Source organism: Barbus barbus (genome assembly GCF_936440315.1).
Source record: "Barbus barbus genome assembly, chromosome: 47".
NCBI lineage: Eukaryota > Metazoa > Chordata > Actinopteri > Cypriniformes > Cyprinidae > Barbus > Barbus barbus.
In genome coordinates, this window is record NC_136725.1 from 1,475,037 (window position 1) to 1,546,399 (window position 71,363).

A 71,363-nucleotide genomic window follows, 5' to 3' on the forward strand; every position below is an offset into this window, starting at 1 on the left:
ATTTTGTTTAACTGACACAGACTCAAATACACTTTGCTGATACTGATTGATAAAGAATTGTCCGGGACTATGTTCAGTGTAAAAACAAGTGGGACAGTCTAATTTCTGCCCAATAGGGCTCTCAATTAGAGCGAACTGCGTTTCTGTTTTTCTCCTCTGTAGGTGATATTGATGCTTCTGCTGACACTGTGATACTGAAGGACAAGTAGCTGGGTTCCAGGAAGGTACCAGTTTGTATATTCAGAGAGGAGCTCAGCTCTGTTGGGCTGGACCTAAATTGTGACTCCACTTATGTGCATTCACTAAAGATGAATTAAATAATGCAGCTGAACATTTATTATTTTACTCAGATCCTGTTATATTTAATCTTTCATTCACATTGCAGCATTTGTCTCAGAAAGACAGAAGTCAATAAAGTTTATGCTTTTCAGATACTAGATTTCAGGGTGCAATGAAGCCGTGTGTGAATGCAAAAACCTGCAAAGTTTCAAAGATGAATTTCATAATCACAAAGGTGGACCTTGGGACAAAAAAGTAACATTTTATTTTAAGGTGTCCTTGTTACACAGGTTCTTACTACTATACTAACAATAAATTGTGCATAAGTACATGCAAGTAATCCTAAATCAAACCCTAAACCTAACCCTAACCATATAGTAAGTACATGTAGTTAATTAGTGTTACTCAGTACTTAAATGTGTAATTACACAAATAAAAAGTGTAACCCCAAAAAATTTGTTTAGAACAACTGAGCTATTGCAAAGCAATTGGTCAGGTGCAGCCACAGGGGTTCATATGCACAAGACAAAAAATAAAAAGCCAAAACATTTCTAAATAATAAAGAGGCAAAGAATGCAAATGGTTGTGAAGGTGTACAATCAGATTTGGACCACATTCAGTTTCAGTGTGAATGTAACCTTCATTTCACAGAGATGCATATTTTCTGGTGCCATTTAAAAACAACAACATGCCCAGTCATGTCACTTTATAGTAAGTGTATATAATAATAACAACACATTTCTATGGACCCTACACTGTTAATAGTTGTAAGGAATTTGCATGTGAATCAAGGGTTAGGTCTGAAACTCTTTGCACCCTAATCGCTTCTCTCCAGTGTGAATTCTCATGTGCGACTTAAGATTTCCATTTTGTGAGAAGCTATCCCCACACAGTTCGCAGGTGAAAGCCTTCTCAGTAGTATGAAGTCTCACATGAGTGTAGAGGCTTACTTTACAACTGAAACTCTCTCCACACTGATGACACATAAAACAGCTCTCTCCAGAATGTTCTCTCTTCACTCCAGTGTGAACTCTCATGTGGGATTTGAGGCTTTCTTTGTATTTGTAACTCCTTCCACACTGATCACATGTGCATGGCTTCCCTGAATGAATGGTTGTGTGTTGATCAAGGGTTCCTTTTTTAATGAATCTCTTTCCACAGTGTTGGCATTTGAACGGCTTCTCTCCGGTGTGAATTTTGATGTGTTCTTTAAGGTTTCCTTTTTTAGTGAAGCTCACTCCACAGTGTTGGCATGTGAACGGCTTCTCTCCGGTGTGAATTCTGATGTGTTCATTAAGGTTTCCCTTTAGTGTGAAACTCTTTCCACAATGTTGGCATGTGAACAGCTGCTCTCCAGTGTGAACTCTCATGTGGGATTTAAGTGTTTCTTTATATCTGAAAGTCTTTCCGCACTGATCACAAGTTAACGGCTTCTCTCCAGTGTGAATGGTTACATGTTTATTAAGGCTTCCTTTTAGCGTGAAACTCTTTCCACAGTGTTGGCATGTGAATGGCTTCTCTCTAGTATGAATTTTCATGTGTTCATTAAGGTTTACTTTTAGTGTGAAACACTTTCCACATTCATGGCAAGTTAAGTAACTGGGAGATTTGGTCTTCTGAACAGAGTTTGTTTCAGTCGGTATGGATTTTTCTACAGCCAAGAAATCATGGCTCTCATTTTGATATTTCTCTTCTGTTTCTTTCAGTTCTTGATTCTCTTCTTTTATTACCATCGGCTCTAAAGTGAAAAAAGACAAACAGAAGTTATTGGGAGTTTAATGGCTCAAAGCAACAGAGAGCAAAACCAAGATAAAAGTATTAAAAGATCAAAATTAACATTATGGAACAAAACTGGGTTCTTATAGACCAATCCTGAATCTGCCATTCAGGTCTAAAATGTTAGAAAAATACAGAGTCCCCCTCAATTTGCAGTGGTACTTATGAACAGTTTCATTCAGGATTTAAACGCCATCATTATTGAAGTGTAGGGGATGTACAGTGAAGACCCAAGGACCAGATATGTTGAACTAAGACCAGGAGTGAGAGATGCAATTAATTTTATATAAAATTTAATACAAAAAAATAGAGAAATAGTTTGCAGTTTCATTAGCAGAAGTCACTTGTGAGGAGTTCATTCACATTTCCACAACAATTACACTCTAACAGAGTCTACTAACTACATCATTACTTCAGGTTGAATGATTCTGACTGGTTAAGGAAAGAATAGACCATTTCCACACATGGACTGATAGACAGATGCATATCTCCCTCCATCCATCACGATTCTGACGCTTGGACCCTGGATTTAGGCACCTGGTGACCTTCTAGGTTATGAAAAGGCTCTGGCAGGTCTCACGTAGAATGCCAGTGGCCCACCAGTAGGGCTGGGTATCGTTCAAAAATGTTCGATATCGATACCTTGAGTTCGATACTGGTTCCTGAACGATACTTTTTTCGATACCAATTTTATGAAAACAGTTTTAACAAGATTCCATTATCTCAAAAAACTTTGGTTTTATTTTTTTCAGCTTGTTGACATGTATACAGACTCAAAGACTCATCTCCTGAGCCACGGCACAAAGGAACAAAATATAGCCAACACAATAAATCAGTACAAATAATTTTAATAAAGCTCAAATAGTTGTCAGTTTACACTAGTGCGTGCTCGTTTTAAAACGCATAGCTCAGACAGAATCATAATTTCTATTCATTTATTCTAGGTTGTTAAAGACTTCAAGAAATTTGACATCTTTATCCACTTTCATAAGTGGATGTTTTATTTTCTTTCACAATATGTTTTATTGTTATTAAATTCTATGTTGTAGTATGTCTAATTATTTGAATGCATAAAAACTACTTAGTTTATTCAAATTTATTCTTAAAACAGCCTTATGAAATGTTTTCTTTTTCCTCAGAAATTCTGTGTTCTGTATCTGGTTTTCAAATTAAGACAAAACATTCATTTCATTTTTCTTTTAAATTATTGAAAATAAAACTTTATTTATTTATTTTGGCAAACAAAATGTTACTATTAAAATTAAAACATGGAAGAAATGTTGTGTGATCATTAATTAAAAAAATAAGAGTTTTAATAATTTTAATAGTAGCAGTAGCAGTATGTACACTCTGCTGAACAATATTAATTTATTTCTGCCGCAGTGTCTTCCAAGTTAATCCGAACTTTTATTTTGACGGGTTTCCGGGAATACCTTTACAGTTCTGTGTGTGTATGATATGACGCAAGTTTTACTCGAATCAAACGGTAAAATGCTCATGAAGTGACTCTCAGAGCAGTTCTGGAGCTGTTGTTCATGTGTTTATGTCCTCATTTAGTGAGACGGCAGACGCTGAAATGTCACGCGAGCTTCAGTCTGTGTCAAGTAAGCGAAACTGCGCGATAAAGAGAGTAGACTGCTCCGTGCGCTTTATAATCGCTCTCGCGGAGGTCAAACACTGATCAATCAGCACTGCGTCACTTCTAGTCGAACACACCTAGTGCTTCAGGATTATTGGCTCACTGACGGTGATGAGATTAACCCCTTAGGTATCGAAATTTGGTACCGAACGACAAGACGTTTTTCGATACTCGGTGGTATCGAGGTAATTCGGTCGGTGCCTAAAAAGTATCGAACTCGATACCCAGCCCTACCCACCAGTATTAACAGGACCTACACACAAACATTAGCTCACATACAGATACACCGGATTCACAGTCCCTTCAAGGCTGTAACTGGCCCGAGCTTTTGCTATAAACAGGAAAGATTCCCAAAATATACTGATGACATGTTCTGGCCCTGGTGAGAAGAACAGACAATACTCATCTTTATTCTTTGTAAAACTACAGAAAAGCTCTTAACTATGAAATTGTCACATATCCCACGAGCTGTAGTGACCTCTGTTCAAGTCAAGTAAAGTCAAGTCGAGCTTTATTGTCATTCTGCTACATGTGTGGACATATAGTGGGACGAAATGTCGTGTCTCGCAGGACCACGGTGCTACATAATAGTTAAACATAAGATAAACACAACAATGTAAGTATAAGAAAAAAAAAGAGCATCTGACTATATAAATACTATAACTACTATACCTAGTTGCCTAGACATACACAAACTGAGACTACAAGAACTTTACATATATACTGTACATGAAATTGTGCAAAAAGATAGAAATAAAAATAGTATATATAGTTCGTACATTAAATTGTTGTGCAGAATAGTGCAAAAAGATTTGTAGTGCAATGCTGAAGTAAACATTATTTTATTGAGTCTTTGTAGCAGGGAGTGTTCATAGAAAGTGTCTAGTGTGCATATAGTGGGATGAGTGCGTTACTACAGGTGGTTTGTATAGCCCACTCACCTGTGTGTAGCACACTCAGAATTGCACTTAGGAAAAGTTGTCAACAGTATTAATGAGTTGAGTGAGTGGGGGGGGGTCAGAGGAGGACAGGGAGATTGGAGTTAAGAACTCTCACAGCCTGGGGAAAAAAAGCTGTTGAGCAATCTGACAGAGCGAGCAGATACTGACAATCTGACAGATACTACGGTACCTTCTACCTGATGGTAGGAGCTGGAAGAGACTGTGGGAGGGGTGGGTGGGGTCTTTCACGATGCTGGAGGCCTTGCTGGAGCATCGTGTAAGGAAAATGTCCAAGATGGAGGGGAGAGGGGCACCGATGATCTTTGCAGCTGTGTTCACTGTCCGCTGGAGGGTCTTGCGGTCAGCAGCACTGCAGTTCCCGTACCAGACAGTGATGCAGCTGGTCAGCACACTCTCAATGGTGCCTCTGTAGAATGTGGTGAGGATGGGTGGAGGGAGACTTGCTCTTTTCAGCCGGCGGAGAAAGTGTAGGCGCTGTTGTGCCTTTTTGGAGAGTGACATGGTGTTGGTGGTCCAGGTGAGATCCTCTGTGATGTGCACCCCCAGGAATTTAGTGCTGCTGACTCTCTCCACAGTCGAGCTGTCGATGGTCAGTGGGGGGTGGTCAACAGAGTTTCTCCTGAAGTCCATCACAAACCTCCTTTGTCTTACTCACATTGAGGGACAGGTTGTCATCACCACACCGTTCAGCCAGGACAGCTAGGAAAATAGATGTATGTGCTAACATATGTTGAGCGTCTTTTCAAAACAAATCTATATTTCATCTCTGGAAGCCATGCAAAATGAGCAAACGTTTGTGAAAGCATTTAACTACATTCCTTGACGTGTTAGCGATAGATGATGCCCTTAAAATACAAACATAATAGCATGTCTACTATTAGATATAGTACATACACATACATACATTTATTTTTTCTCCCCTCTCCTTTACTACTTTGAGGAGTAGTTTTGTATTATTATTTTTATTATTAGATTTTTTTCTTTTTCTTATCTATTTCCCCTATTAATGATGTAGTTGAACCTTTGTCATATGTCCTTCTGTTTTTGTTTGGGATCATTGGGTTGGATAGGATGTGAATGTTATAAAATGTAAAAAAGCAATTTTGCAATAAAAACTCTACGATGAAAAAAATCTAATCCAACTCCTCTAAATAAACCCTACGGTACACAACAACGCTAAAATATGTAATGGAGAAAGTCCTGGTTTATCCTTTCTTAAAAAAGCTTAACCATAAGCAGAGCTCATGGCTTGGTATTCCTGTGAATACCTTTAAGGGAATAATGTAACTGACTGGAGATCTGAGAACAGAAGCTTGGATGACTCTCTTAAGCCAGAGGAGGCATAAATTCCATGGTCAGGACATCTTCCAAGGAGGCTCCCAGAAAGCCTAGTGAGCTGGAGTTGCTATTCAGGCAGACGTCTCCAGAATGAACATCTCAAAAGGACAACCCTCTATAGTGAAAAGAGAAGTAGTGACTTTCTATTCTAGAGGAAGCACCCCAGGAAGATCAGAGAGGACCTAACCACCTGGCACTACTACCTGAACGAGCTCTAAATACCGAAGCCTCAGTATGACGAGGCTATCAGGGAGGCTTACAGAGAGACTAACAACTAGATATTACTCCCCAGCAGCAAATGCCTCAGTAGGACAACTCTCAAAGTGAAAGGAGACCTAGCAACGCTCCACTTTAAAGGCGGTCTCAACACACCTTTCTGCATCTGACAAAGATCCAAGAACAGACACGAATGCACTGCTGTGAGTGCCTTCAACTCCCTTAGCAGCCAAACGCTAGCACTATTCCTAAAGAGAGAGCTGAAAAATTGCGAATGCATCTAACCTAGCTTCTAAGGCATTCCACCCAAACGCACATCCCTTGAGAATATAGAGTTGGTGTCGTTTTAATTGAGAAATCCTCACAATGCATGTATTCAGCTCCCAAGAACTAAATGTGCATGCTCCTCACTCGTACACAGATGAAAGGTCTTATGGGGCCGGTTGCATCAACTTATACCCTGTGTTAAGAAATAGTTTGACGAGTTTACAGTTAACCCGTTTATCTTTTCCAAATGCAATCAAACTGATCTACCTTTTTCTGGAAATCACTTTAAATGATTTCTTCCAGACTGGTCATAATTTTGTAGATGAGCAACTTTTAAGACTAGTCTGAGCAGTTTATGTGACTGGCCAGTGCAGTCAAGAGGATGATGTATTCTTCAGGTGCCCCTTTATACTCACGGCTGCACCAGTACTTGGTCCTAAGCCCTATTCGGACGGTAATTGTTTCTCAGGGGGACGCAAGTGATTTTCACCATTTACAGGGGGTAGTTGGTGATTTTAATGCTGTTTTTCTCTCACCACCACCATCAAAATCCCTGGCCGAATTACCTACTGTTTTTTTGACAAACACCAAGGTCGTGTGGTAATTTAACTGCCGTCCGAATCCACATTTTACGAGAAGAAAATAGATTCAAAATTCAGTGTTTAAACCCTTTTTGAGCACTCCCGAACACTGTAAGCTAACTGTTGTACTTCGGTGTAATTTGAATACATATTTATTTCTGAAATGCTGGAAAGTACAAACCCGATTCCAAAAAAGTTGGGACACTGTACAAATTGTGAATAAAAACAGAATGCAATGATGTGGAAGTTTCAAATTTCAATATTTTATTCAGAATACAACATAGATGACATATCAAATGTTTAAACTGAGAAAATGTATCATTTTAAGTGAAAAATAAGTTTATTTTCAATTTCATGGCATCAACACATCTCAAAAAAGTTGGGACAAGGCCATGTTTACCACGGTGTGGCATCCCCTCTTCTTTTTATAACAGTCTGCAAACGTCTGGGGACTGAGGAGACAAGTTGCTCAAGTTTATGAATAGGAATGTTGTCCCATTCTTGTCTAATACAGGCTTCTAGTTGCTCAACTGTCTTAGGTCTTCTTTGTCGCATCTTCCTCTTTATGATGCGCCAAATGTTTTCTATGGGTGAAAGATCTGGACTGCAGGCTGGCCATTTCAGTACCCGGATCCTCCTTCTACGCAGCCATGATGTTGTAATTGATGCAGTATGTGGTCTGGCATTGTCATGTTGGAAAATGCAAGGTCTTCCCTGAAAGAGACAACGTCTGGATGGGAGCATATGTTGTTCTAGAACTTGGATATACCTTTCAGCATTGATGGTGCCTTTCCAGATGTGTAAGCTGCCCATGCCACACGCACTCATGCAACCCCATACCATCAGAGATGCAGGCTTCTGAACTGAGCGCTGATAACAACTTGGGTTGTCCTTGTCCTCTTTAGTCCGGATGACATGGCGTCCCAATTTTCCAAAAAGAACTTAAAAATTTGATTCGTCTGACCACAGAACAGTTTTCCACTTTGCCACAGTCCATTTTAAATAAGCCTTGGCCCAGAAAACACGCCTGCACTTCTGGATCATGTTTAGATATGGCTTCTTTTTTGACATATAGAGTTTTAGCCGGCAACGGCGAATGGCACAGTGGATTGTGTTCACCGACAATGTTTTCTGGAAGTATTCCTGAGCCCATGTTGTGATTTCCATTACAGTAGCATTCCTGTATGTGATGCAGTGCCGTCTAAGGGCCCGAAGATCACGGGCATCCAGTATGGTTTTCCGGCCTTGACCCTTACGCACAGAGATTGTTCCAGATTCTCTGAATCTTTGGATGATATTAGAAGAATCAGAATCAGAATCAGAAAGAGCTTTATTGCCAAGTGTGTTTGCACACACAAGGAATTTGTCTTGGTGTTAGGAGCTTCCAGTACAGAAAGTACAACATAGTGCAGACAACATATAATTAAGGTGATAAAGAACACTAATGAAGAGAATATACAATAATTAAGGATAACAATAGTAATAAAAATAAAAATATACAGAAAAGAGACTTGGCTATAGACAGAACTGTGAATGTGCATGTGTCCTATGTACAGATGAAGGTTTGATGGGTTATTTATAGATGTACAGTACCGGGGTGTGTTATGTGTTGTTCAGGTGGGATACGGCCTGGGGGAAAAAAACTGTTCTTGTGTCTGGCTGTTCTGGTGCTCAGTGATCTGTAGCGCCGGCCAGAGGGCAACAGTACAAAGAGAGAGTGAGCTGGGTGTGAGGGGTCCAGAGTGACTTTCTTAGCCCTTTTCCTCACTCTGGAGGTGTAAAGTTCTTGGAGGCTGGGCAGAGGGGCACCGATAATTCTCTCAGCAGTCCTAACTGTCCGTTGTAGTCTTCTGATGTCTGTTTTGGTAGCTGAACCAAACCAAACAGTTATAGAAGAACATAGGACAGACTCGATGATTGCAGAGTAGAACTGTTTCAGCAGCTCCTGAGGCAGGTTGAACTTCCTTAGCTGGCGGAGGAAATACAGCCTCTGCTGGGCCTTTTTCGCAATAGAGTCAATGTGATTGTCCCACTTCAGGTCCTGAGAGATGGTGGTGCCCAGGAATCTGAATGACTCTACTGAAGTCACAGTGTTGTTCATGATGGTGAGTGGGGGGAGAGCAGGGGGGTTTCTCCTGAAGTCCACTATCATCTCCACAGTTTTGAGCGTGTTCAGCTCCAGGTTGTTAAGACTGCACCAGACAGCCAGCTGCTCAACTTCCTGTCTGTAAGCAGACTCGTCACCGTCCTTGATGAGGCCTATGACTGTAGTGTCGTCCGCAAACTTCAGGAGCTTGACAGAGGGGTCCTTTGATGTGCAGTCATTCGTGTAGAGAGAGAAGAGCAGTGGGGAGAGAACGCAACCCTGAGGGGCGCCAGTGCTGATGGTGAGAGTCCTGGATGTGAGTTTGCCCAGCCTCACTAGCTGCTGCCTGTCTGTCAGGAAGCTGGTGATCCACTGACAGATGGAGGAGGGCACAGAGAGCTGTCTCAGTTTGTCTGAGAGAAGGTCAGGTATGATGGTATTGAAGGCCGAGCTGAAGTCCACAAATAAGATCCTTGCATAATTCCCAGGTTTGTCGAGGTGTTGCAGGATGTAATGCAGTCCCATATTGACAGCGTCATCCACAGACCTGTTTGCTCTATAGGCAAACTGAAGAGGATCCAGCAAGGGTCTAGTGATGTCCTTCAGGTAGGCCAGGACCAGTCTCTCAAGTGACTTCATGACCACAGACGTGAGTGCGACAGGTCTGTAGTCATTAAATCCAGTGATGTTGGGCTTTTTGGGGACGGGAATGATGGTGGAGCGTTTGAAGCAGCAGGGAACTTCACACAGCTCCAGAGATCTGTTGAAGATTTGTGTAAAGATGGGGGCCAATTGGTCAGCACAGACTTTTAGACAGGCAGGTGAAATACCGTCTGGTCCTGAAGCTTTCCTAGATTTGTTTTCTGAAGACCCGGTTCACATCCTCTACACAGACTTTAAACGCAGGTAGAATGGTGGGGGAGGGAGTAAGGGGGGTTGCAGGAGGGGAAGGTGAATGTGTGAAGTGCAGATCAGAGCGGGTGCTGGGTGTCAGTCTGGCCTTTTCAAATCTGCAGTAGAACACATTGAGATCGTCAGCCAGTTGTTGATTCTCCACAGACTGTGGGGGTGGTGTCTTGTACATGGTGATGTTCCTCAGACCAGTCCATACCGACGCCGGATCGTTGGCTGAAAGTTCTTTTTTCAACTTCTCAGAGTAGTTCTTTTTAGCCACTCTGATCTCCTTTGTTAGTCTGTTCCTGGCCTGGTTATACAAGATTTTATCCCCACTTCTGTAAGCGTCCTCTTTGGCCTGACGAAGTTGTTTGAGTTTCCCAGTAAACCACGGTTTATCATTATTGAATGATAAGAATGTCCTGGTGGGGATGCATATATCCTCACAGAAACTGATATATGATGTTACAGTCTCTGCGAGTTCATCCAGATCGGTGGCAGCGGCTTCAAAAACACTCCAATCAGTGAGGTCAAAACAAGCTTTTAAATCTTGCTCTGCTTCATTAGTCCATCTCTTAACAGTTCTTAATACAGGCTTAGAAGATCTGAGTTTTTGCCTATAGGTCGGTATGAGATGAACCAAACAGTGATCAGAGAGCCCCAGAGCTGCCCGTGGGACAGAGTGATATGCATCTTTAATTATTGTGTAACAATGATCCAATATATTACTGTCTCTGGTGGGACATGTAACGTGCTGTCTGTATTTTGGCAGTTCGCGGGAGAGATTTGCTTTATTAAAAACTCCAAGAATGATTAAAAAAGAGTCCGGGTACCTTTGCTCTGTTTCAGATATTTGTTCAGCCAGCTGTTGCATCGCGGCGCTCACGCACGCGTCCGGAGGCACGTACACATTCACGAGAATGAAGGATGAAAACTCGCGGGGTGAATAGAACGGCTTACAGTTTATGAAGAAGGCCTCCAAATTAGGAGAACACATCTTCTTCAGAGTTGTTACATCTCAACACCAACCTTCATTTATGTAGAAACATAGTCCACCACCTCTCGTTTTCCCCGTTAGCTCCGTGATGCGGTCTGATCTGAACAGCTGATATCCAGGCAAATGAAGCATGTTATCCGGGATGTTTTCACTCAGCCAGGTTTCAGTGAAGCACAATGCAGCAGAGTTTGTAAAGTCCTTATTTGTGTGGGTGAGGAGAAGTAGTTCATCCATTTTGTTAGGAAGGGATCGGAGATTCGCTAGATGAATGCTTGGGAGCGCAGTTCGGAAGCCGCGTTGGCGGAGTTTAACCAGCGCGCCGGCGCGCTTCCCTCTTTTCCGTCTGAGCGCGCGTTTGACTAGGACCGCTGCCCCTCCGACCAAAACATCCAACAAAGCGTCTGAATAATCAAAAACCGGAAAAAAATTGTCCGGTGTGTGTTGCCTTATGTCCAGTAGTTCGTCTCTGGTAAAACTGACAGTAAGAGAATGACTAAACACAGAACAAACAAACAAAAACAACAAAAGTACGGGAGCGTTCCACACCACAGCAGCCATACTCGGCGCCATCTTGAGCCATTATCTACGTACTGTAGATAATGATACATTCAAACTCTTTGCAATTTTTCTCTGAGAAACTCCTTTCTGATATTGCTCCACTATTTTTCGCCGCAGCATTGGGGGAATTGGTGATCCTCTTGCCATCTTGACTTCTGAGAGACACTGCCACTCTGAGAGGCTCTTTTTATACCCAATCATGTTGCCAATTGACCTAATAAGTTCCAAATTGGTCCTCCAGCTGTTCCTTATATGTACATTTAACTTTTCCGGCCTCTTATTGCTACCTGTCCCAACTTTTTTGGAATGTGTAGCTCTCATGAAATCCAAAAGTTTATGAGATTTGTAAATTATTGCATTCCTTTTTTATTCGTAATTTGTGCCGTGTCCCAACTTTTTTGGAATTGGGTTTGTATTCAAAAGAACAATACTTCATAACTGCTCCACCACAGCGAGTGAGAGCAGAAAGAGAAGAAAAGCACGTAAACATTCAAAATGTCTTTATTATGGCAGCAGCAGGTGTGCAATACAATTTTAAAATGTGTATTATAAACAGATATATATCGTGTATAAAACTATAGCATGTCTATTTTCCTATTTTTAAACAGGAGATTTAAATAATCAAATAATAAATAGGATTATTATAAAATATGCTTGGAATAATAAGAATCCATTTTACATAAGTATTTTTAAATACATTTTACACAATAATAAGAATAGCAGACAATCATGTGACTGGCTGTTCCTGGAGCTAGTTATTCTTTCACAGGTTCAAACAGTCACACAATCGCATTATTCTTTGTTTTTTTTATCAATATATTTATTATAAATGTTGTATATTTTGTGCGCCCTTAGAAAGCGGTCTAAATGCTGTTCAGGGATTCTCGTACGTGAAATGCACCACTTCCGGTATTTTGTTCATGAACACGGGCAAACTTCAATCAATCATTTTAAAAACGGTGTGCTCAGATTGAATCAAGGAATCGTGACGCTCTATAGCACATGCATGTCTGTCCATTTCTATTTCAGATCAGAAATCAAACACAGCCGTCTGGTTACCCATAGAGGAGTATTAAAGTACAGAACAGTCAATATAGCTTCTGATCATCTGAATTTACTCTTAAAAGGAAATAAAAGAGAAATAAGAAACTTAAAGCAGATCTTTGTAGTGTAGTGAGACTTTTATAACGGTCCTAAAGGCGTTATTTGGTCTCTAAATCTAACTGTTGTGATTGATATGTAGCATGATGTCTGATATATCTTGTGTTGTTCTGTGTTTTAATGTTTGTATTATAAAATAGATTTGAAAGTGCTATATGTTAGAATCCCACACAGTTTACATGATCTAATTATTCAGGCAGTGTAAAGATCAGGTATTACTTCATTAATGTGTATTCTTCAGTTTTTCAGTGATATGCAGAATATCATATGCACATTTGTGAAGAATATAACACTTATAAATAGCAGAATAACCGACAAACTCTTTATTCCTGACATATTAAGATTACTGTCACATTATCATGAATAACATCTATTCTTTTTAAAATCCCACTCCATGTCAAATCTTTAATTAGGACACTCCTATCACATTCTCCATGAAAGAATGAAACAGACCTGTTTGTTCCTCAGTCTCTTCTTGTTTCAGACTGAATACTGCTTCAATCCTCAGGTCTTCAGTCTCCTGTTTAATCATCTCCATCTCTCTTCATCAGGAGGACCTCTGCGTCTGGAGATAACACACACTAGATCTGTCCAGAGTGAGAGCTACTGGCCTGAAAACACCCCTCAATACTGCTTCAACTCTCTCATCACTACTGGATTCAACTGAGGCTGTGTCCCAATGTGCTGCACCCTTCCCTCCTTCACTTGAAAGTACGCATTGCTTATGTTGCACTACTGGCGAACCCCTGAACCCTTGAGTTATTGACTGTTTCTAACCTGAACAGTTGTTGACAGAGCATTGAAATGACTCTGTTTATAAATCACATATAATCCCAGACGACTCTCATACATCTAATCATCACAACATGCTGTAGTAACGCTTTAGTGCTGTTCTGAACTCCTCTGTAGTTGTACTCGAGTATCTGTAACAGGTTTCACGGAGATCAAGTGTTTATCTAACAGTCAAGTGTTCTCGATAGGGAGCGACACGAGACAGACGCGCTTTACTCGATAAAATAACCTCCAACACTGTCGGATAACGCGATAATCGTGTATAACTGACGCCTGAACAGTTTCCATCGATTTAAACACTTTAAACGAACACAAACAAACCTTTCTTCAGCCGGATCTCGAGAGAGCAGCGCGGCGCGGGAGTGTGACGTCACAGCGACCGGCTGCCAAAATAAAAGTCCCGTTCACAGCCGCTGTATAAAACACATTATGTTCAGGACTAAACTAGTGTTAGATTATATATAGTAGCCAGAATTTTAAGGACTAGTGCAGAATCCGGAGTTACACTAATATGGAAACAGTGTGATTTAATAGTTTCACAGCTCTTTATGTTATTATTATTATTATTATTCATAAACACAAACTGCTCTTCTCTCAGGATATTTACACATTTATTACACATTTACATTCATTGACTTAATTGTGAAAAGTCTTCCCTTGTCCATGATTTTAATATAAACAATCTCATTGTTTCTTGCATTTTCATTATTTGTCTGTATCTCTGACTACATGTGCTGAAAAAACTAATATTTCATAAAAACTTTAATATTGCGAAAGAAGGTAACGCCAGTGACAAAAATGGTACATGTGGTATTTAAATAATTGCACAAAAAATATTTTAAAAGTCATTAAGCTGTCATTTATACATATTCATAAAGTCAATCTAATAATGTGGTCTAAGTTTAAATGTTAGAAAAATAAATACATTTTAAGACATCTTGCCATACCAAAAGTGTCTGTTTCTGTAGAATGACCCAGTTATTCCATGAATTAAGTAAGTAAGTAAGTAATTTTTATTTGTATAGCACTTTTCATACATAAAATGCAACTCAAAGTGCTTCACAAGCATAAAACAAATATTAAAAAACAACGTCATCAAAAGCAAAATATAGACAAGTATAAGTAAATATAATACACACAAATATAATACACACACTTCACACACTATTATGATCATAAGCAACTGTAAAAAGGTATGTCTTAACACGCTTTTTAAAAATATAAATACTGGTTGACTCTCTCACTTCATTTGGAAGACAGTTCCAAATTTTTGGAGCATAGTGACTAAAAGAAGTACCGCCAGATCGCTTGAGATTTACTGTATAATATGCTAAAAGTCCAGCACTAGAGGATCGTAACGTTCGATTAGGAATATATCTTGACAAACAATCAGAAATATAAGAAGGTGTCAAGTTATGCAATGCTTTATACACTAATGTAAGAATCTTATAGTCAATCCTTTGATGCACAGGTAACCAATGTAATTCCATTAAAACCGGTGTAATATGTTCTCGTTTCTTCAATTTCATTAATACTCTGGCTGCTGCATTTTGTATCAATTGCAGCTTAACCATAGAACCCTTAGGTAGACCAGTATACACAGCATTACAGTAATCAAGTCGAGAGAAGATAAATACATGAATTAGTTTCTTAGCATCATTAAAAGATAAAAAAGGACGAATCTTGGCAATATTTCTCAAATGATAAAAACATATTTTTGTAACTTGATTAATATGGGACTTAAAACTCAGATCACAGTCCAAAGTGACACCCACGTTCTTTACCTCTTTCTTGGATTGTAAAGCTAAGGAACCCAATTCAGCTTCAATCCTTTCCCGCTCAGGTTTTTTACCCACAATAAGAATTTCGGTTTTATCTTTGTTTAGTTTTAAAAAATTAGCATTCATCCATTTTACGATGCTGGACAGACAATTAGACAATCTTTCTATTACAACAGTGTCTCTGGGTTCAACTGAAATATATAATTGTATGTCATCAGCATAAAAATGGTAATTCATTTCGTATTTCTGAATTATGCTACCCAAAGGAAGCATATATAATGAAAACAAAACTGGCCCAAGGATGGAGCCTTGTGGAACACCATAGAGAATGTCATGATTCTTTGATGTACAATCATCTATATTCACTGAAAATGTCCTTGCTGTAATATATGTTTTGAACCAATTCAAAACATTACCTGAAAGACCTATACATTTTTCCAATCTGTTTATTAAAATACAATGATCAACCGTGTCAAATGCTGCACTTAGATTCAGGAGAATTTAAAACCGATGCTTTACCTTTGTCTATATTTAATCTCAGATCATTTACTACTTTTAATAATGCTGTTTCCGTGTTATGACCTTGTCTGAAACCTGACTGATATTTCTCTCGAATACTATATTCCTCTAAAAATTGATTAAGCTGTTGCAGTAAAACTTTTTTTAAAATCTTACTTAAAAATGAAATAATCGAAATTGGCCTGTAGTTATTAAGGAGAGAGTAATCCATGTTAGGTTTCTTTAAAAGTGGTTTCACAACCGCTTTTTTAAAAGCATTAGGACAAATGCTCGTCTCCAGTGAATTATTTACTATGTCAAAGACATAGTCAATCAAACTGTGCAAAATCTTTTAAAAAAAAACTGTTGGTATAGAGTCGAGACAGCTAGAAGAAGAATTTAACTGAGAAATAATTTGTAAAAGATTCTCTTTATTTACTGTCCTGAACATTTCCATTTTGTGGTATGGGTAACTTCCCAATTCATCCACAAAAGATTGATCAGTATGAGCAATATCAATTCTAATCTGTGTTATCTTGTCGTTAAAAATATAGCAAAATCTTCACACATAATTAGGGAGTGCTGATCAAAACAATTAACAGGCTTATTATTTAAAAGACAATCTATGGTAGAGAAAAGTTTTCTAGGAAACTAATTAACTAACCATGGTGTTGCTTCTAAAACCATAGATTCATTATTTTTATACAAATGTTAGTCAATATGCCAAAAAACAGTTTTACTAAGATAAAACCATGGCTAATGTTCATAAATGTTGTTCATACAAACTCTGAACAGACAAAATAATATTCTTACAGACTGATGACAATGAGATGAAAAACTAATCTGTATAATGAGTAAACTGCAATAGAAAGAAAGTCATCCCAAAACAATAATTCAGAAAAAAGAAAAGAAACCCTTGTGCTGAAGATAAGAGCAAATGAAAGGCTAGTACAGCATGTTTAAGAACTGAAGGAACTAAAGCACATCTTGCATACAAATACACAAAGAAGAGCACAGCACTGGGAGAAACCATTAGAAAGAAAAACTTAAAATTACAATCAACAAACAAAGATGTGTATACTCCGTTACAACAGAGAGACAGAAAATAAATAGTCTCTCTATTTGTCTGTTTTCACTTAAAGTGACCTTCTTGGTTACTACTGTAACCTCTGTTCCCTGATGTTTTTCTCTATTTGTGTAGACAGAGACATGAAGTGGTAATGCTTTAGAATACTGCTCCATCATTAATGAATAACTACACAAGAGCACATGAGTAACACGGTATTAGCACTCTAGTAACTAACAAGAAACTCTGATTAATGAATTAGTAATGACTCAAGTATTAATCAATTCTTCTAAAGGAGCTACTAATTGTTTGGATCAGTATTCTGAAGTGAAGATCATGATAACTCACTAGTAATTACTGAAATCATTGTAAACTTTGAGGTTTTTGTAAGGTTTTGGTTAGTAATTAATTTAGCTAGATTTGGTAACACTTAAATCATTACTAGTGGGTTACCGTGATCTTCACTTTAGAATACTGATCCAAATAACTAATAGTTTCTTCAGAAGAATTTGATAGTACTTGAGTCATTACTAGTGGATTATCATGATCTTCATTTTAGAATTAATTATACAGTATGCATAATTCACATTAACTATGAACCTGTATTCAGTAGTTCTCCAGGATATATATATAAAAATAGTAGTTATTGATTAGCTAATAGTGAACTACCAGTTTCAACTGAGCGCTATTACTTACTAAATCACTAATCAGAGTTTCTTGTTAGGTAATAGTAGTTACTAGAGTGTTAATAGTTCATTAGTCACTTGTTCCTATAGTTATTCATTAACAAAGGATCAATGTTACCCATTAAGTGCTAAAGTTCTTACCTTGTCGTTCTGCGTAAATGGAGATTTAATTGCTCTTGCCTGAAGGCTTTACAATAATCAACAACACGGTAATGAACAAACCCCAGAAAATACAGATGAAACTTGCTACACAAGTGTAGAGTTCACAATTTGAGAAGAAACAGTTTCCAGTAAATTAAAAATGGCAGGTGAGCAGTATTGCTGCGTTCCCGGCAGGTAAGTCACGACTTCAAACCACGACTCATGACTCTGCAGAGTTTCAGGAGGAGGAGGAGGAAAAACGGCGCATAAGGGAAGAGAAGCTGTTATACCTTTTATTATGTTACACTGCCCTCCAAAAGTTTGGAAAAGCCCTATAGAAAAGTGGGGTTTTGGACAATATTGGCATGAATCCTTTTTAATTTGTGATCATTTTGCACTGATAAGGGACAACACAAACTGCGAAACCCTATTTTATTACATAAACAGTTTATATAGAAAAAAATTACATTTTGGATTCATCAAACTATCCAGCATTAGCAGCTATTACAGCTCTGCATAATCTGGGCTTCTGAGCTGTCAGTTTATTCAAACATTGACGTTGAATTGGCAATCTATTGTTGAAGCTACAGTATTAAGGTGTGCTGACCCAAACATCTTTTAAAAACCTGGACCAAGTTTAATCCAGTAACCAGGCATCACAGCTGGCAAAGGGGCATGTCTGACTTTCACATGCATATATTGCCATTATTATGTGTTATTGCTGGTCTTCAATGATAATGTCAAGTTACTTTAATGTATTTGCATTATATGGACTTATGCTTATATCGTCCAAAACCACACTTTGCCAGGGGTGTTTCCAAACTTTAGGAGGGCAGTGTATATTGTCCTAAAGTGTATTTCTCACTGTGTACCACTTGCATAAACACTGCATCCATAGGGGCTGACATTGTTGTTTCGCGGGCTATGTGACGTCAAAGAACTGGCAGTACATCGATCTAGTACGAGTTCACGGGTGGGAAGTCACGGGTTTGACTGCCGTTCCAGTGCACTTTCACGGGCAGAAGGTTGGAAAAACACAGGTTGCCTGGAACGCAGCGTCTGACTGAACCTGTTGAAAGACAGGTAAGGTATCGTTGGACTCAAGTGTTGCTCAGTGACAGCTACAACAGCAGCGCTGCACAATATTGAGATGTTGTTGAGATGCGAGACAATCAAGCAGACGAGTTTAAGGGTAGTAGAGATGTTTTACTGAGGATTACAGACATCTGCATCTTTCTTCCCCCATCTGGTTTCGCTCATTCAGTACTCCCATTAAAAAGTGTTTTAATGCTCAAAAAGTGTTGACAGATTGCTTATAATTTCATTAGACTAGCTGAATCTTGCACATGATCAGCACAATTACACACAGAGTCATGCATGAAGAAGTGCAGAATAGACCAAATAACTTGAAATAATGTAACATTTTTAACATTATGCTCAATTAAGGTAAATGATGAGAGACAGTGAAGATGTTGTTCATATCAGAGTCTCATAAAGGGTAAATTTTCTCAATTAAAACAGTGTTTGTCATGTTTACAGCATATGTGAAGAACTGGTTAAAAACCACTGACTGCACATTAACGTTTAACTGATCTCAAGTACTTATATGTATTCATTTATTTTGGCTTCATGATTTAGTCACTGATATTTTGTTTATTTGTTTATTTTTTTGCACTTGAAAAACAAACAAGAACAGAAAGGAGAAGTGAACAAATGATTAGCAAAGTATTGTCATTTGTACATCACTTACATGATTTGATAATGTACAGGCAAGCCTTGATCACAAGCTAACACAATGTAACGCGTGGACAGCCTCCCTCTATGATATTCACAGTTTGGCCACTGCCCACCTTTTAATCTACACGTGACCACAGAATATTGCGTGCCGCTCTCAAACAGGTTTCTGTTAAAGTACAGTCGAGTTCCTCCGCTACAAACTGCTTTAATTTGATTCTCATTTGCTTGTATGAAGGTGTTGACAGGTTTGCATTGACCAGTTTCAGAGCCGATGTTTCTGTCTCTGATTTCACTGGTACACATCTCCACATTCACATAAGGACCCTGATGCTGAGTGAGGAATTTTTGATAACGAGCCCTTATATATGCTGGTTGACCATGAGTGAAGGACGACACACTCAAGAGCAGCAGCAGAATCACTGTAGACCGATGGATCTCCATCACCTGCTGAACAACATGCATGTCAAAACACCTTCTGCTGACATCTGACTTACTCAAGCAGTTCAGATGTTTTAAGAACATACTTCATCAAATAAATGACTGAACCCTTCATGTGTTTTTACTTGCACTTGTCTTAGTTACGTTAACCCAGCTGTGCACTTCATACACACTTCCAGTCCTGTATGTGTGTTAAAGACACATTTCTTGTATATCTTACACTTCCTGAGTAAAGTTTTAAAGTTCTTACCTTGTTGTTCTGGGTAAATTAATATTTTGTTCTTCTTTTTCCTGAAGGCTTTCAGAGTAATCAACAGTAAGGTAAAGAACGAACCCTGATGACAGCTGTCAGTACCGCTGGAGTATTTATTGAGAGCCAAACATGATCTTTGAACACAGTAAAGTGCAAACATGGCCTTGTGCAATTGAGCTGGTTGACGGGAATTCCATCATCCTTATTTGTTATTTGCAAATATTTAAAAAGGAAAACATTAATGATGTTTCAAAGTCCGGTTTACCGCACCTGAGCTCCTTTAGCTAGATTTTTAAATGATCTGAAATATCCTGTCATGATGCACACGGCTGATCTACACAGGTGGTTATCAGATCCAGTCGCACATGTGATCACACTGAAATGTCGCTCACAGTCAGTGTAAGAGTGCCTTTTATTAGACGCACAAACCTATAATAGAAGTGTAGATGTGGAATAGGGGTGTCGCAATGTATCGGTATTGACGATAACTGTGATATTCAAAGCAATAATTATCGATATTGTGTTAATTTAGTGTGTGATGATATATTGGCGATAACCACAATATTTAAAATGAAGAGGACTCTTATGATAACACCACCTGTAAATACTCCAGCTCCAGTACCTGGCTGATCTCCAGGTGGCAGTATTGCACCTTAACCCTGACCCCTGTCCAACAAGAAGACGACGCAGCGCTTGCGACTACTCCGAGAAGAGCCGTGTTCATCTGAGTAAGTTGTCATTATTTTATTAGTCATAGAATGGGAAATGTTACATTAACCTGTTAACAGATATTTTCCGTGTTCATATATTTAAGTAAAGGATGATTATTTTAATAAGTACCCGCGTTTTCTTTACTGGTCTTATTTTTGTATTTGCAATCAATATGGCCTGTGCATTGTAACACTTTATTTCTTTGTGCAAATCTATTAACAGTTACACGATTAAAACTGATCTTGAAAAACTGAGCGACCACATTGCTACATTAAGCTGTAAAATGTGAAGCTGGTCGCAGTGCCATGCACTTAATGCCTCATCTGCGGTCGTTGTAGACGCACATTAATACTGAATTAGCTGAATTGTAATAGACAATTTCTGTTCACGCTGCACACACAAAAAGCCACAGCTCGGCTCGGACAGCACGTGAGTAGCAAATTGAGCTTTCTTTTGTGCCTTCGTCAGCAAGTGCACACAAAAGCAAATATTCACGTAAACGAGTATTGGTTCCGATCCGCACTTTACCCCAAACCAGCAGGTTCACGACTTCTCCAACCCCTACTGCTCGGTTCCATCGCCGTATCGACTCAAATGCATAGGCAATTGCACTTATTATGGACTCAACAGTGCTTTCAAGGTCATCTTCCTCCATTTCAAAACAAGTGTGTGTTCAAAATGTAAAGAAATGCTTATATTACTGTACTGGCCATCGGAGCGAACCATCCCGTGACGTCACACGCTGTGGTACTGCAAGATGGCGGTGCCCTTGTTCCAAAAGCTATAACAAAACAACCTTTTTTCTTTAAAATGGTTATATTAATAATGTTTGTTATATATTTGTTAATCAAAGTGGAAATCACTTTACTAAATAATGTAAACTTAACAGACTACTTTAAAATACGGGTATGCAAGTTAACAGGTTAAAGTATCAGTTTAAATGTTAATATGGAAACACTTTAACTAATGTTAACTAATGAACCTTATTGTAATTACATTAGTTAACATGAAATAAGAATGAACAATACTTGCACAGCATTTATTAATCTTAGTTCATGTTAATTTCATCATTTACTAATGCATTATTAAAATCACAAGTTGTGTTTGTAAACATTAATGCACAGTGAACTAACATGGACAATGAACAACGATATTTTTATTAACATTAACAAAGATTAATAAATTGTGTAATAAATGTATTGTTAGTTAATACATTAATGTTAACAAATGACATCTTATTGTAGAGTGTTACCATTAATATTTATTCATCATACTGTTGAATTTGACATAATTTTCTCTGTTATTTCACAGGAGCTCCAAAGAAGACAGAGAAAGCCAGAGTCTTGTGCCCTGTGTTTATCAGTATCCTTATGTTTGTTGGGTGAAAAAAACCTCAATAAACAAAGTAATTAATTGATTAGCTAATAGTGAACTACCAGTTTCAACTGAGCGCTATTACTTACTAAATCAATAATCATAGTTTCTTGGAAGGTAATAGTAGTTACTAGAGTGTTAATAGTTCATTAGTCACTTGTTCCTGTAGTTATTCATTAACAAAGGATCAGTGTTACCCATTAAGTGCTAAAGTTCTTACCTTGTCATTCAGTAATTTGACTGATACCCCCCCCCCCCCCCCCAACCCAAAGGTTTCTATAGATATCACAATATATCGATATCGTGAATTCTTATGGCCACAATAACCATCATACAAGGGCATAGTTTTGGTTTGAACATTGGGGGGGTTGAAATTCGCCGTTTTCACCTTGAAATACGTCATTCACATGAATCGTGTATATCTGTAAAAAAAAGAAAAAAAAAAAAACATAGTTGTATCTGCAAGTCATCTGTGTCACGTCACCTGTAGCGTTTTTTCCCCTGTTGGCAAAGGAAGTGAAGTGACATACTGCCAAGTATGGTGACCCATACACGGAATTCGGGCTCTGCATTTAACCCTTCCAACGTGCACACACACAGCAGTGAACACACACACACAAACAGTGAACACACACACACACAGCAGTGAACACACACACACACACCGTGAACACACACCCGGAGCAGTGGGCAGCCATTTATGCTGTGGTGCCCGGGGAGCAGTTGGGGGTTCAGTGTCTTGCTCAAGGGCACCTCAGTCGTGGTATTGAGGGTGGAGAGAGCGCTGGACATTCACTCCCCCCACCTACAATCCCTGCCGGCCCAAGACTCGAACCCGCAACCTTTGGATTACGAGTCCGACTCTCTAACCATTAGGCCACGACTTCCCCAATTTTCAGGGGAGAGCGCGAACGCAGTCCCCCACTACCATAAAGTATGCAGTCGAGATTCCCACATTTGGGGAATTCGCAGGGGTCAGCACGACCGGAGTGCAATGGCCAAGCCTCGCCCTGGGTGAACCGCCTTCTTGATCATGGTGTCTCCCCTGCCAGGTAAGGAATGGACCCACCCTATTCTGCCTCTGATTGGCTTACCTTAATGTTCTTTCCCTCATCCAACCAATCAACTCCTGAAGCGTAACTTTTAGACGCTGCAGGCAACTGTCCATATTTCGAACGGGATGCATTTATATCTGCTGTAAATTATGGTGTTCCAGTTTAAATGGTGATTACCACGTGAGGCTGCTGTTTTTTTGTTTGTTTGTTTTTTTTTGCGTGAGGCTGCTGTTGCGATAGCTATGAAGATTGTAAGTATTGTTATCGCTACATTAGTTCGCTACCCTTTGCAAAAAATGCTCCTCAGTCTCGACCGGGGTGGGGATGGAGTGGAGTTTAGTTTGTCACCTTTTTCACTTCTGACGAGTTTGCACCCCTGTGTTTGTTTGCTTAAATGTTTATTTTTGTAAAATGGTCTTCTGTGCTATCCACCTCACATGCAAAGTTGGTTGATTGCGTAACTGCAATAAAGTAAAAGGCTAGTTATCAATTACTTGTGTTAAGATAGCAGTAGCAAATCTTTTTTCTCACTTTTAGACAAATTAATATCATCATTTATATGGAACAGGAAAAATGCACGCATCCGCAAAAGTATTTTACAGCGACACAGAGAGCATGGAGGACTGTCTTTACCCAACATTCAGTATTACTACTGGGCAGCTAATATCCGTGCAATGTTATATTGGGTTAATTCATTAAATAATAGTGGCCCCCACTGGTTGTCTTTAGAAAACATGTCATGTCGACCAGCCTCTCTTCATGCTCTTCTCTGCTCAAAATTCCCATCACCAGCACCAATATTTAAATTTTCTTCAAATCCAGTTGTTAAACACTCATTCAAAATATGGGCACAATTTAGAAGAAGTTTTGCACTTAAGGAATTATCAGTCTACGCTCCCATAGCAAGAAATCATATGTTTACCCCTTCTATTATGGATGAAACCTTTAATACTTGGTCTGTGAAAGGTCTTAGGACATTAAAAGATATTTTTATTGATGGGGACTTTGCATCATTCAGTCAAGTTAAAATGAAGTTCCAAATTCCTGACTCCCAATTTTTTAGATATCTTCAGCTTCGCAGCTTTGCGTCTTCCTCATTGAGCCATTATCCTTCGTTGCCTCCCAGTTCCCTTCTTGAGTCTATTATAGACCTGAGTCCATATTCTAAAGGAACCATTGGTAGAATCTATTCTGTAATCAATTCTTATAATCTGGAACCCCTAGATCAATTAAAAAGAAAGTGGGAGGTGGAATTAGACATAGAATTCTCGGAGGAAATGTGGCAGTGTATCTTAAATAATATTTACGCATCTTCAATTTGTCTAAAACATAGAGTAATTCAATTTAAAATTGTTCACAGACTGCATTGGTCCAAAGTGAAGTTAGCCAAATTCAAACCAAATCTAGACCCTAACTGTGACAGGTGTGAAATTGAGCCAGGTACGTTATCTCACATGTTCTGGCTTTGTCCGAGATTAAGAGACTTCTGGCAGTTGGTATTTAAATTTCTCTCTGATACATTGAAGACATATATAGAACCTGAGGCCATAATTTCAATATTTGGTATTACACCACAATCCTTATGTCTTAATCAAAGTAACAAAAATCTGATTGCTTTTACTACGCTTTTAGCCCGGAGGTTAATACTTCTAAAATGGAAAGAAAAATCCCCTCCAACCTTTAAGCAATGGCTCAAGGACCTACTATATTATATGGCCTTAGAAAAAATACGACACACTATAAGAGGCTGTACCGATATGTTTTATATTACTTGGCAACCTGTTCTAGATCAGATAAAGAAGATGGACCCCTCAGTTATCTCAGAGGAGTAGTAAAACTTATTTTATTTTTTATTTATTTTTTATTTTTTTGCTTAAATGTATAATTGTGCAACAGGGGGAAGGGTTGAGGGTAGGGGTGTTATCTTAAAAATGAAAAAGATGTTTAACTGTATTATGTGTCTAATGTTTGACAAAATATTCAATAAAAATACCTTGGGCAAAAAAAAAAAAAAAGATAGCAGTAGCAGACGGAGGCCCAAAGTGACAGAGGAAGCCGTTGGTCAGGTTCAAGAATACTTTTTATTCGCCACACGATGAGTCACTGTACGTGCAGCCGCACGACACAAACAGCACTTCCCATTCCCATACTAAATTTCTGGAGCCTTTTTATAGGCCTAACTCCTCCCCTGGTCCGGGACATACCATTTGAAAAGGTAATTATGTTTCACATAAATCACATATACATATAATAATAACAATAATACATATAACAACTCATATCTGCAGATACACACATAACACACACATTATGTACACAAAAAATAATAATACAAATAACTCATAAAACATTTCTTTTGTACAGCTATGACAGATGGAACCCCCCGGTGACGTCACACACACGGACTACCAAGATGGCGCGAACACCATGTATAAATAGACCGGATTTTTAACTGAACAGGTTTGGCAAATTACTCGTTAAATGTCGTAAGTATATTTGTATCACTCTTAACACTGTATTTAATAAACCATATAAACCAAATAATAATGGTGAGGTGATTTATTTCTGTACATAAGACAACAATCCTATCATGTTATATACACTGATGTTACAGCCACTGATTCCCCATATAACTCACGCAAACCAGGTAATACCAACATACAGGACATAATACACCACAACACACCTTTAAACATACAATAACATCAAATTCTACACAAGTCCGTGTATACATGATTGTCAGTGCCGGCAAACAGACCGTGTTAACATGACGCATGTATGTATGAAATGTGCGTGTGTATTCAGTCCGTGCATAGTCACAGGCTTACCCTGTGACATTTCCTCCCTCTTCCCTAGACACCACTCGAGGTATCCTGGAGAGGAAATCTGCCGTGCAGTTCTCAGAGCCAGTCCGATATAAAATTTCAAAATCGAATGGCTGCACAGCCAGGAACCACCGTGTTATACGGGCATTCGTGTCCTTCATTCGGCCAAGCCAAACCAGTGCTCGATGATCAGTCTCCAACTTAAACTTCCTACCCATGAGGTAATACCGAAAGAGTCTAAGGCCCATTTGACAGCTAGGCACTCCTTCTCTACGGTTGAATACCGTGTTTCTCGTGGAAGGAGTTTTCTGCTGATAAAAGCAATGGGTCTCAAGTTCCCCTGCTCTCCCTGTAAAAGCACAGCCCCTAGGCCAAATTGTGAAGCATCGGTCTGAACTGTAAAGGGTTGTTCAAAATCTGGACTTTGCAACACTGACTCTTTGCACAAAGCATCCTTCAAATCTACGAAAGTCACAATCTGTCGTCCAATTAAGCTTGTTAGGTTTGTTCTTTTTTGTCAGCTCAGTAAGGGCTACGGCCCTCGCAGAGAAGTTCGGGATGAAGCGTCTATACCACCCCACCAGGCCAAGGAAGGATCGCACCTGTTTCTTTGTTACAGGCCGCTCAGCCTGTTTAATGGCCTCAACCTTCCCAACCTGAGGGCGTATGATTCCATGCCCCAGCACATGACCAAGGTAGCAGGTCTCCGTCTTAGCTATAGTGCACTTGTCTGAGCGAATGGTAAGTCCAGCATTCTTTATTCGGGTTAACACTTCCTTCAGATGTTCCAGATGACCCTGCCATGTCCTACTATAAATAATGATGTCATCCAAATATGCTGCTGCGAAATTCTCAGTTCCCTGAAGGATCTGATCAATCATCCTCTGAAAGGTCACAGGTGCCCCATGCAGCCCAAAAAAAGGACCCGGAATTGATAGTGCCCAAACGGTGTCTTGAATGCTGTAAGTTCTTTGCTATCTGGACTTAAGGGCACTGCCAATAGCCTTTGCACAGATCAAGAGTTGTAAGATACTTTGCACTACCAAGTTTCTCAATCAAATCGTCCACTCTGGGCATAGGGTAAGGATCAAATTTGCTCACCGAGTTGAGTTTCCTGAAGTCCAAACAGAATCTGAGGGACCCATCTTTCTTAGGTACTAACACGATGGGGTTATTCCACTCACTGAATGATGGTTCTATAACCTCCAGTTTCTGCATCATCTCCAATTCTTGCTTCATGATGGGCAACAGCCTTTCTGGAACTCGGTAAACTGGTTGTCGGATCGGTTTCAAGTCCTTCAAGTATATGTAATGTTGTACTAGGTCTGTTTTCCCAGGTGTGTCCAGGAACAGTTGGTCAGGTATGCATTCTTGCAATTGATTTCTCTGTTCAGTTGTCAGATGCTGCAGATTTAAAGGGCACTCACTTTGATGAACAGGTAAGTACTGCTCCTCTACTTCGTCCTCCTCCAGCACTGCCCTCACCAAGAGCTCTTTCACGGCTGCCCCTGCTGGTTCTGGCAGTGAAGACGGACTGTACCACTTCTTCAACATATTGACGTGGAAAGTTTGCAAAGGTTTATTTCTAGATGGCATTTCGATTTCATACGTTACAGGACCAACTTTCTTCCTCACCTGGTAAGGACCTTGCCATTTGGCCAACAGTTTGTTCTCTGATGTCGGTAGCAGCAATAAAACTTGCTCTCCTGATTGAAAGGTTCGGGACCTGTCCTTCTGGTCGTACCATGCCTTCTGCTTCACTTGCGCCTGTTGCAAGTTCTCTCGTGCTCGGGTAGATGACAGTTGTAACTGCTCTCTCATTTTGAGGATGTAAGAAAGGGTGTTTTGCTTAGGTAGCTTGCCACTAGCTTCCCAACTGTCTCTCAAGACTTCCAATGGACCTCGGACCTGGTGAGCAAAAAGTAATTCGAAAGGAGAAAACCCAGTGGATGCTTGGGGAACTTCACGGTAAGCAAACAAAAGGTAAGGCAGCCACTTGTCCCAGTCTTTTCCGGTTTCAGACACAAACTTCTTCAACATGCCTTTTAAGGTCTGATTAAATCTTTCTACCAGATCATCAGTCTGGGGGTGATATGGAGTAGTTCGAACTCTCTTAATGCCCAGTAACTGATAGACCTGCTGCAGGGTGCGACTCATGAAATTGGGACCTTGGTCAGTTAACACTTCTTTAGGGATGCCTACATGCGAGAAGAAGTTTAAAAACGCGGATGCAATCTGTTTTGAAGTGACCTCTCTCAAAGGGTAGGCCTCGGGGTATCTGGTTGCATAATCACAAATTACCAGAATAAACCGGTTCCCTTTTTGACTTCTCTCTACAGGTCCAACAATGTCAACCCCTATCCTCTCAAAAGGTGTATCAACTGCAGGTATCGGAATAAGAGGTGCCTTTGCAGGTGTTCTGCCAACTGTCAATTGACACTCAGGACAAGTCTTGCAATATTCTTTCACTTCACTATACATACCGGGCCAATAAAACCGTTTGGAAATTCTCATTAACGTTTTCATGAATCCCATATGACCTGCCCAGGGAATAGAATGGCTGAGTTCTAATACCTTCCTGCGCTGTGCTTTGGGTACCACTAACTGTGTACCTTCTTCACTGTGTCTGTAAAGAAGACCCTGTTTCACCAGGAACCTCTCACCATAAAATGAACTCACAGTCTCATCTTTGCTAACTTTCTCAAAGCATGCAGACAAGGTAACATCCTCTTTCCGAAGCTGCCCTAGTTCACTGGGTATGACCAAATCTGACTCACCAATCTCAGGTTCTTCCCACTCATACTTTGCCTGTTCTGCGCTATTCATCAAGTCTGCAACCCTTTTTCTGCGTCTGTCCAATCTATCTTCCTCGGACAACCCTTCTTCACCTAAACTTTCCTCTATAAAAAATGGCATCTCCTGAAGGGTGCTATCTACAGAATCTTGGGATTGGGACACCTGGGTAAACTTTTGAGCCTGCGCTCGAGTAACTACTCCACACCAAGCTGTCTCCTGCACCAAGTCTGCTAATATGAGCATATCAGTCCCTAGCAACACTGGATATGGCAGATTTGTGGCAACACCTACGTTCATCAAAAATGGCTGATTGTTAACCTCCAAATACACCTCAGCGGTAGGCAATTCTGACTTGTCTCCATGTACACAACAAACCGTTACGGTCTCCTCAGTCCATGACTCTCTGGCTATATACTGTGACTGTACTAAAGTACGTACACAACCTGTGTCTACCAACGCTGTTAGTGGCTTACCATTCAACAACACTGAAATGATGGGTTCCTAATCTAGGTTAACTACTACTTTAGGGCTGGATTGGGGCACATAACACAATCTGGCAGATTTAGGTTTTCGCAAAGGGCAATGTGGACTAGTATGCCCTGCCTCTGCACAATTGTAACATACTATATCGTCTTTAGAAAAAGTCTGGCGTGTAGCTACCGGTAGTGTGGGCATCAGGTGAGTAGTTTTCAAAATTTGGGCTTGACTTTGAGAGAACAAACTACCCCCTGACCCCACAGACTTACCTCTTGCTGCCGGAAAGATACCAGAATACCGAAAGGTCCCAGAAGATCCTTTCCGCGCTGCTATAGGATTCTACCAGGTCGGCTACTTCTCCTCCAGTGCTGGGGTTTCTCTCCTTCACCCAAGTCCTCACCTCTGGATACAGCACCTTCATATACTGCTCCAACACCAAGGTCTCCATCACTTCTGTCTTGCTGCTCACCTCCAGCTGGACCCACTTTGAAAACAAGTCCTTTAAGCGGATGTACAACTCCGTCGGGGACTCATCAAAGGCTGTGTTTAATGAACGAAATCTCAGTCTATAAGTCTCTGGACTAATCTCATACTTCTTGAGAATTACCTCTTTAACTCTATCATAGTCAGAGGTAAAGGCAGGCGCCATGGCGACAAAAGCACTTCTCGCTTTTCCAGTGAGCAAAGGAATCAGATGAACAGCCCAGTCCACCTGTACACCTCTGCCAGTCTCTCGAACGTAGTCAGAAAATGCTCAACATTATCACTGTCTTGTAGCTTTGGCAACGGAGGCACATGATCCAGCACTCGTGTAACTGGCTGATCCGAACAGGTAGCTTTATGCCTAGTACGCTCCACGTCCATCTGCATCTGCGTGACCTGATGATTGAGGACCTTGTACTGCTGCTCCCGTCGAGCTGACTCTCTCTCTTGCCTCTCGTCCCTCTCCTTCTGGTACTGCAGGAAGGCCTGAAACATCCCTGCCAGGGCTGTCACAGCTGCATCACCTGTGGTGGTTGGAACCTCAGCAGGTTGGAAACTTTCCTCTGGAACACCACACACTGCACCTTGATCTTCTTCCGTTTCCACATCTGTAGTCACCTGACCCCTGGTCTTCGGTGGCATTTTAATTCACTGTCACTTTTACCGCTATTTATTTCCTTCACTTCTGACACCAACTGTTAAGATAGCAGCAGCAGATGGAGGCCCAAAGTGACAGAGGAAGCCGTTGGTCAGGTTCAAGAATACATTTTATTCGCCACACTATGAGTCACTGTACGCGCAGCCGTACGACACAAACAGCACTTCCCATTCCCATACTAAATTTCTGGAGCCTTTTTATAGGCCTAACTCCTCCCCTGGTCCGGGACATACCATTTGAAAAGGTAATTATGTTTCACATAAATCACATATACATATAATAACAACAATAATACATATAACAACTCATATCTGCAGATACACACATAACACACACATTATGTACACACAAATAATAATACAAATAACTCATAAAACATTTCTTTTGTACAGCTATGACGGATGGAACCCCCGGTGACGTCACACACACGGACTACCAAGATGGCGCGAACACCATGTATAAATAGACCGGATTTTTAACTGAACAGGTTTGGCAAATGACTCGTCAAATGTCGTAAGTATATTTGTATCACTCTTAACACTGTACTTAATAAACCATATAAACCAAATAATAATGGTGAGGTGATTTATTTCTGTACATAAGACAACAATCCTATCATGTTATATACACTGATGTTACATCCACTGATTCCCCATATAACTCACGTAAACCAGGTAATACCAACATACAGGACATAATACACCACAGCACACCTTTAAACATACAATAACATCAAATTCTACACAAGTCCGTGTATACATGATTGTCAGTGCCGGCAAACAGACTGTGTTAACATGACGCCGGTGTATGTATGAAATATGCATGTGTATTCAGTCCGTGCATAGTCACAGGCTTACCCATGTGACAACTTGTTTACATAGGATATTGTTTATTTTATATTATTTAGACACTTAGGCTATAGTTTGACAGAATTTTCTAATTCAACACGCCATGGGAAGTCAATCTGACTTAACGTTTTCTTTTATTGATATTGTTTATTTCTTACTCGTTAACAGTTCATCAGGCTGTTAATGATTTAATCTGTGCATCATTGGAATATCTGAAGGTTTCTCCATCACTCATCATTAGAACCCATTGGCTCTCGATTCTGACTTGTTACTTGCTCTTATGAAAAAGTACCATAGTTCTTAACTGTAGCATTTGTTATAATAAGGCTAGCTATTAATCATTACCAGGCCAATAATGACTTTTTTATTAATCTATATTGCATTTGTTATGAGAAACAACAGCCTTTAGAAACAATAGCTACAACATGCCACAGTTGTAATAGAAATCTTTAGGAAAAAATCTATTCCCTTAACAGATTATCTATTATAAATTCTACACGTTAGACAAAATTTACCACAATAAATAAGCCTTCAGTAAAATGTGATAAATTATAGTAAAGGTGGTCCTGAGTAGGCTACTTTAAAAATATTTTAATATTATGTTAGCAAGATTATGTTTTCTCCTCTTTTCATCAATCTTTTTAGTTTGTGCCTTTTTTTTAGATAATGTTCGACTTTCTCAATAGCATTTTAAAGTGGCATTTTCTCAATAGAATTGAAATAGATCGCATATTTTACCATCAGCTTCTCGATAGGAATGGCTCGCGCAAATCTTCTCTCACTTCTCGAGCGCGCTGGTGTACGCGCACAGAGTATAGGGTGATTCGCGCGCCGCACATGCACAATTAAAATTAAAACTGCTTCAGTCATGTTGTGCTGATAAGCGCTCCGTTCAGTTCCTATGTGAGGTTAGCGCTTATAAAAGCGATTCAAACAATTAATAAATAGCCTGATTCTAGGCTTCCATTAACCGTGGTATAAATATTGGGGGGGGGGGGGGGGGGGGGGGGGGTTGAACTTGCTAGTTTTGGTTATTGGGGGGGTTACATCCCCCCCACAAACTACGCCCCTGCCGTCATATGAAAAATCTAATATCGTGACAGCCCTAATGTGGAATGAGATGTTGAACATGGTCAAATAAAAGCACATTCAAATGTTTTTTTCCACAGTGGTGTTGATGTGCCACAGTTTGAGAACCAAATACACAAATGTGATTTTCAGTCACAAAATAATTCCATTCCTAAATGTTGGTTCATCAATGATGTATTGATCTCAATGTGTGGACATGCAAAAGAAACAAAATATCTACACTGAAGAAAAAAATCCCGAAAATTTACGGTAATAAAATGGCAGCTGTGGTTGCCAGAATTTTACTGTAAAAAAAATACGGTAGCAGCATTTTAGGGTTTACGGATTTAACTTAAATTTGGAATTAAAAAAACTTATTTCTTTAACTGATGTAATGTTAATTACCTAATGTTATTAGTTAATGCTAATTAATGTTAATTAGCCGTTGCTAGGAAACGCTTAATTTTGAGTTGAGTTTGAGTTATTTATAGAGTTGTAACTTTTAGTTTTAGTTACTTTTTCTTATTTGTAAGTCGCTTTGGATAAAAGCGTCTGCTAAATGACAAAAGTAAGTAAAAGTAAAAGTTAATATACCAACCTATTGAAGTTCTGAAATCTGTTTTGTAACAGATCAAAATCAGGTGTTGATAAGAAAGTCACATGATGAACCAAAGCTCACCACAAGTAGCTTCTCCACAAGCTGAGAAGACCAACACTAATATATATATATATATAGATATAGAAGGTGCACAGTGTCATTCACATAAACACTAAACACCATCATGGTGAGACTGAAATATGCAATAAACATTAATTTAACAACATTAGATGCGACTTACAACCCTAATAGACATAACTGATAAGAAAAAACTTATCAGTGATTTTAATAAAAAGTAATTTTTTTGGAAAGTTTCAAACACCTGGATGATTTAGTGATGAATCTACACAGAAAGAAGAAACATAGGTATTTCAAAGAAAAAAAAACATCGAATTTGAAACGCAACGCAGGGAATTCTGGGAATGTAAATTTACGTTTTTTCCCTGTAAATTTTACATTCTTTTTCACTTCCAAAAACTTTTTTTACCGTAAAATTGTCTGAAATGTCAATTACAGTTTTACACTTTTAAAAATAACCTGACTACAGAAGATGATTTTCAGCGTGGATGTCCTGCTGTTCACTTTATCCTTATCTGACTGCGATGGAATGAAGCCAAGGGGCGATATTTGAGAAATAGTTTAGTCTGAGCATGCTTCTTTGTTTTTAATAGTTTACCTGACCTGTTAAACACACAAAGTGCACATTCATTTTGATCCTATTTTAATGGGAATAATCTATGGCAGTGGTTCTCAAACTGGGGTACGCGTACCCCTGGAGGTTCGTGAGGTGCTGAATTTTGGCAGTCATTTAGTTCTACCCCAACTTAAATAACATTAAAACAGAGGATTTGTTACTTACAAGCATAATGCAGCTTCTAGTATGAAAACAGGAAAATGGGAGTGCTTTATATAGTCAAATGACATTAAATTACCTCATCTTTTGCGTCAAACCTGACTGCATCTACACGAGCATAATAGGATACCTGCTAAATATACTGCTTTAGCAAATCACACTGTTGTTCATTGTATCTTTAAAGTAGATTTGCAGCTCTTAATAGCATGAAGAACAAATATTGATGGACTGTACATTGAGATCGATTTAAGAAACCCTTGTTGATACAGAAATACCCTGTGAGTTATTGTTCAAAATATGAGCAAGAATGCAATTTTCCCTGAATATTCAAATGATTGCAAATAACAGTTCAACAAAAAAGGTAATATTAAGTGAACATATTACATTTTAAATGTAACCTAAATTTTAAAAACAATATTGTCAAAGTTGTTTGTTATATTTTACAATGAAATAATGACAGTTCCAATGAACTGGTGTGCGTCTCCAAGCAGCAGTGGTGTTTCGCTAGTGAAGGAATCTGCAGCTTAGAACGACTCGGAGAGTCAGTGATTAATAACCCATGCATAACTACAGCCTTTTGCTTCCTTACTGAATGAATGAATGAATGAATGATGTGACGCCTCCCTCATTAAGACAGTGACTTGCCGCCACCTACTGCCGATTTTAGTTTTAAATTTACAAGTATCACTTCGTTTTGCCATCATTTATTGCTTTATTTATTGTATTAATAATACACTTAATGGAATGGTAAGAATATGACATAAAACATGGCAAACAATGAATAAGGATATAGTAAAACATTGCCTAAAGGTAAAAAAAGCACCTGTAAAACAATTTAAAGTGGCAAATATTGTCCCTTAATAGCAAAGATGTGACTGCGGTCTAAGTGGGGGTACTCAGAAGAATGTTAAATGCTCCAGGGGGGGTACGCCACTGCAAAAAGTTTGAGAAGCACTGATCTATGGCATGCAGACAGAACAGATACATGTGTAACCATTTATACCAATAACCATGTGAGAAACTACAGTTCCTTGCCAGCTTCCTTACTTGCCAAACCAGAGATGAGAGAGAAAAATACACCATGATTCAGAATCTGATTTCAGCGTGACGTCATGTTTGTGGTACCCGTTTCATCTGAAGTTTCTGCTGCGGGAAAGGATTTACATTCTCACACCAATTTATTTACATTTTGAAAAGTTTGCTAGGAAATCTGCTCAAATTAGTCATCTAGAAACACATTTCTCCCTCTCACGTGAAGATTCTGATCCACACTGCAGTTATCAATTACACCATTTCTTCATTTGACACCAGATCCTCAGAAAAACTATCTCCAGACCTTCACACAAACACTTTTGACTGAAAATAACAGGGCCCCTGTTACTGTCAACATGTTTATACGTAGATTTTCTACAAAGTTCATCAAACTTGTAAGAAATAGCATAAAATAGAGCAAATGATATCTATGACGTCCAAAGTTTCACCTGAAAACTAGACCATTTCAGTATCTGATTAAAAAGAAACAACCCCAGCGCCTTTTGCCTTACATTATAATGCAGTATAACCAATATTGTAATTATTATCTAAAGCCCAAATGTACTTTGCCTAAGAAATAAGTCAAAGGACAGAGGCAGAATTATAATAGGCAGACACTAGGGGTGTAACGATATGCCCAGGTCACGATACGGTACATATCTCGATACTGGGTTCACGATACGATATGTATCACGGTATTTTGAACAAAATTTAAAAATTAAACTGAAATTCAAATAACAGATTTATTTAAAAAACATGAACAAATTTCAATAACTTTCTTTGTTGTACATACAATACACATTTCAAGGTTTAATAAAAAAAAAAAAACTTTTGTATTCAAAATAACAACTGAATATGTCTTTCTGTCACTGAAATTTTTTTAAATTTAACATGAACTTAAAATAAAGATATCTCAGACAGAACTTCTTAAAGCAGTAAAAAAAAAATTAAAATAAATTAAATGGTGTTCTGTTCAACAAACACTAATGTTTGTTTAGATTACTTGCAGGTTTTTTTGCAAAAAAACCCAGCATATCTACATTTGCAGGCAAAAGCTGGGATCTTTGAGCACTCACAATATCCCCTGCCGTAGAAAAAACACGTTCACTGGGAACAGACGTTGCCGAAACTGTTAGGTAAGCCTTGGAAAGGGAGGAAAGACGTGGGTACATCTGAGCATTTTCTTTCCACCATTTCAGTGGACAACTAGTGAGGGGAATAGAAGTGTCTTTTTTGTACATGTCAATCTCTACTTCTATCCTACGTTTGGCCTGAGTGATTGTTGGTTTAGCAAAAGTTGCACCAAGGAGATCTTCCAGTGCTGTCTTTTTGCAAGGTGGTGGCTGTTCTTGCTCAGCTCTCTGTGTTGTCTCTCTTTTCTCTGCTGTGGGATCTTCATCACTGGCACCTCCCTCCTTCTTTTCTGTTTGCTCCACAGTGCCAGCCTTAAAAAATATATATATTAAAACAAACTATTAAGGACTGGGGAGGTTAGTTGCAGTTACACACACACACACACACACACACACACATCACAAAGTACATAAACATGCAAATACAAATATACAGATTCTCAAATAATGCAGACAAACATACCTGCTGTAACTGGTTTGATTTGTCCATCAACCGGTGGAAAACCTCTTCACGTTGTTCAGGGAGTAGGTGGGGCAACGATCGAAATCTGGGGTCCAGTGCAGAACTTTCTAGCAGATAATCCTGTACTTCTGTGTATCTACCTGATAGGTTCTGCAGGATGGCTGCTTTCATGTTAGTTATAATTGTAGAGTCTTTCTCATCCTGTGTCATGCTCTGCTCGATCATGGATTTCAAGGGCACAATGAGTGACAGGGTGGCGCTCTTTTCATCAGAGAGGACAGTGGTGGCTTGTTTTAGAGGTTTAAGTAGATTTACAATTTCTTCTGCATCAGTGATGTCGTTGCTATCCAGAGTATCGAGTTGACGGGCATTTTTGCGCACCCCTGTGCTCAAAAGAGAAGCCGTTATAGCCGCTTGTTGCTCGAGATAGCGTTCCAGCATATCCATGGAGCTGTTCCATCTCGTTGCCACATCAATGATAAGCTTATGTGATGCGATCTCAAGCATCTTTTGCGTTTCCGTGAGAACAGCTGTGGCTGTGGTACTGCGGTGAAAGAAAGCCACGACTTTTCTTACGCGACCAAGCAATCGACTGACGCGAGGCACATTTAAACCTGCTTGCGACGCAAGATTCAATGTGTGCGCGAAACACTTAATATGCGGTGACAACCCGGCTTCTCTCACTGCCACCTCCATGTTGCGTGCATTGTCAGTAACAACTGCAGTACTATGAGGAGCCCTATCAAGCTCCCACTCTTGTACAGCCGCTTTTAAAACTTCGGCTATGTTAGACCCAGTGTGCGACTCAAAAAGCGGGCGAGTCTGAAGCACGAAGCTTTTCATTTCCCACTCCGTGGTAATAACATGCGCCGTGATTGTAATATAACTCTGACAAGCCCGCGAAGTCCACCCGTCAGTTGTAATTGCCACATTCTCTGCTTTTTTCAGACCGTCGACCACCTTTGCCTTAGCTTCACGGTACAGAGCTGGAACTACCTCTTGACTGAAGTGCGGGCGTGACGGAATATGGTACCTGGGCTCCAGTACCCTAACCAATTCACGAAATCCAACATTGTCGACCACAGAAAATGGTCTCATGTCTTTTGCAATAAAAACTCCAATGCACCTGGTTATTTCTTGAGCTTTCGCACTTGACTGAGACCATTTTGCAGCAAAACTCTTTTGTATAGATGTTTGGCCTTTGTTCACCCTTTTTGTCGCAGGAGTTTGCAGGAGTTTGTTGTTGTGATGGCGTTTTAAATGGCACATCATATTCGAAGTGTTTGACGCTGTGTATGGCAGCCTTGTTTTACAGTGTTTACAAACACTTTGTGTCTTGTCTGTAATTTTTTTACCGTGGTCCTGTCGCGTGACTGGAAAACCAAAATGCTGCCAGACGATGGATTTATAAGAAGACGGGGCATCTTCAATTTCACTTTCAGCCGAACTCATGTTGCCCTACTAATGTTCAAGCGATTTCTGCTACTGCGATGAAAGCACACGCGACGCTGTTGCAGAGTAGGTCACGTCGGCAGCTCAACCAATGGGATTAGACTGCCGTCATATCGTAAATGTATCGCCAACACTCTACGATACATATCGTAACATTTTTGCATCGCGAAATATCGTACTGCGATATATCGTTACACCCCTAGCAGACACAGATTTAATTTATGCATTTATGTTTAATTGACTTATAGTTCCAGTTCACCCCCACAAATTAATCACTTTTTCAATGACAATTACTTATATGCAATAAAATCAAATAAAGAATGAGCTGCAGAACCAGGCTTAGGCTGAACACAGCAGTTTGGTACGGGCTATTCATCTTTATGACCACTAGATGGACACAATGCTTTGAAAAGATTGGAGTAATGAAAGTGAAAGTGAAAGTGACATATAATGGACAAGTATATGGGTAACCTCACAATTTGTCCCCATCCACGTTAATGCACACACATGAGGCGTAGTGAACACACTTTTTTATTGAATGATCATTTACAAACTCATGTGGGGAACAATAGGATGCATATGAAACTATACACACTTTCCCCATAATTACATCTCCAGCCATTCATGTCAAGTCAGCTTTATCTATATAGCGCTGTTAACAATACAGATTGTGTCTGAGCAGCTTTACAATATTAAATAGGAGAAGAGTGTGTCAATAATGCATATTACAGCTAAGACCAAAGACATGATTATAGATCTTGGAAAGTCTGCTATTTCTGTTTCTCCTCCTGTCATTAATGTGAGTGTAATCAATTTAAGCTTTAAGCTTTTAGGGAATCGATTATTAACATTCAGTATTGATTTAATTAAATTGAGCTGATTTAAACTTATGATTACACCTTATCAACTTAGACATCCAGCGTCTAGCATTTAGTGTATCCTAGTCATTCTGCTTGCTTCGTGGCCACAGAAGTTAACATTAACCAGCATTTTATTTGTTATGAGCAAGGTAACAAGAACCGACAGCACAAGGCAGTAGCTGATCGAGTACAAAACACAAACACCGCTCTGTAAAATTAAACAAAGTTTATTTGCTACTATTTGTAAAATTCAACCAGAGGCAGATCACAAGCAGAGCACTATCTTGACTGCATACAGATCAATTCACCAGTACCAGCAAAATCATGGAGATGGTTTGTTTACTTGCTCTTCAAGTTGGGTTTGACAGCTAATCTCCGGGCGTTGCCTTTCCTGGCTGGGAACCCTCCGGGGTTGCTGATTGGCTGCTGAAGTGGTCGTTACGTGATGTCACTGGGGAAGCCCTCCTGTGAGTGGTTGGTTTCCTGGTGACGCAGGAGTGGCGGTGCTTTGAATTTCTTTAGAGTTCTTGCGGCTTCAAGTTCTAATGGCTTCTTCAGTAAGAAGTTTTGACGAAGTGTTTGAATTGTTGCCTGATGTTACGGCTGTGAGCGCTTTTGGAGCGCAATCAATGAGATGAAGCCGAAGTTTTAGAGCAAGCCTTTGTGTCACAGAGTTTTAACATGCTGAGTTCTGTCCACCCACGACGAGTGATCCAATCAAACTGTCTCTGCAGCCGGAGCCCCTATGGAGCTTATAATATGACAAAACTATTTGAATTTGAATTGTGTTCATTTGAATTATTGACAGTGTCATTTAACAAAACTGATTATTATGTGGCACTTAACATAGTTCTGAATTAGATTTTTTTTTAACTTGAATAATGAACATTTGAAATTTAACACATTTAAATTTTTTATGGCAGTTTTTTTTTATAGACATGTATTCAAGTTTTCAAGATGAAGAAATTCGGAACATTAAATTCAATATTTAAAATTCAAAGCGCAGAAATTCAGATCGTACAGAAAGTAGGTCAGAGGTCATCCACAGGGAAGAGTAGATGATCTCCGAGAAGTAGAACGAAGCCTTTACTGCGACCGGGAGGGATATGTTTGGTTCACTTAGGCTAGTTTTGTCCTGACCACAACATAACTCGTGGGAGTGTGATAATATGTCATGGCCACGAGATCATTTTGACGAGGTAATCCTGGAATCTCCACGCGGCTGCCGCTTTCTCTCGTAGTGGAAGTGTTTTGTGGGTCTCGGGGCAGACATTGCTATAGTTCAGGGCTTAAAGTTCTCTGGCACCGGGCCGGATCTCCGGCGTGCTGCTGCTGCGTTTGGCTGCGGGGAAAAAATAATAAAAATCCTACTTTTAAAAAAAACTTGTTGATATCACTTTCGAGTCCATGAGTTCGCCTACCAATGGTATGAGAACAGCTTTCACTCTCAATCAAACTTGCCATACTTCTGGACACAAAGGTACATGTAGGAATGTCTTTGGAGTTTTAATAACTTCTCAGAAAAGTATTATCATCATTCGTATAATGCTGAAAATAAACATAATTCACACCGAATTGTTGCATTTATCATGACCATTCATATGAAACCAAACTCAACATATTTCACACACGTGAATAGCTTTTCCTGCTAAAACAAAAGGGTTACAAATTAAAGATTAAAAATAAAACATCACGCATAAAAGGGCACAGAACACAATTATTAGTAAGCATATGATGTAGCGGCCCCCTTGGATTTATTGATCCAGATGCAGAGAGTTTCAAACGGGTGTCGATTTATTTCTTCCTCTCAACGAGCATAATGCACCACAAGCACCCTGAACACCGTGAAAACTATAGAATAAACAGAAGAGAGGGATAGTGTATCTGGTGAGCAGGGCTCTGGCTCTGGTGTTTCCGGTGGATCTGGCTCTGGTGTTTCCTGGCTTCCCTGGCTGTTTTCCAGAAAGTCGTCCTTGGGTGCTGAGTCTTGGAGCTGTTGTAATACGTCACAGTCTGCATGTGATGAGCTCTGTGGGCAGGGCTCAGCTGGGATGTCCATGAGCAGTGCTTGTTGTGGCTGCGTGGTGTTATCAGTATCCTTGTGGGATGTGTCAACCACATGTTGACTCAAAAGCTGACATGAAGTCCTGTGTTCACTCATATTCTGTCCAGGTGTGTGTGCCATTCAGGCCGAGTAGATTGGCACATACCACTGAAGGATGACGGAGGGAGAAATAGATATTGTCTTTTAGCACTCTTGCACCGAGTCTGTTTGGGTGGAGGCCATCCAGTTTAAACAGTTGTCTGTCGCCCCAGAAAAGATTGAAGTTGTCGATGAAGTTGACTCCTTTTATACTACAGGTTCTTTGTAGCCATGTATTTAGCCCAAGCAACCGTGAAAACATGTTAGTTCCCCTTGCTGGGAGTGGTCCACTGATGAACGACTGAACTTCAAGACTTTGAAGAGTTTCAAAGAGTTCATTGAAATCCTTCTTAAGGAGTTCTGACTGCTCCTTCCGAATATCATTCTTCCCCACATGGATGATGACTCGATTTGCAGTCTTGTGCTTCATCAGAATGTTCTGAAGTTCTTTGTTCACATCAGAGACGGTTGCTTGAGGAAAGCAGCATGTAGTTATAGTCCTGCAACTGATGTTTCTGATAATAGCGTCACCCACTATCAAAGTCCTGGGCTCGGCTGCGCTCTGAGCTGAAAGCCGCTGTCTGCTCGACCTTGAGCGCCTGTTAGTAGCGATGTTAGCTGTTGGCTGATTCGATCCGTGTTTAGTCACATTTGCGGATTCCTCACCCACATTCAATAATGCTTCAAATCTGTTCTCAAGATGTATAGGGGGTGGTAGGATACCAGTGTTTACAAGTCTTGTCATAGCCGTATCTGGGGTAGAGGATGCTACGGCAGCAATACGAGATACTCGTGATAATCTGATGGCTCGATTGCCTTTGGGTCTCGCTCCCTGTTTGTGCCATCGATTTGTCTGTCGATCTGTTTTGGCTTTTTCCTCTACATGTATGAACTGTTGAGATTCACTACATTCACAGGACTTACCGGCTGTATGCTGAGGGGGTCCGTGATGACCATCTGCTGTGTGTTCCACCTGATTTGGAAGTCCAGCAAGTAACTTTGTTTCAAGAACCACAATCCTTTGTAGAAGTCTGTGACAGTTTCTGCAGCAAGTAGATTCCACGAGAGGCATTTTCTCTCGTCTGTTTGAATGTAGACAGCTGTGTTTTTCAGACTCTGGAATGTAAACTGCTGGGAAAGAGTCTTAATTTTCCCCAAAAAATGAGCACTTTGCCGATCTGCTGAAGTTAAAATCTTAGAGAGATCTGAGAAAAGTGCAAAAATAGGGAGCAAAGCGCAGAGCAAGAGCAAGAGCATCCGAACAGTAGCAAAAGCCGGAAGCAAAAAAGTATAGTGTCCCCGTCACTATACCTGGGCGTTAGGACCCACACAGACCACAGGGTGAGCACCCCCTGCTGGCCTCACTAACACCTCTTCCAACAGCAACCTAGTTTTTCACTGGAGGTCTCCCATCCAGGTACTGACCAGGCTCAACCCTGCTTAGCTTCAGTGGGCAACCGGTCTTGGGCTGCAGTTTCTCAGAGGGCAGGCTTTAAGTATAACTCCTTTGAAGTAATGGTGCTTCATATCCCGTGATGTTTGTACTGGCTACTGTATACAGGCCACCAGGGCACCACACAGACTTTATTAAAGAATTTGCTGATTTTCTATCTGAGTTAGTACTGGCTGCAGATAAAGTCTTAATTGTTGGTGAGTTTAATATCCATGTCGATAATGAAAAAGATGCATTAGGAGCAGCATTCATAGACATTCTGAACTCTATTGGGGTTAGACAACACGTTTCAGGACCTACTTATTGTCGAAATCATACTCTAGATTTAATACTGTCACATGGAATTGATGTTAGTGGTGTTGAAATTCTGCAGCAAAGCGATGATATCTCAGATCATTGTCTAGTCTTGTGGAAACTCCATATAGCTAAAACTGTAAATTCTACTCCTTGTTACAAGTATGGTAGAACCATCACTTCTACCACAAAAGACTGCTTTGTAAGTAATCTTCCTGATTTATCTAAATTCCTCAGCATATCCAACAGCACAGAAAAACTTGATGATGTAACAGAAACTATGGACTCGCTCTTTTCTAGCACTTTAGATACAGTTGCTCCTTTACGCTTAAGGAAGATCAAAGAAAACAGTCTGACTCCGTGGTATAATGAGCACACTCGCACCCTAAAGAGAGCAGCCCGGAAAATGAAGCGCAGCTGGAGGAAAACAAAAGGTATTTCGTATAGTTTGGTGGGAAAGTACCATATCCTACAGAAAAGCATTAAAAACTGCTAGATCTGATTACTTTTCGTCTCTTCTAGAAGAAAACAAACATAACCCCCGGTATTTATTCAATACAGTGACTAAATTAACGAAATATAAAGCATCAACAGGTGTTGGCATTTCCCAAGAACACAGTAGTAATGTTACCCTGGGAGGATGGGAGGTGACAAAATCTAGTGCGATATGGGACCAGGGTCTCGAAGGGATCGGCAGCGGTAGAAGGAGCCCATCCGGGGGTCTATTAGAAGTCTTACCAGTGGCACAAACTGAGCAAGCCAAAACAAGATTGTGAACGTCGCGAGCCGTACGAGGCCACCAAAATCGTAGCTTGACCAAATGTGTGGTGCGACTGACTCCTGGATGACAAGCCACATTGGAACAATGCCCCCACTGAATGACGTCGGACCGTAATCCTTCTGGCACAAATAAACGGTTCGGTGGGCAACCGACCGGAGGCGTTACCCCTTTTAAGGCTGTTTTAACCTTCGATTCGACCTCCCATGTGAGTGTGGAGACAATAAGTGTCTCTGAAAAAATGCACTCGGGAGTGGACGGGCGATCGGAACGGTCAAAAATGCGCGATAAAGAATCGGGTTTGATGTTTTTGGAACCCGGGAGATATGAAAGAGTAAAGTCAAAACGTCCGAAAAAAAGTGCCCACCGAGCCTGCCTGGAGTTCAATCTTTTAGCAGTTCTGATATATTCCAAGTTCTTATGATCGGTCCATACGATAAAAAGTACCCCCGACCCTTCTAACCAGTGGCGCCATTCCTCCAATGCTAACTTGACTGCCAACAACTCTCGGTTACCAATATCATAGTTACTTTCGGCAGGCGATAGACGGTGAGAAAAAAATGCGCAGGGATGCATTCTGTCGTCTGTCGGAGAGCGTTGCGATAACACTGCACCTACCCCCACCTCTGACGCGTCAACCTCCACCACGAACTGACGTGATGGATCAGGGGTAACAAGGATGGGAGCCGAAACAAAGCGGCTTTTAAGTTTGGCAAACGCAGCCTCGGCTGCGTCTGACCACCTGAACGTCGTTCTGGGGGAGGTCAAGGCGGTCAGAGGAGAGGCTAGTTGGCTGAAGTTGTGAATAAAACGCCGGTAGAAATTGGCAAACCCCAGAAACCTCTGTAGGGCCTTACGGGAATCTGGAGTTGGCCAATCCACCACAGCCATAACCTTGTCAGGATCCATGCGCATTCCCTCAGCCGACACAATGTACCCTAGAAAAGGAACAGACTGTGCATGAAAATCGCATTTCTCCGCCTTGACAAAAAGCCCATTCTCTAGCAGCCTCTGAAGCACTCGTCGAACATGCTGCACATGCTCCTGGAGAGATAATGAAAAAATCAATATGTCATCCAGGTAGACATATATGAATCGATTGACCATATCTCGCAGCACGTCGTTGACAAGTGCCTGGAAGACCCCTAGGGAGTTGGACAAACCGAAGGGCATGACCAAGTATTCAAAGTGCCCCCTCGGGGTGTTAAAAGCAGTCTTCCATTCATCTCCCCTCCTAATGCGGACCAAATGATAAGCGTTTCTTAAGTCCAATTTAGTGAAGACCGACGCTCCCTGCAACCTCTCGAAAGCTGAAGATATCAATGGCAAAGGATAAGTATTCTTTACCGTGATATTATTCAGCCCTCGGTAGTCAATACAAGGTCGCAGATATCCGTCCTTCTTCCCCACAAAAAAGAACCCCGCATCCGCTGGAGAAGAGGAGGGTCGAATGAACCCCGCTGCTAGAGAATCAGAAATATATTTCTCCATGGCCTCCCTTTCTGGAACTGAAAGTGAATATAACTTGCCCTTGGGCGGAGACGTACCTGGCAGTAACTCTATTGCACAGTCAAAGGGACGATGAGGAGGGAGAGAAGCAGCACGAGACTTACTGAACACCTCCTTCAGGTCTAGATACTCCGTGGGCACGTTAGACAAATCCACTGCTTTCTCCTGAAACACAGAAACCGAGACAGACGGACAAGCAGACACAAGACAAGACTCATGACATTTATTGCTCCATTCTGATATGGTCTTAAGCTGCCAGTCAATCTGGGGGTTGTGTTCAATGAGCCAGGGGTGTCCTAAGACAATGGGTGCCAGGGGGGAGTCCAGAATGTAAAATGAAATGGTTTTGGTGTGGTTGTCAGATACAATGAGTGTGATGGGTTCAGTGATGAATGAGATGGTGGGCAAAGTTTGACCATTGAGGGCATGGACAGCGATGGTGTGAGTGAGGGGCTGAAGTGTGACTTGAGTCCGGCGTGCAAAGGAATGGTCCATAAAATTACCTTCGGCCCCTGAGTCCAGTAGTGCAGAGCAGTCGTGTGTGCAGTCTGACCATCTAAGTCTCACCGGGAGGAGTGTGGAGGTCGATCTGGGTGAGGTCTTATCAGCGGAGATCCCACCCGGCAGTAGCCTCAAACTTACTGCCGGGCTGGCCGTTTTACCGGGCAGCTGTAGGCGAAGTGCCCCGCCGCCCCACAGTACAGACACAGGCCCTGGGATCTCCGCCTCTCCTTCTCCTCCCGCGAAAGCCGAGCTCGCCCGACCTGCATGGGCTCGGGATCGTAGACGGGGCAGACCGCGTCCCCGCCGCTGGCTCGAGCTGTAAGTGTCTCCGCAGGGGGAAGCCGAACGGGTAACCTCCACCGTTCGGCTCGGGAGAGTCGAGCGTCTACCCGCAGTGCCAGGTCAATGAGTCCGTTGAGGGTAGCGGGTAGATCCAGGGCGTAGATCTCGTTCTGGACGCGATCAGCCAGCCCATGCAGGAACATGTCCCACTGCGCCTCCTCGTTCCACTGACACTCTGCCGCCAAGGTCCGGAACTCAATGGAAAAGTCGGAGACGGATCTCTCCCCCTGTCTGAGATCCGCCAGGACCAGGACTGTCAAACACCCTCTTCATCTCGACGGAGAGTGCTTGGAACGAGGCGCAGCATGGATCCTGGTTCTCCCACACCGCTGTTCCCCATAATGCTGCCTTCCCAGTCAACAGGGTGAGCACGAATGCCACCTTGCTCTCTTCGATGGCAAAGGTCCCCGGCTGTAATGAAAAGTGCATGGAGCAACGAGTGAGGAAAGCTCGGCAAAAGTTCGGCTCACCACTGTAGAGCTCTGGAGTTGGTAATCGGGGCTCTGACTGGTAGGCGGCGCTGGATGGTGCGAGGGGAGCGGGCGGAGTGGGCGGCGCAGTTGGATGGTGCGAGGGGAGCGGGCAGAGTGGGCGGCGCAGCAGAAACCTGTAGCCGTTGAACTCGTTGGGTGAGCTCGGACACCTGCACCACAAGAGCACGAATGGCCTGTCCTGACTCACTCATGCTCTTCTCCTGAGCGTCCATCCGAGAGACGCTGGCCCGAATGAACTCCTCCAACATGGAAGGGTTGGAACTTGCTGCTTCCATGTAGGTCAGATCGTTCTGTTATGAAACACAAGGATGATGGAAACAAAGATGCAAGTAACCAGTTTATTGACAGACGGTGAAATGGCAGAAATGAACAGAAAGGATGAATGAAGTCTCTCGGATGGGTAGGTGGTGCAGGGACTTTGATGGTCAGCGTGGTGATGAATGGTGAAGAGTGATCCAACGTAGAACATCCAAAGACATGATAACCAAGACAAGACAAACCAGTTTCCAAGGACGAACACACGATGAAACAATCCACTGACATCAAACAACGATCTGACAAACAGGAGAGATTGCAGTGAGTTTAAGTAGCCAAGAGAAGATGAGCAGCAGCTGGAGAGGGTAATGAGAACAGGTGACGGGGATACAAAATAATGACGGCTAAACCAAATCAGACAGATCGATGGGGGGAGACAATGGAAGAAACCAAATCAGAACAATGACAAATACCAGAAACACAAGGAGACATGTAACACACAGACCTACACAAGTACACGTGACATGAAGAACACAATGGATTCATAAACCGTGACATAATGACTTTATGAACTACTTTACTTCCAAGATCGATACTATCAGAGATAAAATTGTAATCATGCAGCAGTCAGCAACAGTATCGCATCAGATGCACTATAGAGCCCCTGAGGAACAATTCCTCTCATTCTCTACTATAGGAGAAGAAGAAATGTATAAACTTGTTAAAGTCCCTGTGTAGTCAAATATTTTATCCCTTAAAACTTATCTTTGATCATCAAAATTATGTATTTAAATGTTTTTTCTTGTGAAAATAATTTTCTCATGCCTTAAAATAGCTTGAATGTAACTCAACACCCTTGCCTCATTTACTATACGCTGATCTATGAATATGCACATTAGCCCCGCCTCCACTCAGTCACAGAAGCCAGTGCCTAAAAGCATATTAAAAACACCACATAGGCAAATAAACAACATAAAAAACTTGATTTTCACTACAGGGGGACTTAATCTAAACCAACAACATGTATGTTAGACCCTATTCCATCTAAACTACTAAAAGAGCTGCTTCCAGAAGTCATAGATCCTGTTTTGGCTATTATTAATTCATCATTGTCAATAGGATATGTCCCCAAAACCTTCAAATTGTCTGTTATTAAGTGACTTAAGTGAGTGAAGTGAAGTGACATTCAGCCAAGTATGGTGACCCATACTCGGAATTCGTGCTCTGCATTTAACCCATCCAACGTGCACACACACAGCAGTGAACACACACACACACCGTGAACATACACCCGGAGCAGTGGGCAGCCATTTTATGCTGCAGCGCCCGGGGAGCAGTTGGGGGTTCGGTGCCTTGCTCAAGGGCACCTCAGTCGTGGTATTGAGGGTGGAGAGAGCGCTGGACAGACATTCACTCCCCCCACCTACAATTCCTGCCGGCCGGGGACTCGAACCCGCAACCTTTGGATTACAAGTCCGACTCTCTAACCATTAGGCCACGACTTCCCCCCATTAAGCCTCTCATTAAAAAACCACAACTTGACCCCAAAGATCTAGTTAATTACAGACCGATCTCAAATCTCCCTTTTCTATCAAAGATACTACAAAAGGTAGTATCCTCACAATAATATTCCTTCTTAGAGAAATATGTTATCTGTGAGGAATTCCAGTTAGGAGTTAGACCGTATCATAGTTCTGAGACTGCTCTAATTAGAGTTACAAATGACCTGCTTCTATCATCTGATTGTGGTTGTATCTCTTTATTAGTTTTAATGGATCTTAGCGCTGCGTTCGACACTATCGACCACAACATTCTTTTGAATAGACTAGAACACTTTGTTGGCATTAGTGGAAGTGCATTAGCATGGTTCAAATCGTACTTATCGGAACGCCATCAGTTTGTAGCAATGAATGAAGAGATATCATATCGATCACAAGTGCAGTATGGAGTACCTCAAGGCTCAGTATTAGGGCTGTTACTTTTCACGCTTTACATGTTACCCTTGGGAGATATTATCAGGAGACATGGTGTTAGCTTTCACTGTTTTGCTGATGATACTCAGCTCTATTTTTCTTTGCGGCCCGGTGAAACACACCAAATTGAGAAACTAACGGAATGCATAGTTGATATAAAAAACTGGATGACGAGTAATTTCTTACTGCTAAATTCTGAAAAAAACAGAGGTGTTAATTAGGGTTAGGGTTAAGTTAATAAATGATTATATAATAAATACTAATAAAACTAATTAAAACACTAATAAAACTCTTCTGTATAGTTTTGCAGTAGAACACTGCATTACTATGTACTAAAATCTATTTAAATATCAGTGGTATTTAAGTATACTTGAAATTGCACTTAAGTACTACTGAAATAAACATACTTTTAATTAGTGCATTTACAGTGTATAATTTATTACAGTTTTCTTTAGCACAAAAAATAAGAATGTACAACAAATGTACTTTCTTGTATTAAAGCATTTTAAAGCATTTAGTGCACTCAAGTACACTATTTTCACATGGGTGCAACAGCTTCACAGTCTTTTCAACCATACAGCATCATTATTTTTGTATTACAAACATTCAAATCACAGAAGTAGGCTACTGGGATAAAGGTTTATGGTTCAGATATAACCAGATATAAACTCTGATGTGTACCATAGCGATAAACCTAAATTTAAACCTAGATTTATCAATTACATTGTTACGCCAGTAGGTGGCAAATAAGGACTGTTAAAATGTATTTGTCTTTGAATCATAAAAGAGATTTGTTCAAGAAAGCTGATTCATCCGGTAATGAAACACGAGTCTTTGAATCATTCATTCATAAATTACATGTGATTGTTTAGTTGTCTAATGTTTTTCTTCATAATCATGAGAGAACCACAATTTCCACTGGGAAGAAAAAAGAGAACAGAAAAGAAAACTTTGATTTATCCAGAATCAAGCAGTTATATTTTGCATGCAAAAAGCTCTTAAAGTTTCCAGTTTTTAGCTGCAACTAAAAGTTATGAAAAAAAGAGACACAGGAAAAATTCTTGATATCATTATTTAATCACATTGGGATCGAAACTGAGAATCGAAAAGAATCGTAATTGATCAAATTAAAACTATACCCAGCCCTAGGTGCAGCCACAGAAGTTCATACGTTTAAAACAAAAACAAAAAATAAATAAAAATAAAAATAGATTTGGGCCACATTCAGCTACAATGTGAATGTATTTAATTTCACACAGGTATGTATTTTTGGGGTCATTTTAAACTACGGTGCCATGCTTCCCATGCTTAAAATTCTTCCCACACAAAGAACACAAATAAGATCTTACATCTGCATGACTTTTCAGATATATCTGTAAGTGTGATGGCAAAAGATATGTTTTATTACACTGATCACAATTAAACACCCTTCCTCCAGAGCGAACGGGTGGATGATTTCTCTAACTCAGTCTTTTCCGAAGTCTCTTTCCACTGGCAGAGCTCTGCAGTTTCTTTCCAGAATGTGTTTTCAAATGATGTTCGAGGACACTTTTATACGTGAAGCTCTTCTCACACTGAAGACACTTGAAAGGTTTCTCTCCAGTGTGAGTCTTCATGTGACCCTTGAGATTTCCTTTTAGTGTGAAGCTCTTCCCACACAGGGTGCAGGTGAAGGGTTTCTCTCCTGTGTGAATTCTCATGTGGGCTTTAAGAGCCGATTTATTTGAGACGCTCTTCCCACACAGTGTGCAGGTGGGAGGACTCTCTCCGGTGTGAGTTTTCATGTGTGAATTAAGGGTTACTTTATGTCTGAAACTCTTTCCACACTGATCACATGTGAATGGTTTCTCTGCAGTGTGAGTTCTCATGTGGGAATCAAGGTGTGATTTATTTGTGAAGCTCTTCCCACACATTTTGCAGGTAAAAGGCTTCTCTCCGGTGTGAATTCTCATGTGGGAATCAAGGTGTGATTTATAGGGGAAGCTCTTTCCACACAGACTGCAGGTAAAATGCATCTCTCCGGTGTGAAGTCTCACATGAGTTTTGAGGCTTGCTTTACAGCTGAAACTCTTTCCACACTGATGACATATAGCATCGTTCTCTCTGGAGTGTTCTCTCTTCACGTGGTAATTAAGGGTTAACTTATGTCTGAAACTCTTTCCACACTGATCACATGTGAATGGTTTCTCTGCAGTGTGAGTTCTCATGTGGGAATCAAGGTGTGATTTATTTGTGAAGCTCTTCCCACACATTTTGCAGGTAAAAGGCTTCTCTCCGGTGTGAATTCTCATGTGGGAATCGAGGTGTGATTTATATGGGAAGCTCTTCCCACACATTTTGCAGGTAAAAGGCTGCTCTCCAGTGTGAGTTCTCATGTGGGAATCAAGGTGTGATTTATTTGTGAAGTTCTTCCCACACATTTTGCAGGTAAAAGGCTTCTCTCCGGTGTGAGTTCTCATGTGGGAGTCAAGGTGTGATTTATGTGGGAAGCTCTTTCCACACAGACTGCAGGTAAAAAGCCTTTCTCCGGTGTGAATTCTGACATGAGTTTTGAGGCTTGCTTTACTACTGAAATTCTTTCCACACTGATCACATGTGAATGGCTTCACTCCAGTGTGAACTTTCATGTGGTCTTTAAGGTTATATCTTTTATTGAAGCTTTTTCCACATTGATGGCAGGTGAAGTAACTGTTAGATTTGGTCTTCTGAGCTTTTTTGTGTGATGACGTTTCAGCCTGTGTGGATTTTTCCACAGTCATGAAATAATTCTGTTCTATCTTTTTCAGTTCTTGCTTCTCTTCTTTCAGTGCCATTGGGTCTAAAAAAAATAGAAAGAAAAAAAAGTTAATGGCAGTTTAATGGTTTAAAAGATATCAAAACCAACATTATCCAACAAAACTGGGTTAGTATTAACCATGGCTCTGATTCCTCAGCTCCACCTTGGTCTGTTGACCCGTCGGCTCCATTTTCTTTTAGCTCCATCGTTATCCCACATACTCAGTATTAGGGATGCACCGATACTGAGCTCATGTACTCGTACTTGTAAAAACACTCCAACCAAAGACCGATACCCCGAGACGTCATCGACAGAACTTTCATTGCACAGAAATGGCAGCAGCGACAGAATATCAGGCTCAGTGGTGTGGAAATATTTCAACATTAATGATGACAACCCACGCATGGCAGACTGCAAACTTTGCAAAAATATCAAGAGGTGGTACAAAAAGCAGTACTTATAATACGAGTAATATGATAAAACATCTGAAACTGAAACACAAAAGTGAGCACAGAGAATTTGACGCTAGCATTAATGTTAGCACTCCGCAACCAACCCTAAAGCAAACCTTTGCAAGACAAGAGAAAATGACAAGAGATAACCCGAGAGCCAAACAAATAACAGAGGTGCTTACCCAATTCATTGTTCTTGACGATCGACCGCTTTCAATCGTTGATAATGTGGGATTTCGTCGCTTTGTTAATGTTTTGGAGCCGAAGTACGAGATTCCTAGTCGCCGCCATGTCACAGATATTGTTTTGCCACAAATACACGACGCAGTGAAAAAGCATGTCGTGAGCATGTTGCATGACATAAAAGCAATTAGATTTACCACTGACATTTGGAGTTGTAGTGTAAATCCATTGTCTCTCATCAGCTTAACGGCGCAATGGATAGATGGCGATTTCACTCTACAGCAAATCATGCTTCAAGCAAAGCAATTTCGAGGCTCACATACGGGATTAGCGATAGCGAGCGTATTTGAGGAAATGCTTGCGATTTGGGCAATTTCCAAACGTTCTGTCTATGTTGTTGTCCGTGACAATGCCAAAAACATGGTAAAGGGCATGGAGGTGGCCGGAGTTTAGTCTTCCGTGTGTGGCACATACTCTGCAGCTGGCCGTCACAGAGGGTCTGCTGTCACAGCGCACCGTTACAGAGGCTGTGGGAGTGGGACGCAAAATAGTCGGCCACTTTAAACACTCCAACCTGGCATACTCTCGGTTACAGGATATTCAGACACAGCTCGGTCAACCAATAAAAAGACTTCAGCAAGACGTGCAGACTCGCTGGAATAGCACATTCTACAGTGCAGTCTCTGATTGAGCAAAAACGGGCGATTGGATTATATGTGTCTGAAAACGAGCTCCCTGCCACTCTAACTTCAAACCAGTCTTCTGGAGAAGATGGTAAATGTATTGGCGCCCTTTGAAGAAATGACTCAAGTGAGTTCTTCAGATGCTTGAGCCTCAGATGTAATTCCTGCTGTCACTGTGCTACAGAGACTGTTGCTGAAACAAATGGATGAGGACCACGGAATCAAAACATTGAAGAGCACTTTGCTTGATACTTTGCAGAGGTGCTTTTCCAACATGGAGCAAAACCCACTTTACTGCATTGCAAAGTTAAATTTTTTTGTGCTCAATTTTAAATAAATTTTGCTAAAATTATGATTATAAGTTATAATAGATCAGCTTTAATTTGCTCAATAACAAAATGTACAAGATATTGAGGTGATAATTAAATTTAAAAAATATCCACCATACCATACAGCTGGACGCATACCTTGGACAGACCACTATGTGTCGTTCAGAGAAACCCTTCATGTACTGGGCAGTTAATAATCTGTGATTTCCAGCTCTGGCTTAAATGGCACTAAAATATATTTCAGCCCCATGCAGCAGTGTGGAAAGTGAAAGACTCTTCAGCTCAGTGTCAAACATTCTGACTGACAACAGAAGCAGTCTTGTAGCTGAACATGCAGAGATGCTTCTGTTCCTTAAAAAAAACCTGCCACTTACTTTTGGAAAATAATGTGAACTGATTGATGGCCTTTTGTACTTTTGTAAGCTGTCCTTAAAATTATTAGTCTCACTGTGTCATTACTTGGAAAACTGCCACATCCCAAAAAGCAGGTATTGGTATCGGCGAGTACCAGGAAAGAAATATCGGTACGCATACTCGTTCTTTAAAAAATGGTATCGGTGCATCCCTACTCCTTATTCATATCAGCTCCAATATTGCTCTTTTCTGCTGGACCGGGTATCGGTCAGACAAGACCAGTCCAAATCCCATATTGTGTGTATACTACTCTGTGTTATTGTTAACTCTCTGGAGTCGATGGTGTCACTGGCGAGACAAGCTCATTTTTTTTTCTTATCAGTGCAACACACATTAAAAATATTCTGTTGATTTTGGTCACACAAATAAGTGTAATACATCAATCGAAACTGTTAAGTGACTGTTAAGAGCTCTGTGTCCAAGCACATTAATAGAGAGGCGAAGGGAAGGACAAGATGTGGTAGAAAAAAAGTGTACAAGCAATAGGGAAAACTGCACCCTGGAGAGGATTGTGAAACAAAACCCATTCAAAAATGTGGGGGAGATTCACAAAGAGTGGACTGCAGCTGAAGTCAGTGCTTCAAGAACCACCACGCACAGACGTATGCAAGACATGGGTTTCAGCTGTCGCATTCCTTGTGTCAAGCCACTCTTGAACAAGAGACAGCGTCAGAAGCGTCTTGCCTGGACTGCTGCTGAGTGGTCCAAAGTTATGTTCTCTGATGAAAGTAAATTTTGCATTTCCTTTGGAAATCAAGGTCCCAGAGTCTGGAGGAAGAGAGGAGAGGCACATAATCCACGTTGCTTGAGGTCCAGTGTAAAGTTTCCACAGTCATTGATGGTTTGGGGTGCCATGTCATCTGCTGGTGTTGGTCCGTTGTGTTTTCTGAGGTCCAAGGTCAACGCAGCCGTCTACCAGGAAGTTTTAGAGCACTTCATGCTTCCTGCTGCTGACCAACTTTATGGAGATGCAGATTTCATTTTCCAACAGGACTTGGCACGTGCACACACTGCCAAAGCTACCAGTACCTGGTTTAAGGACCATGGTATCCCTGTTCTTGATTGGCCAGCAAACTCGCCTGACCTTAACCCCATAGAAAACCTATGGGGTATTATGAAGAGGAAGATGCAATACGCCAGACCCAACAATTCAGATGAGCTGAAGGCCACTATCAGAGCAACATGGGCTCTCATAACACCTGAGCAGGGCCACAGACTGATCGACTCCATGCCATGCCGCATTGCTGCAGTAATCCAGGCCATAGGAGCCCCAACTAAATATTGAGTGCTGTACATGCTCATACTTTTCATGTTCATATTTTCAGTTGGCCAACATTTCTAAAAATCTTTTTTTTTGCATTGGTCTTAATTGATATTCTAATTTTCTGAGATACTGAATTTGGGACTTTCATTAGTTGTCAGTTATAATCATCAAAATTAAAGGAAATAAACATTTGAAATATATCAGTCTTTGTGTAATGAATGACTCTAATATACAAGTTTCACTTTTTGAATGGTATTACTGAAATAAATCAACTTTTTCATGATATTCTAATTTTATGACCAGCACCTGTATATCTATAGAAAGCTTGAAGTGTCTACTTTTAACGGAATTAGTCTTATCGAAAACAAACTTTCTGTGATGAAGTTATCCCTTTTAAACCAACAAGATGTTCAGTCTTTCCCGTCTAACTCATATGTAATGCAATCCCGCTCCCTCGCGGCTCACGCCGTTCATATGTAAATATCCACATCAGATGTGTGCACATGGAGACGCCCAACACAAACAAAGCGTGAGAAGATCGTTCATCGCAGCTACTGTTCTTTTCTGGAAGAAGAAGCGCTGAGTAAAGGCTGGATTTCCCTCAAAAAATATGATAAACATCAGATTATCACGAGTATCTTGTATTGCTGCGGTAGCATCCTCTACCCCAGATGCGGCTATGACAAGGCCTGCAAACACTGGGATTCTACCACCTCAGCACCTCAGTCGTGATAGTGAGGGAGGAGAGAGCGCTGTACAGTCACTCCCCCCACCTACAATCCCTGCCGGCCCGAGACTCGAACCCGCAACCTTTGGATTACGAGTCCGACTCTCTAACCATTAGGCCACGACTTCCCCCATATGGGCAGCCAACTGTTGAGCTGCCTCATTAGCTGCTGCTTGAGGTGGAATATACACAGCAACCAAAATAACAGAAGTAAAGTCTCTAGGCAGATGAAAAGGTCTGCACTTAATGGTTAATAGTTCCATGTTGGTAGAACATACCTTTCAAATGACCTTTGTATCCGTGTACCACCACTGATGTTCATAAAAACACATGCCTCCTCCTTTAATCTTCAATGAACTTGAAGTACGATCCGCTCGAAATAAGTAGAATCCCTGCTGATGTAATGCAGAATCCGGGACACTCTCATTCAACCAGGTCTCGGTGGAGCATAACATGGAACAATTAGCCATGTCTCTCCTGTTGCTTAGCAAAAGAGTCAATTCATCCTCTTTGTTAGCAAGCCAGCGGACGTTAGAGAGTAAAATACTCGGCAGCGGTGTTCGATGTTTCCGTTTCCTAAACCGTACCAAAGCACTGGCTCTTCTTCCTCTTTTCCTCCCACGTGGAGCTCTGAAACAAGGAGCGCTAGCATCTGTGCTAACAACATCCACGGGTCTGATGGCAAAATCATCTGAGTAGAAACGTAATTTGGGCTGACATTCAATCATACTGTCCCTTATATGCAAAAGCTCCACTCGACTGTATGACATCATGCCCCAAACGCAGTCCAGCCAAAAACAACACACAACTACACATAACAGAGAAGAGAGCAACTCCATGTCGCCATGAAACGGCGCCATCTTGGATCTTTTGTGAAGTGCTCCTGTTCAAGATAAAAGCACAACGTTTTGTTGATATTGTGAATGCACACAAATAAAAGTAGACCCTACACAGTTCCGAATCATGTATTACTCTTACCTTTATGAGGAGAAATTACGGCGCAAGTTGTTTCCATTGAAAAAAATTGCAATTGATTGCGCTGGTGCCTCCATGTCCTGTTTCAGCTTTCACTCTCCGCACAAACTACTGGATACAGCGCACATTTATCTAGGTTTAACCTTTAAACATTGTTATATGCTTGAACTGTTTTAGTAGCCTATATCTATAGACAGGGCCGGCTTTGCCGACAGGCGACACAGGCGGCCGCCTGGGGCGCCATCTGCTGGACGGGGCGCAATATTGTAAAATTTAAAAAAAAGTTAATTAAATGTATGTAACGTATTATGAAAGCAGCGCACACGCTGTACACTTTTACTGTGCACTGTCCACACACTGCTTGTATTTGTCCATTTCTTTTACTAGATTATACAATCCTAAAAAACTCTTGACAGCTGTCAAACTCACGCGCGTTGCTCAGCAACCGGGAGTGGCGTCTTTTTTCCAAAAAGGGGGGGGGGGGGGGGTGCACTCTCGCCTTGGGCACCAAATAACCTAGAGCCGGCCCTGTCTATAGACATTATTTTAGGCAAGTCATGTTATTGTGGCGACATTTCCACATCCTGAAACATGACGCTAAACGAAACAAACTATGAATGGTTGTTTGACATGTCGGTCAAACGGCCTCATGGGCGGGCCTTGGCCAGTGAACGCGGCCATCTATTCCAGACCTTCAACCGTCAGTCTGAAGGTCTGGCTACACGAGACTACATGTGACCTACTTCCTAATCCTGTTTGAGAAACCTTTGTGTTTCCTGCTCAAACGTAAGTTTAATGTTTAATTCATTGTTTTGGTGAATTTAAATGGAGCTTGCTTAGTTTATTTTGCTTTATTTTAATTCGTTTATTTGATGTTTTCTCTTGTAGAGGATTATTTATGCTGTAGCTCTTGATCAAGTATGTGGCTACCTCTTTGAGTTTATGGACTATGGCCTTACTATATTGCTGGGTGCATTTGGAATTAAATATTCATGCTGACCAGACATCCAAGTTTAGGACATCATCATCAGCCCTCATAACTCTGCTCATCTACAAAGACTGTTTTTTCTTATTTTATGAACTGTTTATAGTCTCAACCTGCCGTGGATTGTGCTGACCATTTCACACGCCCCCACACACAGACTCATACTCGGGGCAGATTTGTTGAACTGTCTGTATGCATGTATGCATATATATATATATATATATATATATATATATACACTCACCTAAAGGATTATTAGGAACACCTGTTCAATTTCTCATTAATGCAATTATCTAATCAACCAATCACATGGCAGTTGCTTCAATGCATTCAGGGGTGTGGTCCTGGTCAAGACAATCTCCTGAACTCCAAACTGAATGTCAGAATGGGAAAGAAAGGTGATTTAAGCAATTTTGAGCGTGGCATGGTTGTTGGTGCCAGACGGGCCGGTCTGAGTATTTCACAATCTGCTCAATTACTGGGATTTTCACGCACAACCATTTCTAGGGTTTACAAAGAATGGTGTGAAAAGGGAAAAACATCCAGAATGCGGCAGTCCTGTGGGTGAAAATGCCTTGTTGATGCTAGAGGTCAGAGGAGAATGGGCCTACTGATTCAAGCTGATAGAAGAGCAACTTTGACTGAAATTACCACTCGTTACAACCGAGGTATGCAGCAAAGCATTTGTGAAGCCACAACACGCACAACCTTGAGGTGGATGGGCTACAACAGCAGAAGACCCCACCGGGTACCACTCATCTCCACTACAAATAGGAAAAAGAGGCTACAATTTGCACGAGCTCACCAAAATTGGACGGTTGAAGACTGGAAAAATGTTGCCTGGTTTGATGAGTCTCGATTTCTGTTGAGACATTCAGATGGTAGAGTCAGAATTTGGCGTAAACAGAATGAGAACATGGATCCATCATGCCTTGTTACCACTGTGCAGGCTGGTGGTGGTGGTGTAATGGTGTGGGGGATGTTTTCTTGGCACACTTTAGGCCCCTTAGTGCCAATTGGGCATCGTTTAAATGCCACGACCTACCTGAGCATTGTTTCTGACCATGTCCATCCCTTTATGACCACCATGTACCCATCCTCTGATGGCTACTTCCAGCAGGATAATGCACCATGTCACAAAGCTCGAATAATTTCAAATTGGTTTCTTGAACATGACAATGAGTTCACTGTACTAAAATGGCCCCCACAGTCACCAGATCTCAACCCAATAGAGCATCTTTGGGATGTGGTGGAACGGGAGCTTCGTGCCCTGGATGTGCATCCCACAAATCTCCATCAACTGCAAGATGCTATCCTATCAATATGGGCCAACATTTCTAAAGAATGCTTTCAGCACCTTGCTGAATCAATGCCACGTAGAATTAAGGCAGTTCTGAAGGCGAAAGGGGGTCAAACACAGTATTAGTATGGTGTTCCTAATAATCCTTTAGGTGAGTGTGTGTGTGTATATATATATATATATATATATATATATATATATATATATATATATATATATATATATATATATTAATTATATATAATTTAGTTTTATACATCATCTGAGAGCTGAATAAATAAGCTTTCCATTGAAATATGGTTTATTAGGATCGGACAATATTTGGCCGAGATACAACTATTTGAATATCTGAGGGTGCAAAAAAAAAATTAATTATTGAGAAAATTGCCTTTAAAGTTGTCCAAATTAAGCTCTTAGCAATGTATATTACTAATCAAAAATGACGTTTTGATATATTTACGGTAAGAAATTTACTAAATATTTTCATGGAACATGATCTTTACTTAATATCAAAATTATTTTTGGCATAAAAGAAAAAAATTATAATTTGACCCATACAATGTATTTTTGGCTATTGCTACAAATATACCCCAGCGACTTAAGACTGGTTTTGTGGTCCAGGGTCACATATATGAATAATGACTTGCAGTATTTGGGGTTTGTATCTCACCAAATGTGTATATTGTTTGAAAACATGCTGAGAGAAACACCATTTTTGTGTGTGTATTTGTTTATTTTTTGGTAGAACATCAGACCATTTCTGGTTTTTGCAAATAAGGTGACCCCTCTTTTTTTCTTGTAGCTCAACCAGAGCAAAGTAACTGGGACGGTTATATGACATGTGGAGTCCAACAAGGCTCAATTCTTGCACCGCTCTTGTTAAGTCAAATAATGAGAAAGAACCAAATTCACAGCTATGCTGATGATACCCAGATTAGCCTGCAGATACCCAGATAGCCTTATCTCCAACTGACTATAGCCCCATTGACTCCCTCTGCAAATGCATTGATGAAATTAACAGTTGGATGTGCCAAAACGTTCTTCAGTTAAACAAGGAGAAAACTGAAGTCATGGCATTTGGAAACAATGATGAAGTTCTCAAGGTGAAGTGTGAAGTGAAGTGAAGTGACATTCAGCCAAGTATGGTGACCCATACTCGGAATTCGTGCTCTGCATTTAACCCATCCAAAGTGCACACACACAGCAGTGAACACACACACACCGTGAACATACACCCGGAGCAGTGGGCAGCCATTTTATGCTGCAGCGCCCGGGGAGCAGTTGGGGGTTCGGTGCCTTGCTCAAGGGCACCTCAGTCGTGGTATTGAGGGTGGAGAGAGCGCTGGACATTCACTCCCCCCACCTACAATTCCTGCAGGCCCGAGACTCGAACCTTTGGATTACAAGGCCGACTCTCTAACCATTAGGCCACGACTTATGCATTCACGAATGCAAGGTATGCATTCACAAAGGTGAATGCATACCTTGACTTTAGGGGTCAAACAACTAAAAATCAAGTCAATAATCTTGGTGCGCTCCTGGAGACAGACCTTAGTTTCAGTAGTCATGTCAAAGCAGTAACTAAAACAGCATACTATCATCTCAAAAACATTGCAAGAATTAGATGTTTTGTTTCCAGTCAAGACTTGGAGAAACTTGTTCATGTCTTTATCACTAGCAGGGTGGATTACTGTAATGGTCTCCTCACCGGCCTTCCCAAGAAGACCATTAGACAACTGCAGCTCATCCAGAATGCTGCTGCCAGGATTCTGACTAGAACCAGAAAATCTGAGCCTATCACACCAGTCCTCAGGTCCTTAAGGCCTTTCCACACTGAGCGCGATGTGAAAAAGCGAGGCGGAAAGCATAATAGGACCCCTTTAACCCTGCCTCGTTTACATGCTTGAAAATGAATAACAATTGAAAACATTCATTAGAAATTTAGAAAAGCAATCAAATGTGGAGACGTGACCCTTCAGCAGCAATGCATGCTTAGTCCTTTGCTCAAATCACTTTGCCAAATATTTCAGAATCCTGCCAGTGAAAACTGAACCATTCTTTAGCTAGCCCACAATGAATATGTCGGCAGTCAAGGGCATTCGGAAAAGAGCCTGAGTAATCGCCAAGAAAGAAAATTATTTCAAAGTTTCCACCATCTCCAGAGGGGACCTTGATAATGCTCACCTTCCGTGTACTGAGATGGCACGATAGGTCAGCAAGCCTATCGGGTGAAACTCACGCAGGACAATGTCATGGTACTCTTTTTCCCCGACTTCAGTCAAATCTCGACTGACAAGAGAGAGTTTCAATCCCATCCTGAAGATGACGACGGCTCAGGGTCTGTAGCATTTCCACATCTATCCAGCGGCAATTAAACAACAGCACAAAGGTCAACAGCTGATGTTCATAAAGCAGAGGATTTTGTCAATTCACTGCCAAAGAAGAAAACGTATGCAGCTTTACAAAGCAACGGGAAGGCGATGGCTAGGGCTGTGACGGTCGCCGTGACAACTGCGTCACTGCGGTGGACGGTTTTCTATTGCCACCTGCAGTAGTGCACGTGATGTCACACATAATACAAAGTTTTCAGTTCAAGTGTAATAGTAGTAACAGTTGCATTTAGACTATAAATCTATGATAATTCACAAATTACTACTAAATTCACTATCTTCTCTAATACATTAGAAGCTGTTGCCCCCCTCAAATTGAAAAAGGTTAGAGAAAACCGTACTGCGCCATGGTACAACAGTTATACCCATTCTCTCAAGAAAGAAACTCGTATTCTTGAGCGCAAATGGAGAAAAACTAAATTAGAAGTTTTTAGAATTGCGTGGAAAAACAGTATGTCCAGCTATAGACAGGCTCTAAAAGCTGCCAGGGTAGAGCATATCCGCAAACTCATAGATAATAACCAAAACAATCCAAGGTTCTTATTTAGCACAGTGGCTAGACTAACAAATAAACAGACACCACCCGATCTAAATATCCCCCCACAGTTTAATAGTAATGATTTTATGAATTTCTTTACTGATAAAATAGATAACATCAGAAATACAATATCAAATGTAGATTCTACTGCGTCTAGTATTTCAGCTTCATTCATCGCACCCAAAGAAAAACTGCAGTGCTTTACAACTATAAGACAGGAAGAACTAAATAAACTTATCAGTGCATCTAAACCAACAACATGTTTATTAGATCCTGTACCTACTAAATTACTGAAAAAGTTGTTACCCGTAGCAGAAAAACCGCTTCAATATTATTAACTCATCGTTATATTTAGGTCACATCCCAAAACCAGTCAAGCTGGCGGTTATTAAGCCTCTTATTAAGAAACCACAACTAGATTCAAATGAACTGGCAAATTATAGACCATTTCAAATCTTCTGTTTATGTCAAAATGTTTTGAAAAAGTTGTGTCTACTCAATTATGCTCCTTTTTGCAAAAAAAAAGAGATCTCTATGAAGAATTTCAATCAGGTTTCAGGCCCAATCATAGTACAGAAACTGCACTTGTTAAAATTACGAATGACTTACTACTTGCTTCAGATCAAGGCTGCACCTCATTGCTAGTATTACTTGATCTTAGTGCTGCGTTTGACACTATAGACCATAATATACTCATAGATCGATTACAAAACTATATTGGTATTCAAGGACAGGCTTTAAGATGGTTTAGATCCTACCTGTCCGATCGCTACCACTTTGTTCATTTAAATGGGGAGTCATCTCAATTATCACCAGTAAAGTATGGAGTACCACAAGGATTTGTCCTAGGTCCTCTGCTATTTTCAATTTACATGCTGCCCCTTGGAAATATTATTAGAAAACACGGGATAAGTTTTCATTGCTATGCTGATGATACTCAATTATATATCTCAACAAGACGAGATGAAACTTCTCAACTATCTAAGCTATTAGATTGTGTAAAAAGTGTAAAAGAATTTACTGTAATTTCCTCCTACTAAATTCAGATAAGACAGAGATATTACTTATTGGACCAAAAAACAGTACACAGAATCTCGTGGATTATAATTTGCAACTAGACGGATGCACTGTTACGTCCTCTAAAGTCAAAAATCTGGGTGTTATTTTAAACAGCAACTTGTCCTTTGAAAATCATATTTCCCATCTTACAAAAACAGCATTCTTCCATCTCAGGAACATTGCTAAGCTTCGAAGCATGCTACCCGTTTCTGATGCAGAAAAGCTAGTTCATGCATTCATGACCTCTAGACTGGACTATTGTAATGCACTGCTAGGTGGTTGTCCTGCATCTTCAATAAACAAGCTACAGATAGTCCAAAATGCAGCGGCTAGAGTTCTTACCAGGTCAAGAAAATATGATCATATTACCCCAATTTTACAGTCTCTGCACTGGCTACCTATTAAGTTCTGTATTATTTACAAATTATTATTACTTGCCTATAAGGCCCTAAATGGTTTAGCACCTGCGTACCTAACTTGTCTTCTACTACGCTATAATCCAACCCGCTCTCTAAGGTCGCACAACTCTGGACTTTGGTAGTACCTAGGATAGCAAAGTCCACTAAAGGAGGTAGAGCTTTTTCACATTTGGCTCCCAAACTCTGGAATAGCCTTCATGATAACATTCAGGGTTCAGATACACTCTCTTTGTTTAAATCTAGATTAAAGACACATATCGTTAGCCAAGCATTCACATAATGCATCTTATAATCTTGTACTGCAGTTATATCTGATCAGACGTACATTATTATTATTCTTTAGCTTGGGTTGAACAATTAATTTTTGCTTAGATGGAACAGCAGCTATGCTAATCATGTCTCTGCTTGTCTCTCCGTTTCTGCCACGGGATTAACATCCCGTGGTAGCTAGGAATTACAGAACTTCAGTCTGGATCCAACCATTACATGATCTGAGATGACCGAACACCTGAGATGGAGGATCAGCGCCGGGAGATGGCGTATGTGGCCCTGATCGTAGGCGGAGGCCAGACACCTGGATGAGCGCCAGAGACAGATCCCCATTGAGGACCCCGCCACTTAGACAGCCATCGGAAAAGACCACTGGAACCAGCTGAGCCCTTACAATCTGACTTGCTGCAGTTTGGAATTGAACTGCTGGTTTGTTTGGCCAGAGGAGAATTGGCCCCCCGACTGAGTCTGGTTTCTCCCAAGGTTTTTTCTCCATTCTGTCACCGATGGAGTTTTGGTTCCTTGCCGCTGTCGCCTCTGGCTTGCTTAGTTGGGGACGCTTCATTTCCAGCGATATCGTCGACCTGATTGCAAAGACACTATTTAAACTTATTGACACATTATTTTCCTTTTTTGATATTGTGCAGTGCTTTGACACAATTTGCATTGTAAAAAGCGCTATATAAATAAAGGTGACTTGACTTGACTTAATTTTGCATTTCAGAATTATATAAAGATACACAACACCACGGTGGTAAAAAATCTGCCACCGTCACAGCCCTAGCGATGGCTATTGTACCCACTTAAACTCAATGAGGGGATCTCAGCGACAGATATTACGGTGATCCTAACTGCACAGGAAAGGATACAATAAAGTGGACATGGACACTTGTTATGATGGGTCTGTAAAAAGGCCATAAAAGTCTAGTTCAAGAGTGATGGTACAAGAAAATCTTAATTAAGATTTCAAGAGGTCTTAAATTTTGGCACCAAAAATTGTGATAGTCTTAATGTGATGATTAAACTTCAAAAGGCTATGATTTCATTTAATATGAGCACTGCGCGTTTCAAAGCCAGCTGCTGCGCTGCTTTGTGTACAGGCGTTACCGGGGAAACTGCCATATTTCTGCCATTCCAAAACCGCCACCTGCTGACAGTGAATGAACTTGCATTTTTAATAAACCCGCCTGTTGTTTTTGTTCAGATCAATGTGAAAATCAGCCCATGTTTTTATACAGCACACACGCAGATTTGTAAATGTGAACTAGTGGATTGACAAGAAGATATATGCATTATAATTATTATTATTATTAAGATTATATATAAACGAATATGGTGGCGGTGGTGTGGTGTCGTATTGTGGCAGGTGCTGCGACTCCACTTTTTTACACCTAGCTGGCTGTTTTCTTTGCCTTTATACACATTTGTTAGAAGTCGTTTTAAACTTTACTCGCAGAGTTAAACATTGCAATCACGAAAAAAGTAATCTACGTTTCATGTTGTTTTTTCTACGGCTGCACTACTGGTATGCGTTGTGTCCATAACTCTCCACATGGATCAGTTGTGCTCCAAAAACTCTAGTATTTATGTTGCTCAGGGGAAAAACTGTTTATATTCTGTTTTTTCTCCAGTCATCTACTTGCGTGGGAAGTTTTCATCATAACCTGCTCGGATACTATGCAATTTACTAATCTTTTCTGGATTATGGACACGTTGCGATGCGTAAATATGCTGCTAGACAAAGGGGTCTCGCTGCGCCTTCACGAAAGACTCATGGGCTCTTGCTTATTTTACTGCTGCTCTCTGGGGTTGTTAAACTAAATCCGGGACTGGTTAACCTGAGAACACAGCTGGACTCTGAAGTTGAGCCTCATTTGGGGACGACCTTGGTGGCGTCTCACGATGAGGTGAGTGCCTGGGGATTTCCTGTGGATTTACCCAGCCCGTCAAACAGCAAAGTGTGTTTAATTAACAACGTACATAATCCAGCGCATGTTCTGCACTGCTCGGTGGAGGTTCTACAAGATCTACCGAGGCTCCAGCGACTACACTTTTGTTTTAATTTAACAAGCACAACTGTTGATTTTAATTAGGGATAAACCGATACCACTTTTTCCAGTACTCACACGATGCCGATACATTTTTTTTTTGTGCTTGCTGATACAGAGTACCGATACCAATATTTTCATTGCATTTGTACATTTTTAAAATGTTGGGTACAGAAACCAAAAGAGTATGTAATGAGGCCAATATCTGGGTACGAAGCAGATCAGATGAAGCTATTAAGTGCTTGATGAGTTCATCCTGATATAATGATTGTGGCGGTGAATACACTACACACACCCACAAACATTCAAGGTGATCGGGAACACTAAATACAGGTTAAAGGATAAGATGGAACACTTTCTTTGATGTACAATGCAACCCCTCCACCTCGACGTGTGGTTCGACATTTAGAAAATAAAGTGCATCCATCAATACCCAATAAATCCCCAGGCATGTGGGGGGTAAACCAAGTCTCTGAAATTGCAGCTACATCCACATGATTCTCCATCAAAATGGCTTGAAACTCATCAATCTTGTTTACACGAGGTCTAGGGTTTGTCATCAAAAGAGTTGGTAACATAGCATAGTTAGTTGGCCTTTTGTGCTCTACTTTAACTTTAATCAAACTGGATTCAGATTTATCCGTTTCTCAGTCTAAACAAGCATGATGTTTTGTGCCCAAGTTCTGCCAACAATGGTCTTAATTTTACGCAAAGTGTTCTTACCCCCTCTGCATCCTCTTTTCCTAGCTGGTGCCCTTGCAAGTCCTTCATTGTATAAGATCTTTCTTAGCCGAGGGCTTGGTGGAGGAGCTGATTGCTTGAAACTCTTCAGGAATTCCATAGAATACTTCAACAACCTTTTCTACCATTTTCAAAAAAGATGTTCCAGACTGTTCCAGTTTAGTACATAAGAAAACTAAACTTCAGAAGCTCAAGTGGATGGTTGTTCTAAAAAAAAAAAAAAAGATTCTTATGAGATTACAGAAATTACCTCTTGTTGCCTAAACGCATAAGGCAGCCATCTTGGACGCCGGATTGTCAGATAACTTTAATAGAAAGGTACGTAATGGATTACAATCAACCAAAAATTATTCAGACAGCTGTTAGTATGACAATATTTTCAATACTTTGCCGGGCAACCCTTAGCCTTAATGACAGCCTGTAGTCTTCTGGGCATGCTGTCAACCAGCTTCATGCAAATCTGAACTTCAGTTTCTTCCCAGACTTGGTCTGAATAATTTTTGGTTCCAAATTTGTATCAATTTTACTGCTAGTCCACTGTATGAAGAATTTTTGGGTATAATATGTCACAGTTTACTTTATTTTGCTATCCTCATAAATTAACTATAGTGTCCTGCACCCACTAGTAAAAAATATCAAAAATTATATCTGGTGTCTGAATGATATTTGGTTTGACTCCATATCATTCGGTTATTTTCACACTTAAATATGCCCATTAAAATGTATTTTACAAGTTTTTGTTCACTGTTATTTATTTATTTATTTTTGCTGTATGGTACATCATCTTTAATTTAATAGCATTAGAGCTGCTCCATTACAGTAGGCCTACTGTAATCACGCGTTTTGCTGTAATAATGCAGGGAACCACTAGTTATAAATCTCCTAAATGTGATATTTTCAGAAATAAGTCACGTTTTTTTCATATGAAACGTGCTGCGATTTATATTCCAAAGCCGCTCATATAATGCAGAATCACTCATGAAGCAAGCAAAACACGCACAACGCCCGCACATATTTCTATTGGTGCAGAATGAGAGGGACAAGTACAGCCCAGCGCATTTCACACAGGCTGCTAGTTTCACTTTTGCCAGAAAGTATGCTTAAGGTTGAAAAAAATGAAGTTTATAGTGAATGCCCCAATAAACGGTCTTCTATTTACGATTTAGTCTTAAGCCAAATGATGTGAACATCAATAAAGATCACACAACAGAAGTGCGCTCTCTCTCTCACCTTCCCTACCGTTAAGTAACTTGTGCATTTAACACTTGTTTTTGACATATTCGACTGAACTAACTTTCCAGTATTGTCTGTGAGAAAGGGATATTCACTCGACGAGCTAGTGCATCTCAATCCACTCAGCGCTTTACTGAAGAAGTGTTGTTCATTCTTCACGAGCCCTCGTGACTTCCATTGAAATGTGACGTCTGATCTACTCAGTTGTCGCCTTCAGTCACCATCCCGAGCACCGCCCACCGTCCTTTTGCCAAACCCCCAGACAGCATCGTAAAACATGTCGAAAAGATTGACTTTAATGGACAAAACCAGTTCAGCTGACCTTTAACGTTACACTCTTCACTCTCACAGGACTGTTACTATGAGTGGATCACAGCTAACATGTATAATAGACAAACTCACCGTGTCTATAGTCATGAAGAAGATACATTTCAATTTCAGCAGGCAACTATTTTTACAGTTACATTATTATTCCAGCCACAATTAAACAACAATGTATATACAATTACACATGATTAAGCATATAAATCGTCAGTTTGTTGTTTTACACACATGCACACAGACATTATTTCATACACGACACAGTCGCGAGATGCAAGAAATCTTCAGATGCGCCCATAACAAAAGACAATACTTTATTGAACCTTTTCTAATAAGAAAGTGTGTGCTGTAAACGCAAGCATTTTTGAGGATCGTTTCTGTCCAGTCCGCTCGTTTTATTGCGTTTAATGACAGCTGTTGTCGTTTTTTTGTCTGGCAGCAGGTATTCGAACAAATTTCTAATTTGAGGCTGTATTACGTCGATTCTGGCAACCAACATCACAACAAGATGATATTTTACTTTACTTACTTTACTTTTGTCATTTAGCAGACGCTTTTGTCCAAAGCGACTTACAAATAAGAAAAAGTAACTAAAACTAAAAAGTTACAACTCTATAAATACTATCTACCCACATATTTAAGAAAATAAAGAAATTAAATAAAATTGACACATGCATATAACAACATTTCAATAATAAACATATCAATGAAAAAAATTAAATAAAAAGCTACTACTATCCCTTGCCGGTGTCCCTGCCCGGTGGAGTCGCACGGTAGAGTCGATGGTCTTTACACTCTTTGGTCTTCACACTAAGAGGGCTTCACACGACGACTGCCGCGACCGCTGCCGCGGTATAATAACCTTTATTATACCAAACCAACAAATGATCATTTCAATTCAGCTGGACCCACTTTCCTGTTTATCAACTACAAATGGCCAAGCAAGTGCACACACTGACAAGATACACGAGACCAAACAGAACTTCAGTCCGGATCCAACCATTACATGATCTGAGATGACCGAACACCTGAGATGGAGGATCAGCGCCGGGAGATGACGTATGTGTCCCTGATCGTAGGCAGAGGCCAAACGCCTGGATGAACGCCAGAGACAGATCCCCATTGAGGACCCCGCCACTTAGACAGCCATCGGAAAAGACCACTGGAACCAGCTGAGCCCATTCAATCTGACTTGCTGCAGTTTGGAACTGAACTGCTGGTTTGTTTGGCCAGAGGAGAACTGCCCCCCGACTGAGCCTGGTTTCTCCCAAGGTTTTGTGCAGTGCTTTGACACAATTTGCATTGTAAAAAGCGCTATATAAGTAAAGGTGACTTGACTTGACTTGACCAAACGCGATTTCAGCAACTCTCATCCTAGTAAACAAAATAAGCGTTTCCTAGCAACGGCAAATGCGCTAAACACTGAGACAAGTAAATACACTTACGAGCTGATTTTAAACTTCCGCTGATAGACTGCTTCTCTTAAAGACCACTTCCATTACACTGCCTTCTGCTGGCGCTTGAACCCACTTTCCTGTTTATCAACTACAAATGGCCAAGCAAGTGCACACACTGACATCATTCTCTACCCTCTCCCTTCATCATTTTTTAAAGTTAGACATCAGCTTTCTTAGTCCTCAATCTATTCATTATAAACAATATAATGAGAAGTAAAAAATTATAAAAGCATGTCTGTTTTCCGATTATTTTTTGTAAAAAACAAAAAGTGTATAAGGTCGCTAGAGACCCGAGGTATGTAAATGTGTAAGTGTTTCTTTTTCCTGAACTATATTTACATATCTGATGACTCAATACCTGCAATTCACCTTTATTCCTTGAGGTGGCACTGTTTGATACACAATGATGACATGATGCTTCACTCATAATTACCACAGGCATAAAACAAACAAATATCATCAGCAAAAAATAACTGGTTTGAATGGCTTTACTGCAGAGCAATTACTATACAGTGTCCTCCAAAAGTATTGGAACAGTAAAGACATTCTATTAATATTATATTATATCTACTTGTTTCTTATAAAAAATAAAACTTTCTATGTGTACTGCGTGAAGCTAACCGAGACTTGTCATAGTACTTGTATATTATTGCTCTTTTGTTGGTTTTGATTGCTTCTATTGTCCTCATTTGTAAGTCGCTTTGGATAAAAGCATCTAATAAATGACTAAATGTACAGTGCCCTCCATAAGTATTGGAACAGTAAAGACAAAATTGCTCTGTTGGCTGTGGAGTCAAGACATTTACAAATATGATAAAACTACAGAATGTCACATTTTATTATTGGGTGATTCAACACATACATGTTTTACCAAATAAAAAGAACAGCACTTTAATTGGAACATTTTGTATTGGGACAGTTGCCTCACAGGTCTTTCTAAGTGATCAGCTGTGTCCTGTTGCATTAATTCTTCAGATATTAAAAGCAGAGAATGTGTCGTATCAGTTATATCCATCACGTCTGTATTCTGAATCTTGCATTCGATGATGACACACACAAACCAGGATGAAGATGAGGGATCTGACTTTGAGAGAAAAGCAAGCAATTTGGATCCTAAAAGAAAAGAGGAAGTCAATTAGAGCTCTAGCAAAAACAAAGGGCATGGAGAAAATCAAGAGTTTGGAAACCACCAGCAACCAACAACGACCTGATCAGCTGAGAAAACAACAGTAGTTGATGACACACAAATCATAAAAGCTGTGAAAATGAATCCTAAAAGACGTGTCTGTAAAATCAGCAACAACTTCCAGAAAGCTGGGTGATGCTCTGACAATCTACTGTCCTCAGGAGACTTTGACACAGAATTACAGATGCTACACAGCAAGATGCAAACCTCTGACCAGCACCAAACATAGAAAGACAAGATTAGAGTTTGCAAAAAAGCACAAAGGTGAGCCAGAAGAGTTTTGGAACTGTGTTTACGGACCGATGAGACAAAGATGAACCTTTATCTAAGTGATGGGAAAGCACAAATATAGAGAAAAAAAGGGAACTGCAATGATCCCAAGCATACAGCCTCATCTGTAAAGCATGGTGGAGGTGGTGTCATGGCATGGGCATGCATGGCTGCCTCTGGAACAGGCCCTCTCAACTTTACTGATGACTTAATGTATGATGACAGTAGCAGACTGAATTTGGAAGGGTACAAAACCATCTTGCCTACCAATATTCAAGAACATGCCACCAGATTCATTGGGAAGTGCTTCATATTGCATCAGGACAATGACCCAAAACACCCTTCCAGTTCAGTCAAGGAGTTTATAAGAGCAAAGAAATGGAAAGTCTTAGATTGCCCAAGTCAATCTCCAGATTTAAATCTGATTGAACATGAATTTCAGCAGCTGAAGAGGAGAGTAAAGGCAGAAACTCCCCAAAACAAGCAACAATTGGGATTGGCTGCATTAAAGGCTGGGAAAAGTATTTCAAAGGATGAGAGCAAGAGTCTGGTGATGTCTATGGGTCACAGACTCACTGCTGTGATTGTGTGCAAGGGATCTGCAACTAAATAATAGCTTTTAATCTTTTATATCTGCCTTATGTTCAACTGTCCCAATACTTATGCTCTCATCAATGAGTGGGATGAACTCTAAAAGTGCTGTTCTTTTTATTTGGTAAAACATGTATGTGTTGAATCACCCAATAATAAAATGTGACATTCTGTA

At 40.5% G+C, this 71,363-nt stretch overlaps 2 protein-coding genes across 3 annotated transcripts in view; both read right to left on the reverse strand.

Annotated features, from left to right (window-relative positions):
* Positions 1-350: 350 nt before the first annotated feature.
* LOC306865418 (uncharacterized protein) lies at positions 351-13,948 on the reverse strand. Of its 2 annotated transcripts, XM_079410002.1 has the most exons (4): positions 13,868-13,948; positions 13,208-13,319; positions 4,833-5,355; positions 351-2,017 (listed from the first exon to the last, which is right to left on the reverse strand). In XM_079410002.1, exons 3-4 carry the CDS (start codon positions 5,284-5,286, stop codon positions 1,074-1,076), a joined length of 1,398 nt encoding a protein of 465 aa, XP_079266128.1. In that variant the 5' UTR covers positions 5,287-5,355; positions 13,208-13,319; positions 13,868-13,948; the 3' UTR covers positions 351-1,073. The 2 variants fall into 2 exon arrangements, with proteins under 2 accessions (XP_079266128.1, XP_079266129.1); XM_079410003.1 differs by lacking the exons at positions 13,208-13,319; positions 13,868-13,948 and having other exon boundaries at positions 4,833-5,418.
* Positions 13,949-49,492: 35,544 nt separating this feature from the next.
* Positions 49,493-71,363, reverse strand: part of LOC306865698 (uncharacterized protein) — a 23,405-nt gene continuing 1,534 nt past the window's right edge. Inside the window, exon 3 of the mRNA XM_079410450.1 lies at positions 49,493-51,395. Within this exon, the coding sequence (XP_079266576.1) occupies positions 50,038-51,395 (1,358 nt within the window). The 3' untranslated portion in view covers positions 49,493-50,037. The remainder of the gene's footprint in view (positions 51,396-71,363) is intronic.

Coding starts and splice junctions, on each gene's coding strand:
- LOC306865418 (XM_079410002.1), bottom strand. CDS start 5,286: ATGGACTTCAGGAGAAACTCTGTTGACCACCCCCCACTGACCATCGAC. Junction 2,018..4,832: donor CTTCCAGCTCCTACCATCAG/GTAGAAGGTACC, acceptor TTTTCACTTTAG/AGCCGATGGTAATAAAAGAA.